This window comes from Arachis duranensis, chromosome 8 (assembly GCF_000817695.3).
Source record: "Arachis duranensis cultivar V14167 chromosome 8, aradu.V14167.gnm2.J7QH, whole genome shotgun sequence".
Classification (NCBI taxonomy): Eukaryota; Viridiplantae; Streptophyta; class Magnoliopsida; order Fabales; family Fabaceae; genus Arachis; species Arachis duranensis.
The window spans coordinates 4399383-4464746 of record NC_029779.3 but is presented as its reverse complement, the minus strand read 5'-3'; the positions used below and the strand labels follow the sequence as shown (position 1 = coordinate 4464746).

Here is a 65364-nt window from a genome sequence, read left to right as displayed (position 1 = left end):
AATTTAATTTTTATATAATATAATTTTTATATAATAGAACAGATTTCAAATAGAGCATATAATTCTCTTTAAAGTTTTGAATTGTGTTTTGTTAATGGATGAAATTGTCATAGACATAATCTTTTGTGAATAATTCGGTACTTTATTTTCGTAGCTTATGTTATCTTAATTCTCTGTCATAGACATAATCTTTTGTGAATAATTCGGTACTTTATTTTCGTTGCTTATGTTATCTTAATTCTCAACTCTGCGTACAGATTTGATATCTATTTTGCATATATTGAGAAAATTAACGTTTTATATTTGGCGATTTCTTTTTCTTATTTGCGTTTCGTTTCATTTTATTGAGCGCAGAAGAGAGGTTTGTGTTTCTTTTCTTGCTGCTTGTTGCCAACTTGCATTGCTTGAATGAAACCCCAAGAAGTGATCGAGAAGCCAATGTACATATACGTGATAATAGATACTCAATGGAAGGATATTAATGTAAAATCCCCATATTACTCATGATTGTTGTGGAAATGTTCCTGCCAATTGAAGGGCTTTTTTTTCCCTTGCCACTTGTGCTTTTGTCTTTGAAGTTGATGTAGTCTTTGTTGGGACTCGAACTTTTGTTTGAAAAGCTGAGTAAAGGAAAATCAAAGGGGGAAAAGGTTTGCCAAAAAAGCTCAATTCTTATTAAAATATACGAATATTCATGAATAACAGTTAAATTATTCTATGTTGTTGACTGACGTTAACTACTAAAAAAGAAATGAAAGACAGGAAGAGTTACCGGGAAAAGAATTCTTATTGGCCTTAATGATTGCTCCCCAAGAAATGAGAAGGATGGAATGTGTTAGGCAGGTGTTTAGCTCGTGGTTCAGAGAATAAGACTTTCAATTGGTTATAACCCAATAGAATAAATTATTAAAATTTTATTCAAAAAATTTTGATACTGAAAAAATAGAGGCCTGCTACACATACAAGCCTTTTTTGGCTTACAAGCTATACAAGTTGGCCCCAAGTCCAAGATAAAAACACACGCACCACTCCTTTAGAATCGAGCGTTCAACGCACACGCCTTAATCATCCTTTGTGTTTTTTCACAACACATTCATTATGCTGCACTCTTCCTCTTCTTCCTCAATCAAAATGCAAACCGTCAAGATTCAAACGACATTCAAAACAAATGAAGAAATGTTCTAACTCTTCGCAAAGAGTAGAAGAAATCAAGAAGAAAAGATATAAATCTCCATAAAAAAATTACCATAAAAACGAAGAAACATTATTCAAGGTACTGTTTTACTGTTCTTCTAGGTTTTTATTTCTAGATTGTCTCTGTCATGTGCCTCATCCTTAACCAGTAAAACATTAAAAGATTTCAAGAAGAAATATACTGTCTCCCATCTGATATTGTGTATATTTCTTAAATCCTTTGGGTGTATTTCTGTAATTCTTTGAGTGTATTTCTGAAGTTCCATTATTTTCAAAACAATTTCAAAGTTTGATTTCAGATACCGTAAAAATCGAAAAAAAACCGAAGGAGATCGAAGGCAAAGAGAGAACTCACGAAGGAGATCGAACAAATTTAGCAAGAAACTCGAAAAAAGAAATGAAATCTTTTGAAAAATAGAAGTTAATATATTCACGTGTTAATTGATTTGGATTAATTTAAAAGTCGGTTAAAGAGGCACGTAACATAAACAACGTATTTAGAAGATTTTATTCTCTCCAGACTTGTAAAGCTTGTAAGCGCAAAACACTTGTATATAGAGATTAATCCGAAAAGAATAATATTAAACAATGCAAAAGATAAATTAATTTTTTAAAAAATTGTTAAATTTGATAAAAATGATTAAACATTAACTAAATCCGTTTTCATTAATAGAAAATGTTGAACTGACTAATGAAAAAGTTTAGATGGCACGTTGATTAGTACATAACAATTATGTGGTATTTTAAATATTTTGTAAAATTTTGATATGAATATCCCTTTTTTTTTCATGGTCTTCCTAATCTTTTTTATTTTTTTTATTCTTCTATCATCTCCACCACCTCTCACCTCCCACCTCCATGTCCTTGCCATCTCACCATCACCATTATTAATCGATAAACACAAGATAAATATATGGTAAAAATTCAGGTGCACTTGACTTCATGTGAAGTTGATAGTTGAGAGATGTTAAATGAAAATTTAATCAAATTAGTTAAATCATCTAACAGCTCTCAATTATCAACTTCACGTGAAGTTGATTGCACCTGACCACCTAAATATATTTAAGAGGGAAGGTTGAATTGAATGTTAATGACATTTAAAACTTTGAAAAGATAGCTAAAAAGTCAAATTGTGAAAATATAACATGCGAACAAACGTGACCTATTTCTATTTTTCGTGGATTTATACTTCAAGCATTTAAACCACCTACTTAATATTTTTCGTACCACTTATATATAAAATAAATAAAAGCTTAAATGCGAGTGGTTTCGTACTAGAACCTTTTTTATGGCTGAACAAGTTTCCAAGCATTTAGAACGAGCAAATTTTTTACACCACTTTTAAAAAATAAATAATAAGAAATGTAAAAAATTTAAGGGTCAGAAAGATGTGCAAGGACGATATATTCGGGTTTGGTGTAATTTTTTTACTTACGTCGAGTCATGATATATTCTAGTTTGGTATAATTTTTTTACCTACGTCTAGTCCTCCCCACCAAGGTGCATAAATTTTTACTATATCACCAAGTTTATAGGGTGCTTGGTAAACTGCTACAAGATAGAGCACTTGATGAATATCTTACTTTATATAATCATCATTTTGATTATGCCACTCCACTTAGAGACTCATTCTCTAGGAACTCGAAGAAATACCAACTTCGAGTGTTTTCTCTTGAGTGCTTAACGATCTTAGGTATCCTCATCAACTACAGTGTTTAGCAAGTCTCACCACTTAGAAAAAATAACATCTAAGTCTCTCAACACACAAGAAGAACTACAAACTCTTCTTTTACAATATGTGATAGTGAATTTTAGAAATAATAAGCTCTCAAAAAGAGTATATGGTTACAAATGAATCATTATGAATAATCTCAAAATATCTATCAAATGTTTGGAAAAAAAACACTTTAAATAAAAACTTATAAATTTTGATTACAATGAAAGCTTATAGCATGAAAGAAAATTGTGTACTGAAAGAAAGAACAATACCTCTATTTATAGGCCTTCATGCACCCATGAACGTTAAGAACAAGTGGAGAAAGTAAATGATTCAAAAATATACATTATTTGTAAGATCTTGTGTCCACAATTGTAATATTTCGTATTTTTAAAAATCTAAATATGAATAAATTATAATATATTTTTTCAGTTTGAATTTTTTATTCATAGAAATTATTTTATTAAAAGTACCATGATACTTTCAGCTTAAGTTAATGATTATTTTTATAATATTTTGTTGTAATTGAATACTTTACATAATTGAAATTAAAATTTCAGTGATTAAAAACTAATGAAGAGTTACACCATTTAATTGAGTAATTGATATTTTAGGTTTAAATTGTATTTTATAAAATATGAATAATATATTTACATTAAAATATAAATAAAAAATAATTATTTGAACTTATTAGTATGTTGATAAATAAAATTTTATAATATTATATCTTAATCTTAAATTATTCTTTTATCCCAAAAATTTTGTAAAAATTATTATATTACTCGTATATATTTTATTCTAATCCTAATCCTAAGTTTCTTATTTTTACACACACTATTTTCTTTCCTCACCACACACGTACCCTCACACTTATCACTCCCTCAACGTACACACTCACTCATTATCTCTCAACTACTCACTCACGCACAAAATGTTGTTGTCACCCAACGCAGAGGGAGAGAGTTGAATCTATTGCTGCCGCACATGGAGAGAGGGGGGAGAGAGAATCAAAAGAAGAAGGAGGCGTTGCTTCTTTTCCACCGCCAAAGTCTCCAATGTGGTTGCTACTATAGTCACCGTCGCCGCTACGGAAGGCTCCATCGTTGCTACTGCATGTGAGAGAAAGAACGAGAGAGCTTCAACGAGAGGGAAGGAGTTGCAAAGAAGAGAGAAATGTGATGAAGGAGGAATCGTTCTAGTACCATTGCTGCGACTGTTACTGTGCTCCCGGCCGCTGGAAAATGGCGTTGTTGTCACCGGAAGCCAATGCCGAAGTTGCTACTGTTCCATTTCCTTATTCCTCCCTAATTTTTGTAAGTTGTTCTTGCTCTAAAAATTTCATTGCTATTATTTTGTTGTCCCTTGTTGAAGGTTTTGAGGTGTCAACGTCTTAGAGAGTCATCTGTGTTACTGTTATTGTTGCTGCTACTAGTTCTGATACTACTACCTTGTTCTGGTCTAGCCTTTTTCCTAGTTCTTCCCCATTTACACGTTCTATTCTATCACCATTTTATTTGCCATGTTCTTGGTCTAATATAATTTTAGTCTCTGTATTGCCCTTGAATTTCCAAAATTGTTCGTTTTATCCAATTTGAATTCATCGTTTTTGTTTGTTGCCATGGTCGCCTCGTGTAGCTACTGCTCTGCCAAAGTTGTTGTGAATGTTGCTGATGTTGAATAATGAAGAATGATGAAGCTGCTGCGTTGTTGGCGTAGTCCATCCAGCCACCACCTCCATGGTTTCATCTCCAATTTCTTCTAATTTCAACAAATCGAGGTAGGAAATGCGTTTTAAAATTAAAGATTTTAATTTAAGAATGCCTATAAAGTTTATTGAATAATTGCAAATAAGATTAGTTGTTGTGAGTAATTGATTGATAAGATTGATTCGCTATGAATGTGCTTGGATTTGTTGATTTTATAGTATTGGTTGAATATGTGTAAATTGTGACTTGTTTGATGAGTGCTTATTGGAATTGGGACTAATGTTGTTGGAAATTCTAATTTATTTAGCGTTATTGAATTAATTATTAAAAAGGGTGTTTGAGTTGATGTTTATTGTTATTAATTAAATTTTTTATTTGTAATATGCATTTAAGAATAATGAAAGATGATAAAAAGTTAAGTATGCCTAGGTGTTAAGGTCTAATGAATGTGTTAGAGTTGGAATGATTAATAGGATATTGAGAATTGAGGATTGAAATATGAAGTGGATGAAATTTAAGTTGAAATAAGTAAATAAAGTAGGTTTGAATTTGGTTGAGTGTGAATATGTGAATTGAGTTAGTTTGAGGTCCTTTTGATGTGTTAAAATTGATTTGGCTTGTGAAAAATTGAAAGATTTGGTAAATATGTGTTTTTGGCAAAAGTTAATTTTTGGCCAACTTCGGTGGGCCATAACTCGATCTTCGAAGTTGAAAACTTTTCAAAATTGGATTTTTTTGAAAACTCATATATTGATCTTTCGAATGGTTCAAGAATGGTTGAGAAATGAATTTTGTGGAAAAAGATATGAAGGTTTGAATTTGGGGCGGAAAAACTAATTTTTCCACCATATTAGCTTTTTCAAGTTCTGATATGGGTTGCGTACACGAGCACTGTTGTGCGTACGCAAAAGTTGGCCTCGGTCCAACATCCTTGTGTACGTGAACATGGGCTCCGTACGCGAATTTGCCAAAATGACACTCCTGCGTATGCGGACATGGTGTTGCATATGCGAATTTGTCAAAAAGATGCTCATGCGTACATGAAGCAAGTCATGCATATGCGAGCAAATCTCACTGCCCAACCCTTCCGCGTATGCGAAGGTTGTCTGCGTACGCGAGTTTGGAAAATTTGCTCTCACGCGAGCACCCTGTTTTTCTTAAAAGTGAAATTTTTAAGTTCTCAACCATTCCTCGAGCCCTCTAAACCTTTATAATCCCTGATAAGAGTATAGAGCTGGTGTAATTAAGGATGAAAGAGTTAAGGACCCAATCTAAAGAGTTGACTTAGTGAAATTAAGAAAAATGAATAAGACGTGAAGTGATGCGTGATGAGGATGAATGTGATGATGAGTAATGATTGATTATGAGGATGAATGATGGTGATGAATGAGATTAATTAAGATTGAATATGAATTGAGATGAGATTGAAGAGGAGATTGTTAATGAGGTTGATCATGAGATTGATCTTGAACATGATTCTGATTTTGTTACACCTGCCTAGCTAGATGCAGTGGCACTAATCCACTTGCTCTAGGTTTAGTTTGAGTTTCCTAGGATAGATACAGTGGTTTGTCCCTACTTGATCCCGGTCGAGAATGATATGAGATTTGAGAAATTATCTGAGTTTCAGATTTTCCTAGGTAGATGTGGTGGGTCGGCTCCACTTGCTCCAGGTTGAGATCTGAGATTCTTTTGACCTTTTGATGCAAGTTGTGACCGGGCACTTAAACTCTCCAGATTCTCCCGATGAGGTGAGAATTGATTGATGAATGATTATGATTATATGAATAGACTCTTGGGGATGCGTGCTTAGGGACTGTCCAGGGTTCGCTACCAGACATGTCGGGTTGGATTGATAACTGACATATGAGACTTATCGACCATAGGGCAGGTGATGAGTCCATATTTGATGATGATTTTGGCTTGAATTGGATGGATTTCATCACATAAACTCACACTTAAGCACCAAAATAGCATACTATTGTTAATTCTCTCTAGATTGGACCTAAATGTGAAAACATGCATTTTTGCACTTAAATTGATAATTTTAATCCCACTTTTATTCCATTCGATGTCGTGATATATTTTGTTAAGTGATTTTAGATCTTAGAAGCAAGAATGGCTAGGCAAAAGTGGAAGGAAGCATACAAAATGGGAGATTTCATGATGAAAACAAAGGAGAAGCACACATTGAAGTGTGCATGGAAAAATCAGCAAGTGTGCATACGTAAAAGTTCCAGCACATGACTTCATTAAAAAATCACGTGACTCATGAATTTGGGGCTCTCTTGGCCCAACTTTTGGAGTTGCTAAAGCCAATTTGAAGGCTATATCAAGGGAAAATGAACATACACTTGGAGAGAGCTCACTTTTACATTAGAACAGCACATTAGGAGTAGTAATAGAGTAGTATAGGAAATGCTCTCTTAGGGTTTTTAATTAGGTTTAATTGTAGAATTTTATAGTTCCAATTTTGGTCTTGGATCTTGCTCATCTCTTTTATAAGTACTCTTTAATTTCTCTTTAATTATATCACATTTACTCTTATATTCTTATGGTTCTAGTTATTTTGTTAGTATATGCAATTTTGATTCTTTGAATCTTTTGTTGATGAATTTGGTATTTTATGCCTTGGAGGTTGTGCACTTCCCTCATTAACATCAAATTCAATCTTCTTGGAGGGGTTATCTTCAATTCTATGCTCCCATGGAGGTTTCGCATCTCCTAAATCTTCAACCACTTATTCCTTTTCTTTAACAAGCATAGGTTCCTCCAATTGTTCTAACACAAAGCATTCCTCCTTTTTCACTGGAGTTTCCAATCTTTCCTTCATGCTAGACTCTTCATTTGATTCCCCACATGTGGCCATGGAAGTCCCTTGAGTGTTCAAACATCGGGAGGCTAATCGGTTCACCACCTCTATCAAGGCAACTGTGGATTCTAATACCTCCCTCTTTATCTCTTCTTGCCTTTGAAGGGATAAAGTGAGAGAATCATCCATTAGGGCTTGGTGTGGATAGGAGGGTTCATCATTTTGGAGGAAAGGTTCATGATAGGAAGGTGGTTCTTCTTGGTAAGGGTATGGAGGTGGTTCTTGGGAGTAATTGTGATGGAATTGTGGTAGTTCTTCTATGTATGGTTCATATGACTCATTAGGTGGTTGGTATGGTGGATACGGATGAGGGTCATATGGAGGTGCTTGATAAAAAGAGGCTTGTGAGTATGGTTGAGGATTATGTTAAGGATGAGGCTCATAGGCATGTGGTGGTGGTTGTTGACATGTGCAACAAGGACTACTACATCCATTAGATTGATTTGCATAAGGAGTGGAATTATACCTATACGAAACCGGAGGAGGTTGTTGCCAAGAAGGTTGTCCATATGCTTGAGGCTCCTCCCAACTTTGATTGTTCCATCCTTGATGCATATCTTCATTGTATTCTCTATTTCCTACAACATAGTTGGTACCAAACTCAGCCAAAAGGATGAGAGTTCATGATAGCAAAAACAAAAACAAGGAGATAAAACCTAACTACTAAATCAAACAAGAAAACTAGCAAAAGAGCAAACTATTCACAATATTTACATATATACAATAACCAATAACAAGCGCACATTTGCAATTCCCTGGCAACGGCTCCATTTTGACGAATGGATTTTTGTGTGGTATAGATTTTCACTAATGAAATCTCGTTGCAATTATAGTTTCTAAACCAACAATAATCCTTTCATACAAAAATTTGTTTGTCATAAGTACAAACCCCTAATAATCCTAATAACCGAAGTATTTAAACCTCGAGTCGTTCTCCCTAGGAATTGCAACAAAGTATTCTTGTTATTGGTTATGAAGTATGTTTGGGATTTTTGAGATAATAGACGAGAAATATAAATGACAAAGGGAATAAACTAACAACTAACAAAGCTCTTGGCAAGGTATGAGAACTAGAAGTCCTATCCTAGCTATCCTTATCAATTGCGATGAGAATTGTTCATTGCTCCCACCTAGTTGACCTCTAACCATGGAAGAAAGTCAAGTGGATGAATTAACTTGAGTTTGCAAGTCCTAGCCAACTCCCAAGAGAAAGACTAGCTTTAGTGGCATTCAAGTCAATTAGCAATCTCTAATTATCAATCAACAAGAGAGTTTGATAACTCAAGTGTCACTAATTATGCTACCTAAGCCAAGAGGAACAAAATCTAATTCATAACTAAAAGAGGCATTTCATCAAGCACATAGAAGGCAATAAAGGTAAACAACATGAATTTCAAGAATTAAAGGAATCTACAACTACAAAAGTAAGAGATTAACAATAGAAAGGCAAAACAATTATGAAACAACAAAGAACTTACCAATTGCATCGAGAAGAAATATAAATCTACAAGAGAATTCATAAAGCAAAAGGAAAATTGAAGCAAGAGAAGAAGTAGATCTAGATCTAAGAGATTAACCTACACCTAATCCTAATTCAAGAGAGAAGAGAGAGCTTCTCTCTCTAGAAACTAACTCTAACTACTTCTCTAACTAAACTATGTCATAATGTGTGAAGTGATTCTAATGTGTTGACTCCCCTTGAATTCTGCCTTAAATAGCCTCAGAAATAAGTTGGATTTGGGCCTGGGAAGCCCAGAATTTGCCCCCAGCGTTTTTCCTTTAAGTGAGTCACGTGCGAGCATCGACGCGTACGCGGCATGTACGCGTATGCGGCATGTAAGCGTACGTGTCTCTGGAGTTTCGCGATCCACGCGTATGCATCTAGTGCGCGCGCGCGTCCATGGGCGCATCCCAAATCCTTGATTTTCCATGATTTCTCCTCTTGCATGCTTTTCCTCTTCATCCCTTTGATCCATTCTTAACCTTCCCAATCTGAATTCACTAAGGTAGTGTTTGGTGGAGAGATAGAGACGGAAATACTGATACTGAGAGACAGAGACTAAGAGACAGGGATTGAAATAAATGTCAGTATTCTGTTTGGTGTAAAATGGGAGACAAGAATTGAAACAAGAATGAAACTCTAATTTAATTTGCACAAAAGATAAAATTATAATTAATTAATTGAAATCAAAGTATTTTAGGTATAAAATGTTATTAAAGTTTCAGTCTCCATCTCTAAAAATTTCAGTCCCCTGTGTCCTTACTTTTTGGAGGTACTGAAATACTGAAATTTTAGAGATAGAGACAGAAATTTTAGTACCAGTCTCTGAACTAACAAACACGATACTGAGTCTCAGTCTCTCAGTCTCTGTCTCAGTACCTCAAAACAAATGCTACCTAACAAACATATCAAGGCATCTAGTGAAATCAAAAGTAAATTAAATTTAGCTAATTAAGGCTTGAAAAGTATGTTTTCACACTTAAGAACAAATTAGGAGACAATCATAAAACCATGCTATTTCATTGAATAAATGTGGGTAAGAGGTCATAAAATCCTCCAAATTAACCACACGATAAACCCTAAAAATGGAGTTTATTAGTGGCATGGTCCACCTCCAAGGTCCACCGACGACATGACGGTAATTGCTCCTCTCCCTCTATGTTGCGCTCTCTCTGCATCTCCTCTACGAGGACAACGACGATGGCGACAGCGGCATCCAACCCCATCGGCGCCGTCACCTCTCTCTCTCTCTCTTCCTCTCTTTCTCCCTCTTCGTGCTTCCCTTCTTCCTCTTTTCTCCTCCGCCGTTGCTGTGTGTGTTTTGTGTATGTTGAGTTTGTTGAAGGAGGAGGGTAGCGGCTAGGGTTTTGGGAAGAAGGGGGAGTGTGTTTGAGTGTAATTAGGGTTAGGATTAGAGTTTCAATTTGGAGATTTTAGGATTAATTTGGGTTTGTATTAATTTTAATCAAATTAGAATATAGAGTATTAATTTGAAATCTAATTAAGCCCTAAAATTTACTTTAAAAATATCATTTGTTATATCAAATTACTAATTGGTTTTCAATCAGAACTCTAATTAAAAATATAAGATAATATATTTAATTTTCTTTATTCATAAATCTTAAAGTATTAAATTACAAAAATATTAATTATTTAAACCAAATCATATAAAATTCTTATTATTTTATGACTATTAAGTTTTATAATTTAGATATAGAATATTATTCAATAATTATAAAATTAGATAAAATTTTAATTTAAATAATCAAAATTTCATTATTTTTAAATTTCTAAAATTTTAAATTGTAATAGAAAAACACTCAATAATTATAAAGTTGGTTAAAAATTCTAATTTAATTATCAAAACTTAATTTAATTACCTTTAATAAAATAATTTTTGAAATTAAAATCTTTAACGAATAACTTAAATTAAAATTGATTCTTAATCAAATTTTCAAAAGTTTTGGGTGTACATTAGGCCTAATGTTATTTATTCCCATTAATTTTTCGACAATAATAGAATTCCTTATAGAATGTCAAGAGACAGTTACTTCTCTTGCCTAATAATGACCTGATACTCTTATTGATTGAGATATATGCATCCTTAATCTGATATTAGGATCTTCCCTAATAACCTCTCTTACTTTTATATTTTCTAATTTTATTCTTTTATTATATCTTCTAAGATCCATTCTTTAGGAATTTTTTGTAATAACTCTTCATGTTGGAACTTTTTGAAATTTTGAACTATAGACCTTCGAGATAGCATGAATAATAATTATTTCATCTTTCGATGATTCTTTTTAGCTTTAAAGTTGTCATTTACTTTCATAATTTTATAATATATTCTATAAATTACTTTAAAAGAATCATATTTTTCTTTAATAATATTTTTTGGAGTCTTAATATATAATTTAAGAATTTCGAAGGTATATTTATTTTTCAAAAATACCAAACCATCATGAGAATCACTTTCTAATAGAGTAATTAAAGAATCTTTAAATTTTTTAAATTTTGTATCTCATAGGAGTATAGGACCATTAATTGGAGACATTGATTCCTAATCTAAAATTGGATTTAGCTGCTACGTAGATTAGCTTCGTATGGATAAAATTATAATCCTTTTTTTGGTATTCTCTTAACTTTGTTTTTTCTAATATATTTATAATATTATTATTACTTATTTCTTAGATAGTTGTATTTCAACATGTGTATCTTGTTATTTTTTTGTTCTCAAAAGACCTGTCTTTTACAAACCTCATTTTTACTTATGATTGATACAGACCAATTATGACACTTTTTTGCTAACTTTAACTCACTTATAAAGTCTTTAACAACCGAGACATTGTCCTTTATCAAAGATTCATGTTACGAGTCTATCTTAATTTACCAATGATTTTATTGCCGTTGTATAAGACTTACTACCAGGATCACTATCTGATCTGATCAACGTATAAATGACTCTCACCGCTATAATATTTTTGAAAATTAAAGGATTTCTGATATAGGCCAAAAAACTTTAGAAAATATTATCATAAATTTTAGTAACAGTTCAGTAGTAAAAGTATCTTAATAATGTAATTCTAAACTTTCACTTGGCTTTGATACCAACTATTTTCATAATTTTTCAAGCGTGCACACATACACAAAAAATAATTATAAGTACTAATAGAGAATCGAGCTAATGATGTTAAGAAATACTAATACTTGCAGATAATACAAAGCTTCCAAAAAAGAAAGACTAATAAGAGAATTGGTGATACTTAAAGATAATACAAAATATAAGAGATTATAAGAGTGAAGTCGTGTGTATATAATTAAAGGATATAAAAGAACAAAATTTTTTCGAATAAAAATTTAAAAATTAAGATATAATTATAGTGATTATTTTTTTGTATGTTTATAAAATTTATATTAGAGTATATTTTTTGTTTAATTATAATTTTTTATATATTATTATATAAGGATTCAGTTATTTCTATTGAATTATGATGAAACCACCAGTAAACTAAATTAAAATAATTGGATCACCGATTTCACTTTTAGAATTTTGTAGAAAACACACCCACTAACAACTCAATACTCCCCTCCCCCTCCGACCGAAAGAAAGTCTGCAGGACGTAGAAATATTTGGATTCCCTCCAACAATTGCTGTACCAAAATTTACTCTCCAACATTAGTTTTCCTAGTGTCATTGATCTTTTGATCAACTTGGGTTTCATTCCTGACCCCAAAAAAACCTTGGGTTTTGATATTATATTTTTATGGATTATATAACAATCATTTATCACAAAATGGTCATTATATTTACATGTACCCTAAACATTGTCTTCTGCTGATGAATCAGAAGCGGAGTCATCCACGGTGGAATTTGATGTAGTCTCCAATTGACTCCCAGTCTCACTGTCTGAATTTCCGCCTGCTCTTTCTTCATGAGGGTGCTTTAAGAACCAATACATTATACTAGCTGTTAATGTAAGGATCATCTTTTGATTCACCTGAACATGTTTACAAAATTAACGGGGCAACGGTTATGCATTACATAAACTTTAAATTTAATTCTAAACCACATTATCAAATACTACTCCTTTATCATTTCCATAAAGAGGTTTGTTTCAACAATTTATTTTATCGATCATCGGATCACGTAAAAGATTCTTTTATAGAAATTAAGTAATAAGTTCTTATATTTGAATACGTAGTATCTTCTGTCAAAAGGAAAAAAAATACGTAGTAACAAAAATATTTCTTGCGTATTTTCAAATGTGAATTTCCCAATGTTTTTTCTTTTTTGAAATAGTGAATTTCCCAATGTCATATATATGAGAACAACGGTTTATAATGAATGTGGCAAAAAAATATCAAAATATTCAAAGACTAAATTAATTATCGAATAAAATCTCAAGGACCAAATTTATAATAATCAAAGATCATATTGTTACATGACCTTTTTAAATTAGATAAGTCTAGTTTTATAACTAGTAATTAATGAAGGTAGAGAAGCAAATGAATACATTTAACAAGTTTCTCCATATCAGAGCTCTTTTTTTTAAAGGATCAATTTTGTTCGTCTTTTTTTTTTCTTTTATAAAAGGATAAATTCTTTTGTTTTCGGCAGCAAGAATTAATTCTAATAAGTCATAAAAACTCTAATATCATGTATAAAATTATTCATCTCGACAACTTAATATGTCATGTAACAACACAAATAATTATATATCTAAGTATTTAAAAATGTCTCCATTCTTTTTAGAAAATTTAAAAACTATAAATTTATTTCTTTGAGAAAATCATATTTCTTCCTCTATACCATTCATTTACCTTTTTTATTCTTAAAGGATCAAGTTTATGCTTGTTTCAAGAGAACATGATCATACATGATGTTTTTAAAGTAAAAAAGTCTCAATTTAGTCTCTTAATTTCTATCCCATAATTGATAAAGTAAATTTGCTCAATTTTGTATCTAAGTTTTATAACTATAAACTCAACCTTTTTGTCATTAGTGATAACTTATAATAACATTGCATTAAATTGCACTAAAGGTCATTTAATGGACTAAATTTAACATTTTTATTTAATTTCATTACGCCTACATCCTTTATAATAAATCACGTTTTGACACTAGTATTTTCTTAAAACTGAATACGCATTTTTTATTAATTAAAAAATAATTTTAAAACATAATTAATTAGTAATACTTATATTTTTATATGAATGTTAACTGCCAAAATTATTTAGTGTAAGAATAGTATTTTTCATCTTTATTTATATAAAATTTAAGAGACCAAATTAATATTTTTTATGGGGCTAAATTGATTTCAGCACGTTTATTATCATCTGAACTAGATTTTAAACTATCACGGTGAAAATTAACTACACACATAAACATTCTGTCAGGATATATAGATTAATGACGAGATGAACATCTTATATTGACGATTATAAAACTCAAGAAAACCAATTGCGTAAATTTAGGATTAAAACCAAACTGATTATCAAGTTAAAATTCATGACCAAATTGAGTCTTATTTATTTTTGTTGTTTTTATGTGACCTTGGTAATTTATTCCAGATTTGCCGCTTTGAAGATAAATGAAGAGGCTGGTGGAATTGTAGTAATAAAAATATAGATTCCGAACTACCTCAGTGATATCTTCAGGAAGCAGGAATATAGAACATCCAAGCTTTCTTGCAATACTGATGATGTAGGTGGCATTCATCTTTTTCTCCTGATCTGTGTAAGATAAACACGGGTAAACCAAGTATGAGACTATTATGTTCCCCTAAATTTTTGTTCAAAATAAACGCACACAAGTTTGCTAATGAAAGAGCAGATATGAATAATGGATTAATGATACATAAACCCATGCATGATGTTGGTGTCAACATTTTAACCATTCATTTTGTATGGAGATTGATGTGTGTACACTTGACGCCAAAAAAAAAATGGTTTGAAGAAACATAGTAGCTAAAATCTCAATCTAACTCTTAAAATCATCCAATATTATGATTTTAACTAAGTCAATTTTAACTAAAGTCAAACAATTTCATGTTTTACATACTTAATTTACTTTTTCTCGATGGAAGTATCAAATCTGCTACAAATCATGTAATTAACATGCTTTTGGAAACATGCAAACTGAAAAATTGAGAGTTAAAAGGAAACGAAAACATACCGGTGACTCCTTTTGTCACGAGACCCCAATTTACAGCTCTGGTCTGTACAGCACTAAGAAGCTCAAGGAAAAAAATTCCATCCGATAAACTTTTATCCTGAAATGAGAGTTAATTACAACACTCAGAATAACTACCTAAAAAGAAAGAAATATATTAGTTAAAGATAATTATTTGCAACACACATTAATTAAAGTGATTGGGTTGTTTTTGGTGTATAAATTATTTTTCTAATTTCAAATCCTAAACCTAAATCGTGCTGCCAATCCATCAGATTGCAAAAAATTATTAAAACTCATCAATAAAAAACAGTGACTGCCAATCAATGCACTAGTATCAGTATGGATCTAATGCTTTATTGCTTTTCAAGGCCTAAGTTCTGAACGGAATTTTTAAATAACTAATTCCAATCCTTGTATCAAGAAGAGAAATTATTCATGTGAAAAACGGGCTTCCATTGATAGCTTATTCACGTCCGGTTCGATATTCAAAACGTTGATCTTAGGCCTCAAAAAGTCAACAAGGACTATTTTGAAGTTTACTCCATGTACCTTAAAACTACTCATTTGCCTTTGACTTCCCGAGATGCTCACTTTGATGTTTGCCCATTGTAGAATATCAGCATCAGTAATTTCCTTCCCATAAGAGTGAAATCTCAAGTTCTTCAGAAGTTGTAGAATATTGTATCGCATCAATTGCCACAAATAAGCTGCAGAGAAGATTAATAATATTTTATTAGACTTTAAACATTTAGTGTTTGGATAAAAAAAACAGACCTAGAAATTGATATAAAATATTTGTTTTTTATTCTATTTAATAGTAGTGTGGGATATTGACAGAAGATACAAAAAATTTCTGTAAGATAATTCTGCTCCATTTTCCTCATTCTTTCCAATTAAAAACTATAGTAATACAGTCTCTACCGTTTCTCATTCCATGCAAGATACAATCAACTGAGAAATCAGCAACGTACCTAGTATTAATTTTTTATATCCCTGCACAATGTCATTACCAGCAATGTTTACCAGCGAAAACTTAAGTTGTTTCCCTATTTTCACAACTTGGTTGCAGTTCTCGACTTTCTTAAATGGCATCTTAATAGGAGGCTTGTTGGCAATCTTCCAATTAACGATCCCAGGTGACACCTTATCAAGAGTCTCTAAGAGTACCCACCTGTAAATAAGCAGCACCCTCCGGCTTAAGAGATTAAAATCTCAGACAAAGATGAAGCAAATTTTGGGAGAAATCAACAATTGGGCTAAGGATGAGTTGTAGAACCAATTTTAGTGCTAACTCACCCGTTTCTGACATCCTCAAAGACATTGTTGATGTATGTTGAAATGCCAAGGCTATTCATCCAGAGGCGAAAGGCTCTCTCCTCTCTTGAGTCCTGTGTATCATCTGGCAGTGCTTCAAGCAGCGAATTCTGTCTTGTTTGGGTGGAAAGTCCATTCCTATAAGAAGATAGATAATTCAGTTACCGTGAATATATAGTTAAGGTGAAGACTCTAGAAAAACAATATACTTAGGCAATCAAGTTCATATTCAATATTGGTGCACAAAGACACTAAACGACATGATGAGCAAGGGCGCTTTGTATTCCTATTTGTGAAGTAATCAAATTTGATAGTTCAGCTAAACTTCGGGTGACAAGTTTAGAGGTTAATTGTGCCAAGAAATTAAGCTTGAAGAACAAACACCATAACTTTGGCTTTTACAATCCGGAAGTTTCCAGGAGCAAATGCAAAGTGTAAGTTAGTAAGCCATGTTTGGAAAGTGTCTTAACACAAAAAATGGCAATCAAACCAAAACAAATAAAAGTTGTGTCTATCTTTGTCACCATTGTCCCCATTTTACAGGTGAATAGAAAATTGAGTAAATTTTAATTTGTTGGAGACATTTTGCCCATTTTGATATGGATCTAATACATGTCTGTGTCTCTGTCACAAGCCAAACAGAAGAATACGAGAGTCATCGACAATATAAGATTTGAAGCATTTTGAACTTCTGATATATCGCTTAAGAGAAAGAATAGTATCACCTGTGCTGGAAAATATGTGCAACAAAGGCAAGGTTAAGATTTGGGGAACCTTCCACTATATCTCTTGCAGTCAAGTATCGTTTGCAACCCATCTTATCTGCATGTTCAAGCACTAACTTTGCTCTTTCGAAAGGATTTTTAACTGCCAATGTGGAAGGATTTGTGTATTCAGGTGCAAGAACATTTAGAAGATGAGCATAAGCCTCAGCATCCTGCAAGGGAATATCAATATATGTTCAAATGCCTATTACACAACTTCTGTATTTCCACTTTATTGTTTGAACCCTAATAAAGAAACCAAAAATCAAGAATTGATAATTGTTAGATCCTTATTTATTAAATAATTTATAACGTAAATGTTTCATTCTGTACTATTTAATATCGTCTGGAGAACAAAATAAATGTTTAATGGTGTTTTATTAACATGTAAGAACAGCATATGTTAACCAATAAAAGTTAAGAGAAGTCATAGATGTTATTATAGAGATTTGATTTGATTTGATAAATGTTTTATCACTTTAACTAATCTAAGACCACTGGTTAAGTACCAAAGTATTTATCACCTTAACTAATCCCAAATTGGTATACGAATAAGATTTTATTCTACTTCAGTGACGCTAAAACTTATGGTGGAAAGAAAATAGTTTTTAAGCATCCCAACCAAAGGAAAGCATGACTAGATTGTGATTTCAAAAATTACTAGTTACCTTAACATCAGAGGAGAAATTTGTGACAATCTTCTTGTACCCTGCTTTCTTCAAATGGAAATTCATCCACCTTAACAAGATCTTTTCTGGTGGAAGATTCATCAGCTCTTCCATTTCCTGTTGATTTATGGTGGTTACGATGCCATAAAATTAAAGTTAACACTTTTATACTATTTAACAACGCTTTTTAATTTAAAAAACTAAAAGAAAATGTATTACCAAGATGTAAAAAAAAAAAGTGTGACTTTAATTTTAACAATACGTGCATAGTCATCGCCATAGGCACCATAGACGCTACCATGAGTATTACCTTACTATCATCGACCAGCTCCACAAGCTGAGGAGTTTTCTTTAGGTTCAGGTCTGCCAATAATTGTATCTGTTTAGCAGTTAGCACACCGACACCAATAAGAATCTCAAAAATCAGAGGTTATGAGTAACATTCTAGTGATCATTTTACCTTAATAATCTGCGAAATCAATCCAAGCACCAGATGACGCTGAAACGAAACAAAAATTAAGTTGAATAGAAAGAATATCCCAACAGTTAAACAGAAGATGGAATTATTTCTCTTAGGAAATTTCTAGTCCTCTTATTTGAACATTTGAGCTCATAATTTGGCTGAAACGATGCTGCTTTGGAGCTTGAGCTATGATTAAACACAATCAAGCAAGTGTATACTAAATCCAGTTAAATACATCTGTGACAGAGAAAAATAAAGGCTTTGATTTTGAACATAATCTATTAAGTTATTCCAAAAAATTACATGTCAATGATAATGCTACGTTCATATATATGTGAAAACTAGAAAGGTATACAATTCAAACATACCCTTCCTTCGATTAAGTCTTGAGTGCCAATGTTGACTACAGTACATCCTATTGCTTTAGCAGAGTTGAGGCAAAGCGTGTGGTTTTCATTTCTTTCCCATGGATTAAGTAATCTTTTGGTATTGATTGTGCGTTCATCAATCGTCCCCGGAACTGCCACATTAATAAGCTTACTGCAATAAATGTTAATTTGCATTAGCAACCAAAGCCATTGCCAGAGAAAGTAAAATGTAAGATACGGAAGAAAGTAAGCTTATACTACCAAAGAAGAACACCATCTTTCGCAATTTCAAAGAGGTCATTGGTGGAAGGATCTATAGGAAGGTATTTTTTGAGGAACTCATCTCCTCCAAGAAGATAGTTATTTATATGTGCAACATATGATGCCTTCTCAGATTCACTTATTGTGTGAAGTAATGTGGTGGTAGCAGCCTTCAGGAATGCTGAGGAGTTCTTCGCAGTACTTCCAGTTCTTGAACTTGCAAAAGTTTGTAGTTTTAAGTAAACCTGCCATCATTATAACACTATCATCTGTTATCACTCAAACAAAACTTTGTCGCAGCCATGCTAATGTGTACTAAGCCTCATTTGAGGTTAATTTTGGTGTACCATATAAAGTTTTTACACGGTAATCCTATATGTGTTTATATATATTTATGTATAAACATATATGTAGTGTAATTTATTTTCAATGCGTATTTATATTCTAACATGTAAATATGGTTACAGTTCTCTCATTTTCTTTTGTTGGTGCATTTTCGGTTTTCAATTTATAACTCCAGTTTTAGAATCTTTGTGCATTGAAAGTCAAACTAACTCTAAGACTCTTCTAAGTGAGTTTTTAATAAAGGGAGTGGATCCTCTCCAGTAGAAAAAAAATTAGATGATATTCATTGGAAGATCTCACCTTTCATTGCATTCTCTCTCTCATTTATTTCTGGTCTCACTTATAAAATTAAAAGTGGAAGATTATACTTTATTCCCTCCAGTAACAAAAAAAATGGAAAGGATCCATTTCCTAATAAATGATCTTATTTAAGTAATTGTTTTAAACTATCTTTTGAAAAAATAAAAATAATTTAATGTTTGAATATTACATGTAAAAATATATTTTTTTTAATTTATCAAATAGATCTAGATACAATAATATAAACATATTTTTTCTTTATTTATTAGATTAAAATATCTTTTTTTAAATATAAAAAACTTTTTTTAAAAAAAATGAGAATAATAGTTTTTAAAAAAATCTTTTTGATTTTTCATGTGAATTCAGTTTCTTTAATTTCTTACATTTTCTGAGTCTCCCAATTCCGAGACATACAAAAATGAACGGATATGAAAGATTGGGAGAGATCAGGAAAATGATAGAACTAAAAGGCGATCTGTTGTGTGGATATAGTTCTTCTAATAAAAAATAAATAAATAAAGGATTTTATACTTGAAAGGATTACACTGAATCCAGTTCAATAATAACAAGATACCTTGAGAAACAACTCAAAGTCGACATCATCGTCAGTGTTGGGATACAAATTGTTGAGGTAAGATGCTCTCTCTTCCTCACTTAGATTTTCTCCCACAACTTTCATCCTTGACATCTTGGACGCTAAGTCGCCAATAGTGAGCCTCCCATTCTCCCTCCGCATGCTTACAAACTGCCCCCACATCCACAAACAATCATTGGAAAATAATCAATGATGCGATGAAGAAAGCGATACTCAAAACATTTACAACAAAGCATGAAAACTTACTTGGGATTTTAAGCTGCGAAGCTCCACCTGCGTGAACTGGTTTTGGAGCCATGGATCTGAAACAAGAATGCCCCAATGACTAGACATGTTATTTATTTATTTATTTGAATTAGTTTCTTTTGGTTCTCCTGTTTTATGATCCTTCCTAATGCAAAAGAATTATAGGGGCGATGAGAGATCAGAACTCGGAAGAAAAAGCAGCCTATGTATCTGATCTATTTTTTCTCTTACTAGCTTTCGCTTTCCCTTTACCATTTCTCTTAATATCCATTAAGCTTATTAAAAAGTAGGAACGGGTAGGAGAGTGTGTTAGAAAAGAAGGCAGAAGAAGAACAAACACTTTGGGACAGGGAAGAGCTGTCACATTTCAAAGTTGTTTAGGAGAGAGAGAGAGAGAAAATTCAAATTATTGCAACAAGGTCCTTGTACACTAAGTCCTAACTTCTAAGTTCCTTGTAACACTGGCAAGGGGCCCCTTTGTTGCCGTTAGAGAAATAAGACATTAATTTCAAAGTTTAATCCCGTGTCTTTTTTTAATTCATTTAAGCTCTCGTAATCTCAAGAACCAAAAAAATAAAAAAATAAAAAACTCTCGTAATCTCAAAACTCAAGTGTTATTATCGGTAGTTGTTAATTTATTGTATTACGGGACTTGATTAACGGGTATTAAAAAAACATATAAAAAGGAGGAGTTTTAAAGTTCTAAATTATATTTAACATAAACTTTTATATTGTCTGTACAATTCTTTTATTTTGTAATCTTCTCAAGTGTTATATAAGCCCCAAATTCTTAAAATAATATTACAACTCGGCTGTCTTCATTAATCAACCAGTAGAACTATACATTGCAAAAAAAGCCAAAAACAGTAAATTTTTGCCCGTTAATCCTCTAAGTAATTTTTGAGATTCGCGTTGTATATTAAAATTATTTTTGAGATTCTAATTATATCATTTATTTCTCTGAAATAGTTAAAAATACAATACGTTAGTTCTTAACCTATTTTTCGTAATAACGATGTGACTTGACAACGTAGACTATTAATGACACGTGTCAATTTATAATTTGGTCATGTATAATAATATGATGATGCGTCGATTAGTGACACGTAACATGCTAACATAGACGGATGTGCCATGTGTAACAATGCTATTTGGCATGTGTCTACTTGCACCACATGTCGCAACATTATTCGTCACATGCCATCCGTTATGTCACTATTGTAGATGCATCAAATTGATCCCTGAACTTGCACTGCGTAAATCATTTTAGTCCCTCAAATTGAATATCATGCACTAAATTAGTTCCTTCACCAGTTTTTTTATTTTTTTTTATAAATACAAAATTATCAATATCTTTAAATGCATTAATTTTAATTCTATTTTTTCACATGTTTAAATACAAGTACTCATGATAAAATATTTTTAAGATTTTAGTTTTAATCATATAAATTTTTTTTCATAAAAATTTAATACTAATAACTATGCGATATGGGTTAACTTTCCATATGCAATAAGGGTAGAAAGTAGAAACCACACACTCATGTGTTTTCCAACTCAATTCTCACAAAAACTAACTTAAATTTTTGCTGGCTTAAATATCAGAGTCTTTTGTATGTATTTCCAATCGCAGTCTTCGAGTTAACATGAAAGAACTTTAAACACCCTCACTACCATCTTTAACCTCTTTCGTCTAGTCTATTTACACACAACCAATTTAGGTAGGCCTCGAAACAATGAATGTGTTATTTAATAGAAGAAATATATGAATGATTAAAAAAAACAAATTTTTTAAGTTAAAAAAATGTATATTTCATAAGAGAGAGTGTGTGTGGGACTAGTTTTGTAAGAACCGTAACTAATCAACCAATTAATTAAGTGATTATATTACCCAAATTAGACTCCTAAAAGTTAGAGTGAGAATTTGAGTTTTTAAATATCATTTTTGGACTCAGTGGGTCTTTCTGAGTCAGAAAATATGTTTTCTGCGAAAAACCGTGAAAAATCGCAAACCGATAGTTGAACCGGTTCAAGTCTGTCCGGTGCTACGCAAGAAAAGTTGAAACAGTCAAAAACCTTAGAAAAATACTAGAAATAAAAAATCGGACATTAATTTTCAAGATTTGGCCCGAAGTTAGGCCAAATGGACAAAAAACGCTAACGGGTTAGACCGAGCCCAAGTTGGACCCAAGCCAACATATATAAGGGTTTATTAATGAACCCAATCACTCATAACACACTCAAACATACCCACACATTGCTGAAGAGAAGAAGAAGAAGAGAAACCCCAAGAGCACTATTCATCCTCTTCTTCTCTAGCTCATATCTTGAGCTATAGAGCTCTGATTTGTGTGCCGTCGGTGGTTACGCATTCCTTGTGAAGAGCTCTACAAAATCCATCCAAGAAACTCTAGAGGTAAGCTCTAAATCTTCTTAGTTCTTCTTCTCAAAATTTTGGGTACCTAGGACTTTTGAATAAGTGAGTTTTTGTGATTCTTGGTGTTTAGGTTCACTCTAATCCTTGCTTAGCTTTGCATTTTGACATCCAAATCTATTGGAAAAGGTAAGAGACTTTGAACTCTTGTGAACTTTTGATTTATGTTGAGCCCTAGGTTGAATTTGTGGTGATTTGTATGTATATAGCTTGATTATTGTGAGTTTGGAGCTTGTTGGTGCCTGTTGGAGTTACATTGGTGGTTGGATTTTGGTTGAAAGCTCATTTGGCTCATAAAGAGAATTGGCCAAGGTATGATTTCGATTTTCTCTATGTAGTATATAATATTCATGGACACTTAGGCTAGTGACCCATAGGATGATTGGATTTTGAATGGTTGATGAGTTGTTGGATGTTATTGTATGATGATGTATGATGAAATGATGATTTTGAGTTTGATATTGATGGTTGATATGGATATGATGGGGATGAATGATTGTGAAGTTGAGAAGTTATTTGGGTTGATATATATATGATATTGATGTCGATGAATTGGTAATATAGTTGGAAAATTGTTATTGAGGTTTAATATATGTGATATATTGATGTTGATGTTGTGGATGAGGAAAGATGAAGGAAAAATGTGCTAAGTTTGGTGTAATTATGACATAGAGGGTTGATTTTGATGAAAAGTGGAGTTTGGATTGGGTTGGTTTGGGTTTGGTTGTGTTTTGCAAAGAAATGGTGGAAATTGTGATTTTAGGTAAAAGTTGGCTTTTGGTGAACTTTGTCTGATCATAACTTTTGCCTCGATTTTCAAAATTGGTTGAAATTTGTTTAGAATTAAAGATCTTTGAAAAATCTTTAAATTGATATAAAGTTTATGAAATTTTAAATTTTTTAGAGGAAGTTATGATCATTCAAAGTTTGTGTTAGAAATCTGAAATTCTGCAAAGTTACAGAATTTTGTGCTTTCTGATATGTGCGTGCGCACACGGCGAGAATTCCAACCTGTGCGCACGCACAGACCTGTGCGGACGCATGCGCAGAGGCAAGCAATCTGCTTGTGGCGCTAGCACAGCTTGTGCGCGCACACATCAAGGGAAAATAGCGACATGTGCGTACGCACACACCTATACACAAGCACACGTTGGGGAGGCCAGTCTGTTGGGGGCGCTGACACAGGTTGTGCGAGTGAACAGATTTTGTAAGATTTGATACCTGTGCATATGCACACAATTTAAAACTCTCCGGAGCATGCGCGCATACACCCTTGTTCCGCCGCACACTCCCTGTTTCTCAAATTTTTATTTGTTTTCAACTATTCTACATTTCCAACCAGGTTGTAAGCTTCTTTAATACTATTCTTAGACTCTTGGGCCTAGTTTTAGACTTTTAAAACATTGGGAAAGAATGTAGGGATATTAGATGATATTATTTGAAAAACTTAGAAAACAGAGGCCTAGGTTTCTGGTGTGCTGGGGAATGATGAACTGTTGATGTGTGGAAATTGAGATATGAATGGACAGTGGTTGAGATGAGTCGGGGATTCGGATTGAGAGGATGGATCCATGTATACTGAAAATATTTTCTGAAACCACTGATATATTGTTTTTACTGAGATTATGAGACGTTATGTGCCCGGCAAGGACGGCGGTTGGATCCCGCCTGTCGAGGTAGCGGCGGCAGCGTAAGGGTGGTGGTTCGTCCCGCTTGCGTTGAGATGTGAGGTCTGTGGCAAGAGTATCCCGCTCGCATCCCTTCGGATACATAGAGCGTGTAGGCGCCGGTACTTAGACAGTGATCCGAGCACTATGTCTCGGGGGTTCCCATATGAGAATTCTAAAGGGCGACGTCTCCATGGAGATATGTCGGGTTGGCAGTTGAACCGACAATGTGATATCACAACCAGTAGGACATGCATTCATCATATGCATTTTCTATTTGTTTGTATACTTTGTCTACTTGTAATGGCTTGCCTATTTGTATAACATGCCTAATCACTATTTGAATTAATTGCCTTATATGTCAATATATGTTTTACTTGCATTGTATATTATCTGTGTTTTTGGTGCACAAAATTGTGATCTCTAATAATGGCATTCAACTTGGTATGCGCATCTACTAACTCAACACTTTCTTCACAACTTCACACAACTAACCAGCAAGTGCACTGGGTCATCCAAGTAATAAACCTTACGTGAGTAAGGGTCGATCCCACGGAGATTGTTGGTATGAAGCATGCTATGGTCATCTTGTAAATCTCAGTTAGGCGGATAATAAATGGTTATGGAATTTTCGAATAATAATAATAAATAAACAGAAAATAAAGATAGAAATACTTATGTAAATCATTGGTGAGAATTTCAGACAAGTGTATGGAGATGCTTTGTCCCTGTTGGATCTTTGCTTTCCTACTGCCTTCCTTCAATCCTTCTTACTTCTTTCCATGGCAAGCTGTATGTAGGGCAACACCATTGTCAATGGCTACATCCCATCCTCTCAGTGAAAATGGTCCAAATGCTCTTGTCACAGCACGGCTAATTATCTGTCGATTCTCGATCATGTCGGAATAGAATCCATTGATTCTTTTGCGTTTGTCATCACGCCCAGCAATCGCGAGTTTGAAGCTCGTCACAGCCATTCAATCCCTGAATCCTACTCAGAATACCAAAGACAAGGTTTGGACTTTCCAGATTCTCATGAATGCCGCCAACAATTCTAGCTTATACCGCGAAGATTCTGATTAAGGAATCCAAGAGATATGCGTTCGGTCTAAGATAGAACGGAAGTGGTTGTCAGTCACGCGTTCATAGGTAAGAATGATGATGAGTGTCACGGATCATCACATCCCTCAGGTTGAAGTGCAACGAATATCTTAGAACAGGAATAAACTGAATTGAATAGAAAATAGTAGTAATTGCATTAAAACTCGAGGTACAGCAGAGCTCCACACTCTTAATCTATGGTATGTAGAAACTCCACCGTTGAAAATACATAAGTGATGGTCCAGGCATGGCCGAATGGCCAGCCCCCAAATGTGATCAAAGATGTAAAATCCAGATGTCTAATACAATAGTAAAATGTCATATTTATACTAGACTAGCTACTAGGGTTTATAGAAATAAATAATTGATACAGAAATCCACTTCCGGAGCCCACTTGGTGTGTGCTTGGGCTGAGCTTGAGCTTTACACGTGCAGAGGCTTCTTTTGGAGTTAAACACCAAGTTGTAACGTGTTTTTGGCGTTTAACTCTGGTTTGTGACGTGTTTCTGGCGTTTGACTCTAGAATGCAGCATGGAATTGGCGTTGAGCGCCAGTTTGCGTTGTCTAATCTTGAATGAAGTATTGACTATATATTGGTGAAAAGCTCTGGATGTCTACTTTCCAACGCCGTTGAGAGCGCGCTATTTGGAGTTCTGTAGCTCCAGAAAATCAATTCGAGTGCAGGGAGGTCAGAATCCAACAGCATCAACAGTCCTTTGTCAGCCTTTTATCAGAGTTTTGCTCAGGTCCCTCAATTTTAGCCAGAAAATACCTGAAATCACAGAAAAACACATAAACTCATAGTAAAGTCCAGAAATATAAATTTAGCATAAAAACTAAAGAAAACATCCCTAAAAGTAGCTAGATCCTACTAAAAACTACCTAAAAACAATGCCAAATAGCGTATAAATTATCCGCTCATCACAACACCAAACTTAAATTGTTGCTTGTCCCTGTAATACAGGACTATCGAATTCAGAGTTCCAAAATTCGTGATTTTCCAAGAAAAAAATGTATCTGCAGATGCACTAGAAATGGCAAACAAACCAACTTAGCACAGAGAAGAGAAGGGAAAAAAAGGAAGAGAGAAAGTGACAGATCCTCAACATTCACCGTGTTCAGCAGAAAAAAATGACGAGAGAAAGCGCTACTAGCTTGAAGGAGATAGATATATATATATATAAATATAATGAGAAAGACACAGAAGACAAAGAAGAAGAAGGGGGAAAGGGTAGAGAAGGAGCTGGTTGTTCTGGTTTCTTTTCTGATATTGTTCTGATTTCTCTTTTGATAGAATGAAAATAGTGAGAATGAAGGTGAGAAAGAGAGGCTGGAGTAGAGGAGAGAGACAGAAAAATAGAAGAAGAGTAAAAGATTAATTTTGTCTTTCTTAAAATAAAAAGGGAAACATAATTTATGAATTTAAAAAAATTGAAAGAATATTCAATTTAAGAATGGAATATTCCGTTAAATTAAACGGTTTTGTTAAGTAGGGATCTAATTAAAAAAAAATTAATATAAAAATCTAATTAAAAAAATTATTAAAATTTAATTAAAAATTTTGTAAAACTATAAAAACCAATAAAATAATTAAACCTAAAAATTAATACTAAAATTCCATATTTATATTTTTCTATTTTATATTTATATCTTCTTTATTTATTTCACAGCATCTTAAAATTAAAGCGTTGTTTACGCAACAACAGCTAATTAGTCTCTCTTGCTGCAACAGAAGAAAGAACTCAAAGAAGGCCCAACCGCTAATTAAAATCCGATGGCCACCAACTCTCCCGCCACAGCTCCGCCTCCACCCAAACCGGGTGACCCTCCTTCTTCCTCCACCGAAACCACACCGCCCCCTCCCAAGCAACCACCACAGCCCTCACCTTCTCCGGCGAAGCCCGAAGCCCCATTGTCCGACTCAAAACCCTCCACAGAAGCCACCGTCGTGCTGGTCCCCAGCCACTCCAGATGGTTCTCCTTACATTCCATTCACCAATGCGAGGTCCGCCATCTCCCCGAGTTCTTCGACTCCCCCTCTTCCTCCTCCAAGAACCCTAGGGTTTACAAGTACTACAGGAACTCCATAGTCAAGTACTTCCGTTACAACCCTTCCCGAAAAATCACCTTCACCGACGTCAGAAAAACCCTCGTCGGTGACGTCGGTTCCATCCGCAGAGTCTTCGATTTCCTCGAAGCATGGGGATTGATCAATTACCTTCCGTCTTCGTCCATGAACAAGCCCTTGAAGTGGGACGACAAAGAGTCCAAATCCGAATCTGGATCCAACACTGCCGAACCCCCACAACCTGTTCGAGAAAACACCAAGAGAATCTGCAGCGGATGCAAAGCCGTTTGCACCATTGCTTGCTTTGCTTGTGATAAGGTAACTTCTTTGCCTCTTTCCTTTGCAATGAAGATGGATTAATGGGAATATAAAGATTGAAACTTTTGAATTTCCTTTGCTTTTTGGTTGGTGTAGTATGATTTGACTCTGTGTGCGAGATGCTATGTTCGTGGGAATTATAGAGTGGGTGTGAGTTCTTCGGATTTTAGGCGAGTTGAGATAAGCGAAGAGACTAAGACGGATTGGAGTGAGAAGGAGACTCTGAATCTTCTGGAAGCCGTTACACATTATGGTGATGACTGGAAGAGAGTTTCCCAGCATGTTGGTGGCAGGACAGAGAAGGACTGCGTTGCTCATTTCATCAAGCTTCCTTTTGGGGACCAGTTCCTGCGTTATCGAGATGGTGGTGCGACTGACGACACTGCAAATCAGCTGAGGCAGAATGCTGCTGTAGCCGAATTCGATTCAGAAGCTGGTGGTGCAGCCGAGCATAGTAAAAGAATGCGACTCACCCCTCTTGCCGATGCAAGCAACCCTATTATGGCTCAGGTGATTTCTTGGTTGGAGTCGTGCTGCTTTTTCTTTTGTTGATTTCAATTTATATAGAGGAGTATTTGTTAAACTCTTGACGGGGATTGTGACTGCTGGACTGCTTAAGAATGATCTGCCAGTATTGAATTGCCTATGTGCTTCACAAAATAATTTCTGTAGAAGCTCTATTTAACTGTTTAACGTATCTTATTCAAATTTGCAGGCTGCTTTTCTGTCAGCTCTGGCTGGATCAGAGGTTGCATATTCTGCTGCACAAGCTGCAGTGGCAACTCTCTCGGAGGCTTACAAAACAACTAAAAATCATCGATCATTCCCAAGAAACACATCACTACAAGGTGAGAATGATGAATATCTTTGGCTTAAGATTACGAGCTTTTGAATCAATTAAGGTAATGGTCGTAATGGAGGTTATCTTGAAATGGATGGATCAATCTTCATCATGTACTTATTGGACTAGTTTCTGAAACGTGTTTTTCTAAATTATGTGAATCTATACATTGTGCTACAATTTTTTCCGTTTGTTTTTCTTCCTCCCCTCTTCTTCTCGAGCTGATATAGTATGTTCATGTGATTCTCAACAGAAAGTGAAGAATTTAAGTTATTAACTCATTTTTCTCAGTATAATGATGGCTTTGTTTCTGATGCAGAAGCTGGTATTGCATCTAATGGTGGTACCTCTTCAGATTCATCACAAGCATCTCGATTTCATGCAAATATACTGCTCGAAAAAGAAGAGTTAGATGTGGAAAAGGCAATTTCTGAGATTATTGAAGTTCAGGTCTGTAATTTGTTAGTGTTTTGCCATAATGCTCTATGCAGCTAAGCCTTTGCTGACTAATGGATATTCTGTTGTACAGATGAAAAATATCCAAGACAAGCTTCTTCGTTTTGAGAATTCAGACTTGATGATAGAGAAAGAATGCCAGCAGTTGGAGCAAATGAAGAACTTGCTTTTCCTTGATCAGCTTTCTCTTTTATTTCAAAAGCAATCTGCTTCAAAATCTGGAGAACGCACAGAAGGCAATGGTGTAAAGACAAATTGATGATTATCAAGTTCTTAGGTTTAGCAAGTCTAAATATCAATTCTGCGTCACAGTAGTCAGCATTGTATATGTACGATATTATGATGTAACGGAATCTTGTTGCTAACTATTATTTGTGAACGTTCCTCTAATTTTTAGAGGGACAGAAAAAATTATAGTGGAAGTTTGTATCACACGTGTGGGGTGTGATCTTTTTATTTTTTATCTTAATTTTCTTACGTGGGGTGATATTACATATTTCAACAAGATAAGTCCATAAGTTGTAAGACTGGACCAAAAACGAAGCTATAACTGTGAACCATACAAAACAAAGAATTTGAATCTACAAATAACTTGTTAATGGATTGAATTGAGAGATTTTTTCTAATACTCCTGACTGCTTAATTTAATATATAACTTAAAACCTTGTATATTGGAATTCAGAATCGGAAATCGCTTATTAGATGCGACTTAAAAAACTTTGGTATGATAATAAAAGTGAAGATAAATCGATAACTGGTGCATCAAGATTAGCTACATTAACTGTCGAATTTCTGCTTGAGAGTAAGCATGCTGCTTGATTAACAATATTGGAGGAAATGTTGTGGTAAGTATCATACCAGTGTGGTATATAGGATGCCATTTCTAGCTTAGAAATAATGTCAATGTTACTATATCACGGGGAAAAAAAAGGAATAATATTAACATCGAGGGATCTTATAAGAGTATATCTAGGTAGACACATCCGTCCACATGGAACATAAGATAGATATATCTCCCTCATGAACTCTTTGTTCATATGAACCTAAATGATGCAACAGCCTGCAGAAAGCAAGTGGAAGTTTAGGTGAAATTGAGTTAATTTGAAAGCACCAAGCTAGATGCTCAAAGTGAACTATGTATGTTTTAACCGAAAGAATAGAACAACGGAAGTTGACCTTTTTCACTTTGGAAGCATACTTGTCAGTTTCCTCTTCTACAAACTGCATGCAGAAGTATGATAGAGTCAGAAATCAGCACATGATGAAAGTAACAATGTATCTCACTATGTGGCCATCAAAATTCAAACCTGTCCTGTCACCGTGTAGAGTCTGTTATACCAACCATTTGATGCCATTCCAATAGCAGAATATAAGGTTCTGCGACTCTCACCCGGATTTTGCAGTGAATACTCTATGTAATAAAACCCTGAAGCCATTGGAGTTGAGTTAGGCTTCATTGCTGAAGCTTCAATATTCACAACTAGGTAAAGTTATTCTCTCACATTAGCACATATCATATCATAGAACAACGTGAAATGGAGCTAGAAGAAATGTAAATTGATGCTTCATAACACAATCTTGACAAAAACTCATATATATCATAATGAAATAGCTGGAATTAAGAGTAGAAGTAAGCACCCTTGGATGATTTACAATCTATGAGTTTGGCAGCCACACCCGGTGGTCTTTGCCAGCTTCTGTCCAATCCACCAATCTGTTCAATTCATATTCACAGTGAGAAATTTAGCATTACATGGAACAAAGAAGAAATAAAGAATTAAAGAAAATAAACAAAAAAAAATCTGAAGTGAAGTGAAAAAAAAAATCAGACCAGAGTCTCGGCAAATTCTTCCACTTTACCAAACGATTCCATCTTAGTAAAATCCGGACCCACCCCTGTGATGGCAACGCTCACTGAAACATATTGGTACCAACAATTACTCTTAAGAAGCAGTTCAATGATATGATGATGTGGCAGAATGAATACCATTGGAATTGGAAGCCTCTTGCGGGTAGAAAGCGGTAATCGATTTAAACCCATCGGGCTCTCCTGTTCCTACTTGCCAATCTAATAAACACACATAGAATGATTTATTATAAGCACCTGAAAATGAAGAAGTGCTAAACTTGGAATTGAATTGAATTCACCTGGGGGTATAGCTATCTTGAACTTGTTGACATCATCAGTGTAAATACGAACATCCTCCTCAGTAGACACATCTAAGACAAGTTCATATCATTTGCCAAAAACAGTAGCACAAATTAAGAAACAGAACTCATCGTACCATTGAGTGCTGATGCATTTGGAACAAGTGCTGCGGGTGCTAATAATGCAGCTGCGGCTGCCGTGTGAACAAGTAGCTGTCTTCTATGAACACCATGTGATGATCCTTCCTCTCCGGTAGAAGAACTAAGAGAATAGAATAAAGAAATAATATAATGAAGTTAGCACGTTGCTTATGGTGAAACATAGACGTGAGAAATGGATTCTTACAGTGAAGATGGGTTGTGGTGTTGTTGGTGAAGTGTTGTTATGGGTGCGGCGAAGGGTGTGGTGGAGTGGCATGGCGTAGGTCGCATTTGAAGACAAGAGAACCACGAAACGGAAGCCATTCCTTTCAGATCACCTTCTCTCTTTCTCTCCTCCTACTTTTCTTATTTTTATATTTTATTATTTTTATATTTTTTACTGATCTTTGTAACATAAAATGATAAAATCATGGATTTTTAATAAATAAATAAATTATTTAATTTACTAATATATTCTCTCTTCAAATTATTTATAGTTTTTCTCTCATATTACCTATCTCTTTTACTGTGACAAGATAAAATACACATATCTGTCTCTTAATTTTCATACATACTTACATTTAAAATATTTTTTGTATTTATTTTTTTTTTTGTGATAACAATGAAATATGTTATTTTTTTATAACATATATGTAACCAGATATGTATATTTTTATTACTTATCTCATTGATAATGATAATAAAATACATGTAATATTCTTTTATAACGTATTTCAAGGTAGTGATAATAAAAAATTATATTATCATATGTGTGTTTAAATTAACGTTTATAAATGAATATTGATATGAATGTTAGTATAAATATATTTTTGTAAAATTAGTTTTGATAAAAAATGGATTAATATCAACGTGATTTGTATTTGAATTTTTTTTTATTTTTATGACTGTGATTATTGTAGAAAGAATTTTTTGGATGACAATGATCAAAATTACATTTGGGGATAAAATTAATATAAAGGTCCTATTTTTTACACTTTTTATCATTTTTTTATTTTTATATTTAAATTTAAATTTAATATCTCAAGATATACAAATAATTTATAAATTATAAAGTTAAATTCTAAAATACTTGAATACTTTTTCTATACTATTAAACTATAAATACTCCTGATATTTATAACAAAAAGGAAAAAAAAAAAGTTATTCATGATTTTTACTCGTTGGATGTTGCAAGTTTGAGTAAGTTGTAATAGGGAAAGGTCAAATTTAGAAAGTTAAAAGGGTTTTGCTTTGACGATGAAAAAAAGTTGGTTCTACATGTGATGAAAGCGATGTCACATTCTGTGATTTGGCCATGTGTGTGGAATACAGGAGTGGGATAGAGTAGAAATCTGCCATGACAGAGGCATCATTGTTGATGTTGTGTATTTGTAGCGGTTAGTTATGATTAAATCGAAGTCGCTGATCGTTATTACTGAAGCGGCCATTTTTTTTGGCATATTTGGCTAGCTACATGGTAGTTTTGGTATTTTTTTTTTTTTGACACAGTAAGCAATTGATAACGTCTGAAATTAACATTTTTGTCTAAATTATAACCCAAAATCATATGAAAAAGAAGCAAATCCAAAATCAATATGGAGTAAGTTGAAATATGAGACTATTATTAGTTGAAATAATTATTTTCGAGAGATCAAACTGATTCGAAACGTTGGTGAAAGATCAGAAAAAAAGTAGAGGTCGAAAAAAAGTACGTGTAAGCATTAATCAGAAGTTATTTGACATGGACTCGATTTAGATACTCTGATAAATCGAACAAGTACTTGAATGAAGAATCGAACTAATTTTCGAAAGAAAAATCGAGCAGTTACGCAAGTAGGACAATCAAATTCGTGTAATTAATGGTCGGTTATAGAAGTGGGTTATAAATATTAGTAAGTTTTAGGAAATAAGGTTGGAACTTCTTTTCAGAAATACACTCAAGCACACTCATATCCCAGCGAATTCCTGAGTCTGCATTCGAGTTCAATTTCTGTAGGGTTCCTTCCACTGTCTTTACCTTTTATTTACAATTCTTGCTAAAACTTTATCTTTCAAGTGAATTTATCTTTCAAGCATTGTTTAATTTTCATGTTCAATTTACATTTCAGTACCTTTAATTTCCATGCCTAAAGTTCTTTGATCCAATCGAAGGCATCTTTATTACTTTCTTTAAATTTCAATGCAAACCTTTTTTCAATTTCAGTCAATTTTACTTTTCGAATCTTTTATTTTACACTTCTTTTACCCTTTTGCACTTTTTGAACTTATTTTCTGTCTTAATACTCGTCTAATTCGAGAACCTTTGATGCACTTATAGAAATCTGGTACCTGCAAAAAAGGAGTTGGTTTCGCTCCTAATCCATTAAAATCGAACCACCATCGATTTGCATTAAAGGAAGATTAAAATCAACAAGGGTTCATAAACATAAAAGAGGGCAAATAAGAAATTGACAACTAAAACTAGAAGAGTAAAGATGTAACAACAAGAAATTAAAAGGAAAAACTAAATCAAACCAAGAATTAAAAGTTGGATCTAAGAAAATTTAACCTAAACTACCCTAAATTCTAGAGAGAAGGGAGAGCTTCTCTCTCTAGAATTCTAACCTACAGCATGATGAAAACTATACTATCACTTCTCCCCCCATTCCCGTGCAATTATTGGGATCAAAAGCATCAGAAATGAGTTAGATTTGGGCCTCCTTGAGCTCAAAAATCGCCCCCAGCGTTTTGCCTTTAGTGAAGTCACGTGCAACTTGTCACGCGTACGTATGGGTCACGCGTACGCGTCGCTGCCAATTTTCCTTGTCATGCGTGCGCGTGGGGTGATGCATGTGCGTCGCTGGCAAATCTCCATCTCACGTGTACGCGTGGGTGACGTGTGCACGTGGCCTTCAATTCAGCAAATCCTCATTTCTTCATGAATTCTCCATTTTTTGAATGCTTTTTCTTTATTCCTTCAACCCAATCTTTGCCTTCTAATCCTGAAATCACTTGACAAACATATCACGGTATCAAATGGAATTAAAGTGAATTAAAATTAGCGATTTAAAGGTCTAAAAAGCATATTTTTACTCTTAAGCACAAATTAGGAGCAATTCACAAAACCATGCTATTTCATTGAATAAATATGAGAAAAGTTGATAAAATCCCCTAAATTCAACACAAGATGAACCACAAAATTGGGGTTTTTCAAACCTCCCGACACTTAAACCAATCATGTCCTCATGCTAAACCATGATAGACAAGAAAAGGGGTATGAACATTTATTCAATGCAAATAAACTAAATACACCTATTTATATGAATGCAACTAAATGCAAAATGATTCTACCTACTTTGTTAATAGTAAATCAATTCTCCAAGAGCGCATATAAACAAGTAGGGCTAAGGTCATATGATGATTCATGAATCCTACCAATTCAAATATAAAAATTGAAGTTCAAATAGACTTGCAAGAAGAAAGCTCATGAAAGCAGGGAACATGAAATTGAGCATCGAACCCTCACCGGAAGTGTATCCGCTCTAGTCGCTCAAGTGTATAGGGTTGATTCACTCAATTCTCCTCTAGTCATGCTTTCCAAGATTTGTTTTTCAACTAACAATCAACAATTATTCAATGCATGCATACATTTATCATGAGGACTTATCTTCAGGTTGTAATGGGGCTAGGGTAAAGGTAAGGATGCATATGGCCAAGTGAGCTTGAAATTTAAATTCTTGATTAACCTAAGCTCTTACCAAACACATATAACAACCTATACAGTTCTAATACACTACCTAGCTACCCATGATTCCCACTATTTCACATACTCATGCATTCTCTTTAATTCACATTCCATATGCATTGTTATTGTTACTTTACCTTGGGACATTTTTGTCCCCTTTTTATTGCAATTTTTTTCCTTCTATATAAATATTTTTTCTTTTTCTATTTTTTTCTTTTTATTTTTATTTTGATATATATTTTTCTTTATTTTGTATTTTTTTCAATAAAGTATACACAAGAGTATCAATGCATATGGTTTAAACATAATTAATACATGAGTATGTACCCAATTCCCAATATTTTCAATAAAAATACAAAGTATACTTTTACCTCAACCAATGTCCTAAGTTTTTCACACCCAAATAATACACATCCTCACTAGCCTAAGCCAATCAAAGATCCAATTAAAGGGCATTTATTATTTTTCACTTAGGGGTAATGATGTGCTACATTAAAGAACAAAAAGGGTTAAATAGGCTCAAGATTGACTAACAATGGTTGATGAAAGGTAGGCTATTTGGGTAAGTGAGCTAAATGAAATGATGGCCTCAATCATATAAATGCATGTATACATAGAATAATGGACATAAAGAATCAAACAAATCAAGAATTACAATCATAGAGAGAGAATAATACACACAAGAATGGAAATAGTGGTTATAAGATGTAACCACGCAATTGGGCTCAAAACTCAAATGCTTGTGTTCTTAGCTTAAAAACCATGTTCCAAAATAAATTCTTCAAACAAGGTCAACAATTTTTTTTTTGAAATTGGTAGGGTGCCCTAAAAGCAGTTTTCTTGGAAAAGAAATCATCACTCTAACCAAGTAATCCTAACATAAAAAGAAGTAGTAAAATATGTACAAATTCTAACTATCATGCACCCTATCATGCAATGCAACAACTAACTAACAAAGAATATTAAGAATTGGTGTTGAAAAGGGAAGTGGTTACCCACGAAGGTCGGTCGGATGATCTCCCCGCACTTGAAGATTGTGCAGAGGGACTTGTTTATTGCCCCATTTAGAAGCTTTTCCATTCCTTATTGGTGGCCAGCCTAAAAGGAGAGAAAAAGAAAGACAATTGAGCCCAAAACAAAAGATATCAAAGCAAATAAAACATAGGCAGGGGCTAATGCCAAATAAGAGTATGGTTCTCAACTACATGGTAGCTACAACATGTGAGTGAGAAAGCACTGTAAGCTAAGGCATATCAACTAATACTTAATATAAGAGTAAAGTCAAAGTATGAAGAGCACTCAGAAGCATCAAGTTCAACAAGAATTGACATAAACAAGATTAGTCATAAGTATGTGGGCATTTGGTCCTATCATAATGTTGTTTTTCAAAATTGAAAACATATCTTCTTGAATAAAGGATTTAGCAAAATGAAGATCCAAGAACATAAAGCAGAGGAATTACAGAGAAAAAGCTGGGCGTTCAAAATGCCCAGTGAAGAAGGAAAACTACCATTTAAACGCCAACCAGGATACCTGGCTGGGCGTTTAAACGCCCAAACCATGTAGCAAGTGGGCGTTAAACGCCCAAAACATGCAGCTCATGGGCTTTTAACGCCAGGATGACACAAGGAGAGGAATTTTGTTTTCAAATCAAATCTTTTTCAAATCTTCATATTTTTTCAAAATCAAATCTTTTTCAAATCAAATATTTTCAATCATATCTTTTTCAAAATCATATCTTTTCAAACATATCTTTTTCAAAAATCAAATCTTTTCCTCATATTTTCAAAAATCTTGATTCAAAAATTTCAATTTTGTTACTTTCTTGTTAAGAGAGATTCAATATTTGAAATTTAAAATCATATCTTTTAGTTTCTTGTTAATCAAGTCATTAACTTTTTAAAAAGTCAAATCTTGTTAATTTTATCTTTTCAACCATATCTTTTTAAATCATATCTTTTTTAAATCACAATTTTTTTAAATTCTAATTTCAAAATCTTTTTATAACTTCTTATCTTTTTCAACTTTATTTCTTATCTTTTTCAAAACCACAACCAATTTTTCAAAAATTTATTTTAAATTTTATTCTTTTTATTTTCGAAAATTCTCCCACTCTCTCTCTTATCTTTTTCTATTTAAACATTAACATTCCCCCTCCATTGTCAATTCGAACTCCATCTCTCTTTGTGTGTTCGAATTCTTCCTTACCTACCTCATCCTTCCATTCTTGTTTTCCTCTGACATCTCAAGGAATCTCTATACTGTGACATAGAGGATTCCATATTTTCTTTATTTTCTTCTCTTTTATATGAGCAGGAACAAAGATAAAGGCACACTTGTTGAAGCTGATCCTGAACCTGAAAGGACACTAAAGAGGAAGCTAAGAGCAGCTAAAGCACAAAACTTTGAAGAGGACCTCACTGAAATTTTCGAAAAGGAAGCAGCAAAAGAAACAATTATGGCCGGACCAAACAACAATGCAAGAAAGATGCTTGGTGATTTTACTACACCAACTTCCAACTTCTATGGAAGAAGCATCTCAATCCCTGCCATAGAAGTAAACAATTTTGAGCTAAAGCCTCAATTAGTTTCTCTACTGCAACAGAATTGCAAGTATCATGGACTTCCATCAGAAGACCCTTATCAGTTTTTAACCGAGTTCTTGCAGATCTGTGATACTGTTAAGACCAATGGAGTTGATCCTTATGTCTACAAGCTTATGCTTTTCCCTTTTGCTGTAAGGGACAGAGCTAGAACATGGTTGGACTCACAACCTAAAGATAGCCTAGACTCTTGGGATAAGCTAGTCACAGCTTTCTTAGCTAAGTTCTTTCCTCCTCAAAAGCTGAGCAAGTTTAGAGTGGATGTTCAGACTTTCAGACAAAAAGATGGTGAGTCCCTCTATGAAGTTTGGGAAAGATACAAGCAACTGACCAAAAAGTGTCCTTCTGACATGCTTTCAGAATGGACCACATTAGATATATTCTATAATGGTTTGTCTGAATTTTCCAAGATGTCACTGGACCACTCTGCAGGTGGATCCATTCACCTAAAGAAAACGCCTGCAGAAGCTCAGGAACTTATTGAAATGGTTGCAAATAACCAGTTCATGTATACCTCTGAAAGGAATCCTATGAGTAATGGGACGCCTCAAAAGAGAGGAGTTCTTGAAATTGACGCTCTGAATGCCATACTAGCTCAGAACAAAATATTAACCCAACAAGTCAATATGATCTCTCAGAGTTTGAATGGATTGCAAAACGCATCCAACAGTACTAAAGAAGCATCTTCTGAAAAAGAAGCTTATGATCCTGAGAACCCTGCAATGGCAGAGGTAAATTACATGGGTGAAGCCTTTGGTAACACCTATAATCCTTCATGAAAAAATTATCCAAATTTTTCATGGAAGGATCAAGAGAAGCAAGGCTTCAATAATAACAATGGTGGAAGAAACAGGTTTAGCAATAGCAAACCTTTCCCATCATCATCTCAGCAACAGACAGAGCATTCTGAGCAGAATCCTTCTAGCTTAGCAAACATAGTCTCTGATCTATCTAAGGCCACTCTTAGTTTTATTACTGAAACAAGATCCTCCATTAGAAATTTGGAGGCGCCAGCTGAGTAAAAGGGTTACTGAAACTCCTCCTAGCACTCTCCCAAGCAATACAGAAGAGAATCCCAAAGGAGAGTGCAAGGCCATTGATATAATCAACATGGCCGAAACCTTAGAGGAGGAGGAGGATGTGAATCCCAATGAGGAAAACCTCTGGGAACATCCAGTGGCCAGTAAGGAATACCCTAATGAGGAACTAAAGGAATCTGAGGATCATACAGAGACCATAGAGATTCCCTTGGACCTCCTTTTACCATTCATGAGCTCTGATAACTATTCATCTTCTGAAGAGGATGAAGACATTGTTGAAAGGCAAGTTGCCCAATATTTAGGAGCAATCATGAAGTTGAATGCCAAGCTATTTGGTAATGAGACTTGGGAAAAAGAGCCTCCCTTGCTCACCAATGAACTGAATACATTGGTTCAGCAAAATTTACCTCAAAAGAAACAGGATCCTGGTAAATTCTTAATACCCTGTACCATAGGCACCATAACCTTTGAAAAAGCTTTGTGTGACCTGGGGTCAGGGATAAACATGATGCCCCTCTCTGTAATGGAGAGGCTGGGAATCTATGAGGTACAGGCTGCCAAATTCTCATTGGAGATAGCAAATAAATCTATGAAAAAGGCTTATGGGCTAGTAGAGGACGTGCTAGTGAAGGTTGAAGGCCTTTACTTCCCTGCTGATTTCATAATCCTAGACAATAGAAGAGATAAGAATGAATCCATCATCCTTGGAAGACCCTTCCTAGCCACAGCAAGAGCTGTAATTGATGTTGACAGAGGAGAGTTGATCCTTCATGTGAATGAAGAATGCCTTGTAGTAAAGACTCAAAGTTCTCCATCTGTAACCATGGAGAGTAAGCATGAAGAGCTTCTCCCAATACAGAGTCAAACGGAACTCCCACATTCAAACTCTAAGTTTGGTGCTGGGAGGCCACAGCCAAACTCTAAGTTTGGTGTTGAGAGATCTCAACCATACTCTAATCATCTGTGAGGCTCCATGAGAGCTCACTGACAAGCTATTGACATTAAAGAAGCGCTTATTGGGAGGCAACCCAATTTTATTTTAATTTTATCTATATTATTTTGTTTTCTTTTAGGTTGATGATCATGTGAAGTCACAAAGACAATTACAAAAATAAAGAAAAAAATCAAAAACAGCATTGAAAATAGCACACCCTGGAGGAAAGGTATTTAAACGCCAGTAAGGGTAGCAAAATGGACATTTAAACGCCCAATCTAGCACCTTTCTGGGCGTTTAAATGCTAGAATAGGGCACCAGACTGGTGTTTAAATGCCAGAACAGGGCAACAAACTGGTGTTTAGACGCCAGAACAGGAAGGAAAACTGGCGTTTAAATGCCAGAACAGGACAGCAAACTGGCGTTTAAACACCAGAATTGCACTATAAGGCATTTTGAACGCCCAATTGGAGCAGGGGTGAGAATTCCTTGACCCCTCAGGATCTATAGACCCCATAGGATCCCCACCAACCTCAACTCACTCTCTCTCCTCTTCACACCTTTCTATAACACTCTTCCCCAAATACCCTTCACCAATCACCTCCATATCTCTTCCCCAAATATCCTTCACCAATCACTTCCTTAACTCTTCCCCAAAAACCCCCTACCCACCTTCAAAATTCAAAACCATTTCCCTCCCAAACCCACCCAAATCTTTCGGCCACTCTCCCCCCTTTTCCCTATAAATACCCCCCTTCACTCCTTCATTTTCACACATCACAACCATCTTCTTCTACCCTTGGCGGAACCCTATACACCCTCCATCTCCTCCATTTTCTTCTTCTTCTACATCTTTCTTTCTTCTTTTGCTCGAGGACGAGCAAATATTTTAAGTTTGGTGTGGTAAAAGCATTGCTTTTTGTTTTTTCATAACCATTTATGGCACCTAAGGCCAGAGAAGCCTCTAGATAAAGGAAAAGAAAGGCAACTGCCTCCACCTCTGAGTCATGGGAGATGGAGAGATTCATCTCAAAGGTCCATCAAGACCACTTCTATGAAGTTGTGGCCAAGAAGAAGGTGATCCCTGAGGTCCCTTTTAAGCTCAAAAAGGGCGAATATTCGGAGATCCGACAAGAGATCCGAAGAAGAGGTTGGGAAGTTCTTGCCAACCCCATTTAACAAGTCAGAATCTTAATGGTTCAAGAGTTCTATGCAAATGCACAGATCACTAGGAACCATGATCAAAGTATGAACCCAAACCCAAAGAATTGGCTTACAATGGTTCGGGAAAAATACTTAGATTTCAGTCCGAAAAATGTGAGGCTAGCGTTCAACTTGCCAATGATGGAAGAAAATGCATGCCCCTACACTAGAAAGGTCAACTTTGATCAAAGGTTGGACCAAGTTCTCATGGACATATGTGTAGAAGGAGCTCAATGGAAAAGAGACTCAAGAGGCAACCCGGTTCAATTGAGAAGACCGGATCTTAAGCCTGTGGCAAGAGGATGGTTGGGGTTCATCCAACGCTCTATCATTCCAACTAGCAACCGATCTGAGGTAATTGTGGATCGGGCCAACATGATCCATAGTATCATGATTGGAGTGGAAGTAGAAGTTCATGAAATCATACCTCTAGAACTCTACAAGGTGGCTGACAAGTCCTCACCTTTGGCAAGATTAGCCTTTCCTCATCTCATATCTCACCTTTGCTATTCAGCTGGGATTGTCATAGAGGGAGACATCCTCATTGAAGAGGACAAGACCATCACTAAAAAGAGGATAGAGAAAACTAGAGAGCCCATCCATGGCACTCAACAAGAGCATGAGGAAGTCCCTCATCAAGAAATCCCTGAGATACCTCAAGGGATGCAATTTCCTCCACACAATTATTGGCAGCAATTTAACACTTCTTTGGAAACCTTGAGTTACAACATGGACCAGTTAAGGGTGGAACACCAAGAGCACTCCATCATTCTCCATGAGATTAGAGAAGATCAAAGAGCTATGAGGGAGGAGCAACAAAGGCAAGGAAGAGACATAGAGGAGCTCAAGAGCACCATTGGTTCTTCAAGAGGAGAAAGACGCCACCCTCACTAAGGTGGACTCATTCCTTAATCTCCTTGTCTATTTATTTTTCTGTTTTTCGGCTTTATGCTGTAGGTTCTATCTATGTTTGTATCTTCACTACATGATCATTAGTGTCTAGTGTCTATGTCTTAAAGCTATGAAATAACTCCATGAATCCTTCACCTCTCTTAAATGAAAAATGTGCTTAATTACAAAAGAACAATAAGTACTTGGATTTCAAATTTTATCTTGAAACTAGTTTAATTATTTTGATGTGGTGGCAATACTTTTTGTTATCTGAATGAATGCTTGAACAGTGCATATTTTTTATCTTGTTGTTTATGAATGTTAAAGTTGTTGGCTCTTGAAAGAATGATGAACAAAGAGAAATGTTATTGATAATCTGAAAAATCATGAAATTGATTCTTGAAGCAAGAAAAAGCAGTGAAAAAAATTGGCAAAAAAAAAGAGAGAAAGAAAGAAAAAGAAAAAGCAAGCAGAAAAAGCTAATAGCCCTTAAAACCAAAAGGCAAGGGTAAAAAGGATCCAAGGCTTTGAGCATTAATGGATAGGAGGGCCCAAGAAAATAAAATCCAGGCCTAAGAGGCTAAATCAAGCTGTCCCTAACCATGTGCTTGTGGCATGTAGGTCCAAGTGAAAAGCTTGAGACTGAGTGGTTAAAGTCGTGATCCAAAGCAAAAGAGTGTGCTTAAGAACTCTGGACACCTCTAATTGGGGACTTTAGCAAAGCTAAGTCACAATCTGAAAAGGTTCACCCAGTTATGGGTCTGTGGCATTCATGTATCCGGTGGTAATACTGGAAAACAAAGTGCTTAGAGTCACGGCCAAGACTCATAAAGTAGCTGTATTCAAGAATCAATACACTGAACTAGGAGAATCAATAACACTATCTAAAATTCTAAGTTCCTATAGCTGCCAATCATTCTGAATTTCAAAGGAAAAAGTGAGATGCCAAAACTGTTCAGAAGCAAAAAGCTACAAGCCCCGCTCATCTAATTAGAACTAAGTTTCATTGATACTGTGGGATTCATTTTATATTCTCTTCTTTTTATCCTATTTTGTTTTCAGTTGCTTGGGGACAAGCAACAATTTAAGTTTGGTGTTCGCTTTTTGGCATTATTTTTATATAGTTTTTAGTATGATTTAGTTAGTTTTTAGTATATTTTTATTAGTTTTTAAGCAAAATTCATATTTCTGGACTTTACTATGAGTTTCTGTGTTTTTTTGTGATTTTAGGTATTTTCTGGCTGAAATTGAGGGACTTGAGCAATAATCTGATTCAGAGGCTGATAAAGGACTGCAGATGCTGTTGGATTCTGACCTCCCTACACTCAAAGTAGATTTTTTGGAACTACAGAACTCCAATTGGCACGTTCTCAATTGCGTTGGAAAGTAGACATCCAGGGATTTCTAGCAATATATAATAGTCCATACTTTGTGCGAGTTTTGATGACGTAAAATGGCGTCAAAACGCCAGCTCTCTGCCATTTTCTGGCGTCAAAACGCCAGAACTGGCATAAAAGTTGGAGTTAAACGCCCATACTGGCATAAAAGCTAGCGTTTAACTCCAAGAGAAGTCTCTACACATGTAAAGCTCAATGCTCAGCCCAAGCACACACCAAGTGGGCCTGAAAGTGAATTTCTACATCAATTACCTATTTCTGTAAACCCTAGTAGCTAGTTTCACTATAAATAGGACCTTTTACCATTGTATTCGACATTCTAGATATCATATTTTCATACTTGGGAAGGCTGGCCATTCATTCATGCCTGGACCTCCAGACCACTTATGTATTTTCAACGGTGGAGTTTCTACACACCATAGATTAAGGTGTGGAGCTTTGCTGTTCCTCGAGTATTAATGCAATTACTACTATTTTCTATTCAATTCATGCTTATTCTTATTCTAAGATACTCATTTGCACACAAGAACATGATGAATGTGATGATTATGTGATGCTCATCACCATTCTCACCTATGAACTCGTGACTGACAACCACTTCCGTTCTATAAGCAAAGGCTAGAGTGTGTATCTCTTGTATTCCTAGCTCATGTGTGTTGATTGCCTCTCCTGACAACAGAGCCTTCAATTCATTGAGATCAGAGTCTTCGTGGTATAAGCTAGAATTATTGGCTGCCATTCCTAAGATCTGGAAAGTGTAAACCTTGTCTGTGGTATTCCGAGTAGGATCTGGGAAGGGATGACTGTGACGAGCTTCAAACTCGCGAGTGTTGGGCATAGTGACAGACGTAAAATGATCACTGGATTCTATTCCAACATGATCGAGAACCGACAGATGATTAGCCGTGCGGTGATAGTGCATTTGGACCATTTTCACTGAGAGGACGGAAAGTAGCCATTGACAACGGTGATGCCCAACATACAGCTTGCCATGGAAAGGAGTATGAAGGATTGGATGAAGGCAGTAGGAAAGCAGAAATTCAAGAGGGATGAAGCATCTCCATACACTTATCTGAAATTCCCACCAATGATTTACATAAGTATTTCTATCTTTATTTTCTGTTTATTTATCTTTTAATCATTAAAACTCCATAACTCATTTGACTCCGCTTGACTGAGATTTACAAGGTGACCATAGCTTGCTTCAAGCCAACAATCTCCGTGGGATTGACCCTTACTCACGTAAGGATTATTACTTGGACGACCCAGTGCACTTGCTATTTAGTTGTGCGAAGTTGTGAAAAAGAGTGAGATTACAATTGTGCGTACAAGTTGTTGGCGTCATTGTGTATCACAATTTTGTGCACCAGAACTATACTTGCAACGAAGCGATTTCTTTTATTAAGAAGAAATTATAGACCGACGATAACCATCTTTCACTCAAGTTATGAGCTAAAGAAGAAGAATGTGAATAGTGTTCTCTTCTTCTTCAACTCAACTGCATGCTTTTGTGTTTGAGTGTGTTATGAGCTGAATTAGCTTCATTTAAGTGTATTTTTGTTGGGCTTGAGCCCAACTTGGGCCACGTCCACCCGTTTAGCGTTTTTGGTCCGTTTGGCCCAACTTTAAATATTTTTCTAAGTTTTCTATAGTTTTTATTACTCTTACATAGTACCGGATAGACTTAAGCCATTACTGCTAGCTAATTTGTCGGTACGCATTTTTACGCAATTTTTTTGCAAAAATTATATTTTCCCACTCGAAAAGATTCACTAAATTCAAATCTCACCTTTAAATTTTCTAATTAACACTTCTAAATTTTTGAACCTATTCTGGGCTATTAAATTATTATTTTATTTTATTTTAAAGGGATATTAACTTCCGGTTCTTACATCTCCTGCATTTTTCGTGAATGAGCGACACTCCAAGGTATTTGCCAAGGTTGTTTGTTAGAGGATACCAAGGTTCTTCTTGAGCTCTTCTCTAATCGTATGATTAACATTCTTAGAGAAAAATATACAAGACTTGGTAATACTAACTTTTTTGCATGAAGCTTCACAAAATACCTTCAATATTTCCTTAATGGCTTGAACCTAGTCTCTATCCGCTTGTTCAAAGAGGACGAGATTGTATGGAAAAAATAAATGACACAATTGAGTCTCACTTCTAGCTAGTTTAATAGGTTTTCATTTTTTGTGTTTCATAAGAGAATTAATTAAATAAGACATCTTTTCTATGCATAAACTGAAAAGGTAAGTGGATAAAGGACATCCCTATCTAATTCCTCTTGCTAGCTCGAAAGGTTCAAACAAAGATCCTTTCCACAACAAATTCAATGAAGGGGAAGATATACAATTATGAATAACATTCACAATGCTTTCTGGTATGCTAATATCATTCAACATCCCCAATACAAATCTCTAGTTTAGGCGGTCATAGGCCTTTTCCAAATCAATCTTTATAGTCATAAGACTCTTGTCGTTGCTTTTAGTTCTCATGGTATAGATAACCTTTTGAGCCACCTAAATGTTATCTGTACTCACTCTACCTGGTACAAAGCTAGCTTGAGTGTTAGAGAAAATATAATTCATAATAGGCTTAAACCTTTCGACAATAATCTTTGTAACAATTTTATAACAAACATTACACAAATTAATAGGTCTGAATTCTGTGAAATTTTTTGGGGTGGGGATCTTTTAGATAATAGAAATTAAAGTCTGATTTAGCCTTGCTATATCTTTCGACCTCCAAAAATTTTTTGAACCTAATAGACTAAAGAATTAGCCACCCAGTCCCATGAATGTTGAACAAATTTTGCTAGAAGGTCATCACTTCTTGGTGCTTGCTACCTCCCCATGCTAAAGACAGCATGTTTCACTTCTTCATAAGTAATATCTCTACTTAAATGTGTCACATTAGCCTCGGCTAACCTGATAAATTTGCTTATAATAGAGAAAATGGGTAAAACAGGCGAATAATTGTTAGGTGCATAAAAAGATTTTAAAAAAGTACCCTTAATCCCTTGAGCTCTTCCACATTATCAATCCACTCATCATTGGTATTTTTTACGCATGTTACATGATTTTTCCTTCTCCTTCCATTAGCTTTTTGGTGAAAATACTTTGAGTTTTTATCCCCTTGATGACAAGTCATCTTATGCTAGTTTTACTAACATTTTTACTTGCTTTTATTAGGTTTTATGCACTTTCTTGCACAGTAAGTAAGTGATTGGAGTAGAATTTCATATTTATCTTGACTCAATTAAACATTGTTGATTTTATACAAAATCATGAGATTTATACACAATTTAGTTGATTATTATGAACCTTATGATTTTGAGACTTTGATGGCATGTTTGATTGATGGCAGGTAAAAAGATGAAAATAGAGAAACAAAGGAATGCAAGGTACAGATGAACGTAGCGTTCATTTGGTGAACGCTACGTTCACACAAGACGCGCAGGCATACAAGGCGCTTACACGTAGGATGGCAACTCTGAAGATCCACGCATACGCGTGCATGGTGCGCACACGTGGATGGAGAATCAATGTTCTCAAGCCAAGAACACAACGTTCACTCTGAATGAACGTGTGCGATACTTTCATAGTTGGGATTTGAATTTGGTCATCAACACGCACGCGTGCATGATGCGCACGCGTCAATGTGACAATATTGGTGATTGGCGCGAACGCGTACATGACGCTGGAACGCAGAAGTGACATTTTACTATCCACGCGCACGCGCACAGGGCATGCACGCGTGAAGAGCGTTCATGGCGCGAACGTAGCATTCAATCAATGAACGCTACCAAAGGATGCGTACGCACGCATGGTACGCACAAGCATGGTTGAAGCTAAAGATCGTATCGACACGCCCGCATGTAGTACGCGCACGTATCGATGGTGCAACAATGCAAGGGATGCGCACACACATAGGACACGCACGCGTCGGTGGATGAACGTAGCGTTCACTCTGAAAACGCTACGTTCTCCTGAAGCAAGCTCCTAACCGCACCAACTGAGGATCCATTCTAATCTATTTCATCAAAGGCCAAAAGCCCACTCCAAGTACTTGAAGGACCAAATTAGAAAGTGTATAAATAGAAGAAAATTTAATTTCGTTGGGGACTTTTTTATCTCTTCAACATATCTTCTTCTTTAACTTTTCTTTTAGTTTTCTTTAAAATTTAAGATCTGAGTTTTATTTTCTGGCTGTTCTTCATTTTCTGCAACTTTTTTTCTTCTATATTTTGGTACTAGAGCAATGATGAACTAAACCCCAATTTCATTAGGGGGAGGAGCTCTATTGTAATTCCAATGAATCAATGAAATTCTTCTTCTTCTCAATTCAATTGTGTAGCTATTGGGTATCTTCTACTTTGATTGTGAATTATTCACTCCGGAAGGGGGTTTAACTCAATTGATTATGGGTGTGAGCCTCGGAAGGGGAATCACCTTCATTAGAACTGAAGCTCTATCCTTCACTCCTCTCTTGATCAACACTATTTGGGATGAATTGAGATCTTGAGAGTTAGTGTGGCTTATGGATGAGAGAAATGTGCTCTAACTCATCTCATGACAATTAGATCAAGGAATTGGCAAGTTTGATTGTGATTAGAGAGATTGGATTGCCAAAGAATTGGGATCCAATCAATTTCAATCCGCTATAGATCTATGCATATGATTGAGAAAGGAGTTGAGACCCAGTTGATTCATGAAGGATTATAGTATCTCCAATCCCTGATGAATCATTTCCTTTGAATTTCCTTCATTTTGATTTCTCTGCATTTGCTGCAATTTATTTTGTCTCATTCTGTTTTGATTCCCAAAACCCAAATCCCTTTATTATTCAGGCAATTTAAGTTTTCTTGCTACTTAATATTTCTGCACTTTTACTTCTTGCACTTTAAGATTCAGTCCTTTACTTTTCTTGCAATTTACAATTCAGTTCCTTTTAATTTCTTGCACTTTAAGTTTCAGCAATTTACCTTTCGTGCCATTTAAGTTTCAGCCAATTTACATTCTGTAAGTTACTATTCCTAGCACTTTAACATTCTGCCAATCAATTTCCACTCAATTCATGAATATTAGCTTAACTAAATTCATTACCTAACTAAAGTTTCTTAATCTAATCAATCCTCATAGGATCGACCTCACTTTTGTGAGTTTACTACTTGATGCGACCGGTATACTTGCCGGTGAGTTTGTGTGGAATCGTTTCCCCCCTCTCCATCAAGTTTTTGGCACCATTATTGGGGATTAATTTAGATTAACAATGATTAGGTAAGGTGATAATCTAGATTAAGCATTTTCTTTTGTTTTTGCTAAGAACACTAACTGTTTGAATTTTTTTCTATTAACCATAACCCCACTCTAGTAATAGAGTGCCCTGCTTTTGTGTTTTTGGTTTGTCTATGTTTGTATGCCAGATGGGAGAAGAGGCAAATCCACCTCTTTTGATTCTGAACCAGAGAGAACATTCTTGAGATTGAGAAGATAAGTAAGAGGAAAGGGAGTTGTTGGAGAAGAATCAGAAGAAAAAGACCAAGAAATGGAGGGTAATATCCCTAACCCACCTGAGGATGTGGCTAACAATAATGGCCAGCCTTAGAGAAGAGTTTTAGCTTCCTATACCATCCCCAACCCAAGGCATTGTGGTAGCAGCATCCTAACCCCCAATGTCCATGCTAATAACTTCGAACTCAAGCCTCAATTGATTACCCTGGTCCAGAATAATTGTCAGTATGGAGGAAGTGCTGCTGAAGATCCAAACCAACATCTCTCTGTGTTCTTAAGGATTTGTGACACTGTTAAAACCAATGGAGTCCACCCTAACATCTACAAGCTTTTGTTATTCCCATTCTCACTGAGAGACAAAGCTACACACTGGTTAGAGACATTCCCAAAAGAGAGCATCACCAATTGGGATGATCTAGTCAGTAAATTCCTAGCCAAATTCTACCCCCCTCAAAGAGTTATCAAATTGAAAACTGATGTGTAAACCTTCAGACAGCAAGAAGGATAGTCATTATATGAAGCTTAGGAGAGGTATAAAGCTCTAATTAGAAGACGTCTAGAAGGAATGTTCAGTGAGTGGGTTGAGCTCCAGAATTTCTATGAAGGCTTGTCTTTAAGTTCAAGGAAGGCTTTGGACTATTCTTCAAGAGGATCCTTACAAATGATGAAAACTGGTCAAGAGGCATATGATCTTATAGACATGGTGGCCAACAATGAGTATTTCTATTCTTCTGAAAGACAAGCTGCTCCAAAGAGAGGTGTATTTAAGCTTGAAGGTGTTGATACAATCTTGGCTAAAAACAAAATCATACATCAGCAACTTCAGCAACAAATTGAAATGATGTCAAAGAGAATGGATCGCTTGCAGCTTACAGCAGTGACCACAACTACTCAACCACCAGTTATGTGGGGACAGTAGGAGGAAAGCTATGAAGAACAACAGCCTGAACAAGTGCAATACATGCACAATCAAGGAGTTGGATAGAATGACTTCCATGGAGACACCTACAACTCATCCTAGAGGAACCACCCCAATTTGAGATGGGAGAGAACCAAAACCAGCAATCTTGGTAGAGAAACTCAAACCAAAATAACTTCAGAAACACAAACCATCAAACCCATCAAAACACTAACCAAAATCCATACAGAAAATCACAAAATAACCACCCTACATCCAATCTCTATACACCTAATAACCCCTCAGCTAACCAACATAACTTTCATCCACCCTCAATATCCCATAATTAACCACAACCACCCCAAGAATCCCAAAGAATCTCCAATCTGGAGATGATGATGGAGAAAATGATCAAGCACCAAGAATTAGCTAATAAGAACCATGAAGCTTCACTGAGAAACCTAGAAAGACAAATTGGACAATTGTCCAAACAAACAGTTGCTGATAGACCACCCAATGCACTACCAAGCGATACTATTCCCAATCCTAAGGAAGAATGCAAAGCAATCCAATTAAGGAATGGAAAACTTTGGAGAATGATAAGGTTGATAGTAAGAAGGAAGTGGCAACTGGAGAAGAGGATCAAGAGAAGTCCAAAAAGAAAGAGGAAGAGCCATATGCTTCAAAGAAGGAAAAGCAAGTAATGGAAAAACATCCACATGAACAGAGGAAGGAGGTAAATCCTTACATCCCTCCTCTGCCATACCCTCAAAGGTTGCAAAGGGAGCTCAAGGACCAACAATTTCCTAAGTTTCTAGAGGTTTTTAAGAAGTTGGAAATAAATATCCCACTTGTTGAAGCATTGGAGCAGATGCCTCTATATGAAAAATTCCTCAAGGAGCTCATTAACAAGAAGAGAAGCTGGAATAAAAAGGAGACAGTGGTCTTGACACAAGAATGCAGTATAGTGATTCAGAAGGGCCTTCCACCAAAGCTCAAAAATCCTGGGAGCTTCATCATATCATGCAAGATTGGCAATATGACCTTTGAAAAAGCTCTCTGTGACTTAGGTGCCAGCATCAATTTGATGCCTCTCTCACTAATGAAAAAGCTTCCGATAGAGGAAGTCAAGCCCACCAGAATGTCACTTCAAATGGCTAATAGATCACTCAAGATACCTAATGGAGTTGTGGAAAACTTATTGGTGAAGATTGGAGAATTCATTTTCCCTGCTGACTTTGTCATTCTAGACATGGAAGAAGATGGACATAACTCAATTATCTTGGGGAGACCTTTCTTAGCCACAGCAAGAGCTATTATTGATGTAGAGAAAGGTGAAATGATCCTCAAAGTGCATGATGAACAAATGATCATCAGTGTTTTCAAAGCCATGCAATATCCCCCTGAGAAAAAAAATCATATGAGAGTGGAAATAATAGAAGATTGGGTGGAAGAAGTGTTTGAGACCAACGGTCAAGAAGAACAAGGAGAAGAAATAGAAGTAGCTCAAGATATCTTAGAGGAACAAGTGCCTGAAATTTCCTCTAAAGGTAAGACAGAGGAGAAACCAAGACAAGAATTGAAGCATCTTCCTTCACATCTTAAATATGCATTCCTTGGTGGAGAGGAGAGCTTTCCAGTGATCATCAATTCTACCTTAAGTGAAGAAGAAGAAGAAAAACTCCTTGTTGTATTGAAAGCTTACAAGGATGCACTAGGATGGACCATTGATGACTTGAAAGGCATAAGCCCAAGCATATGCATGCACAAGATACTTTTGGAGGAAAATTCTAGGCCAATAGTACAACCTCGGAGAAGGCTAAACCCCACGATGAAAGAAGTTGTTCAGAAAGAAGTAATGAAGTTATGGAATGCTGGAATCATCTATCCAATTTCTGACAGCTCATGGGTTAGCCCAATGCAAGTAGTGCCAAAGAAAGGTGGGATGACTGTTATTGTTAATGAGAAGAATGAGCTCATTCCCATAAGAACAGTGACAGGGTGGAGGGTGTGCATCGATTACAGAAGGTTGAATGATGCCACAAGGAAGGATCACTTCCCTCTCCCCTTCATAGACCAAATGCTTGAGAGGTTGGCTGGCCATGCCTATTACTACTTCTTGGATGGATATTCCGGCTACAATCAAATAGTTGTTGACCCCATAGATCAAGAGAAGACTTTCTTCACTTAACCTTTTGGAGTCTTTTGGTGCACGGAATTGTGATACGCAATGGCGCCAACAACTTGGTATGCACAATTGTAATCTCAACTCTTTTCCACAACTTCGCACAACTAACCAGCAAGTGCATTGGGTTGTCCAAGTAATACCTTACGTGAGTAAGGGTCGATTCCACGGAGATTGTCAGCTTGAAGCAAGCTATGGTTACCTTGTAACTCTTAGTCAGGAGATTAATGATGAAAATGGTTTTTGTTTGCAATATAATAAAAGAACATGAAATAAAAAGTACTTGTGGTTCAATAATGGAGAATAGGTTGGAGTTTTGGAGATGCTATGTCTCTGAATCTCTGCTTTCCTACTATCTTCTCCTTCACGCACGCAAGACTCCTTCTATGGCAAGCTGTATATAGGGTGTCACCGTTGTCAATGGCTACTTCCCATCCTCTCAGTGAAAATGGTCCATGTGCGCTGTCACCGTATGGCTAATCATCTGTCGGTTCTCGATTATGTTGGAATAGAATCCAGTGATCCTTTTGCGTCTGTCACTACGCCCAACACTCGCGAGTTTGAAGCTCGTCACAGTCATCCCTTCCCAGATCCTACTCGAAATACCACAGACAAGGTTTAGACTTTCCGGATCTCAGGAATGGCCGCCAATAATTCTATCTTATACCACGAAGACTCTGGATGCACAAGTTCAAACACTTTGTTGTCAGGAGAGGTACTCAAATTCGTGAACCAGGAACCCAAGAGATACACATTCAATCTAAGATAGAACGGAGGTGGTTGTCAGGCACGCGTTCATAAGTTGAGAATGGTGATGAGTGTCACATATCATCACATTCATCATGTTTAAGTGCGAATGAATATGTTAGAATGGAAACAAGCATGATTGAATAGAAAATAATGGTAATTGCATTAATCCATCGAGACACAGCAGAGCTTCTCACCCGAAACAATGGAGTTTAGAGACTCATGCCATAGAGATACAATGTAAAACGTAAAAATGTCATGAGGTACAAAATAAATCTCTAAAAGTAGTTTTTATACTCAACTAGTAACCTAGGTTTACAGAAAATGAGTAAACTAAGATAGGTAGTGCAGAAATCCACTTCTGGGGCCCACTTGGTGTGTGCTTGGGCTGAGCATTGGAGCTTTCACGTGCATGGGCTATTCCTGAAGTTAAACGCCAGCTTTGGTGCCAGTTTGGGCGTTTAACTCCAACTTTTATGCCAGTTTTGGCGTTTTGACGCTAGAAAAGGGCATAGAGCTGGCGTTTTGACGCCAATTTACGTCATCAAAACTCACTCAAAGTATGGACTATCATATATTGCTGGAAAGCCCTGGATGTCTACTTTCTAACGCAATTGGGAGCGCGCCATTTGAAGTTCTGTAGATCCAGAAAATCCACTTTGAATGCAGGGAGGTCAGAATCCAACAGCATCTGCAGTCCTTTTTCAGCTTCTGAATCAGATTTTTGCTCATGTCCCTCAATTTCAGCCAGAAAATATCTGAAATCACAGAAAAATACACAAACTCATAGTAAAGTCCAGAAATATAATTTTTGCACAAAAACTAATAAAAATATACTAAAAAGTGGCTAAATCCTACTAAAAACTATATGAAAATACCCCCAAAAAGCGTATAAAATATCCGCTCATCATCTTTGCATATAGAAGAATGTCATTCGGGTTTTCTAATGCCCCAGCTACCTTTCAGAGATGCATGCTATCAATCTTCTCTGACATGGTAGAAAAATTTATTGAAGTCTTTATGGATGACTTCTCTGTTTTTGGTGATTCTTTTAGTGCTTGCTTGCACCATTTTACCCTAGTCTTGAAAAGGTGTCAAGAAACTAATTTGGTTTCAAACTGGGAAAAATGCCATTTCATGGTACCCGAAGGAATTGTTCTTGGTCACAAAATTTCAAGAAAGGGTATAGAGGTTGACAAGGCAAAAGTGGAAATCATAGAGAAACTTCCTTTACCAACTAATGTGAAAGCTGTTAGAAGTTTCTTAGGGCATGCTGGATTCTATAGAAGATTCATCAAGGATTTTTCCAAAATAGCTAAACCACTAAGCAATTTGCTGGTGGTCGATAACCCTTTTAATTTTGATGAAAGCTGTAAGCATGCCTTTGAAACTTTGAAAACTAAACTCACAACAGCACCAATCATCACACCCCCAGATTGGAAATTACCTTTTGAACTCATGTGTGATGTAAGTGACCTTGCAATTGGTGCTGTGTTGGGACAAAGGAAGGGCAACTTGCACCATGTCATCTATTATGCAAGCAAAGTATTAATGAAGCACAGAAAAATTATACCACAATAGAGAAGGAATTATTAGCTGTAGTCTATGCTTTTGATAAGCTCAGACCATACTTGATTGGATCTAAAATTGTGGTTTATACTGATCATGCTGCCCTTAAGTATTTAATGTCAAAACAGGATGCCAAACCAAGACTTATTAGATGGATATTACTTCTATAAGAGTTTGACATTGAGATAAAGGATAAAAAAGGGAGTGAAAATCAAGTTGCTGATCATTTATCAATGCTGCCACAAAGAACAAGTTAAGAGGCTACTCAACCAGTGAATGAAAGCTTCCCAGATGAACACCTCTTGCAAATTCAACAAGCCCTTGGTTTGCTGACATTGCAAATTACAAGGTGGGAAGAAAGATTCCTCAAGAGTTCACCAAGCCACAAGTGAAGAAGCTGTGTAATGAAGCCAAGAAGTTCTTATGGGACGAGCCATTCTTGTTCAAGAGGTGTCCAGATGGGATGATTAGAAGGTGTATCCCTGAAAATAAAATGAGAAACATATCGTGGCACTGTCATGGTTCAGCTTATGGTGGACATTTTGGGCCAGAAAGAACAGCAGCTAAAGTGCTTCAAAGTGGATTTTATTGGCCAACTATATTCAAAGATGCTAGAGAATTTGTGCACCAATGTAATGAATGTCAAAGAGCTGGAGGACTAACAAAGAGGAGTGAAATGCCTCAAAACTTCATTTTAGAAGTGGAATTGTTTGACCTTTGGGGTATAGATTTCATGGGGCCCTTTCCCTCATCCTATTCCTTCAAATACATTTTGGTAGCAGTGGAATATGTATCCAAGTGGGTAGAGGCCATCGCAACAACCACCTGTGATGCACCAATTGTTCTTCAGTTCCTTAAAAAATACATCTTCACTAGATATGGAGTGCCTAAAGGCCTTATTAGTGATGGTGGCAGCCATTTTTGTAACAAACAAATGGAGAAACTGCTCCACAAATATGGAGTAATGAACAAAGTGGCCATACTATATCACCCTCAGACTAATGGCCAGGCTGCATTAGCTAATAGGGAGCTGAAAAGAATCTTGGAGAAGATAGTTGGAGTCATAAGGAAAGATTGGGCAAGGAAATTGGATGATGCCCTGTGGGCGTATAGAACCGCATTCAAAACCCTGATTGGAAAGTCACCCTTTCAGCTAATCTATGAAAAATCATGTCACCTTCTTGTGGAGCTAGAACATAAAGCCTACTGGGCCACTAAGCTCCTCAATCTTGACTCTCAAGTAGCAGGAGAGAAAAGGCTATTATAACTCAATGAGCTAGATGAATTCAGATTGGAGGCTTATGAGAATGCAAAGATATACAAGGAAAGAGCTAAAAAAGTGGCTTGACAAGAAGATCACAAGAAAAGAGTTTGAGCCAGGGCAACATGTGCTATTATACAACTTCAGGCTCAAGATTTTTTCTGGAAAACTCAAATCCAAATGGACTGGACCCTATCTGGTGACCAAAGTTTCTCCATATGGAAACCTTAAACTTCTGAATGAAGCCACAAAGGACACATTCACAGCAAATGGTCACAGAACCAAGCATTACCTGGGAGGATCTTGGAACAAAGAAGAAAACACTCATGAGCTGGGATGAACAAGGATGAAGGACATCAAGCTAATGACGATAAAGAAGTGCTTGTTGGGAGGTAACCCAACCTGAGGTAGTTTTCTTTTCATAGTTATTTCAATAAAAAAGTAAAGTAGATTTCTCTGTATTGCAAGGAGCTAAGTTTGGTGTTGCACACCAAAATAATTTAAGAGTGAATATGTGGTTCTAAGTTTGGTGTTCCACCAAAAGTTCATTAAGAACATATTACATTTTTCTGAAAAATTGATCACTAACTCCAAACAATCAGATAAACTACTTAACACGTGTTTAGTCTCTAGTTCATATTCTATTTTCTTTAAAAGCATGAGGTTTCATGTATATGATGCCTCATTGAAAGTAGCAAGGAACTAAGTTTGGTGTCCTCATACCAAATTAAGTTCAAGAACCTACAATAATTCATGCTTGCTAACCATTTTCTTAAGTGCTTGGGGTGCAAGCAACTTTCAAAGATCTTTGCAGGAATTTAGTCAATCTCTTGAAGGAATTAAGCATCATCAACCAAAGAAGACAAGGAGGAACACAGAGACCAAGATGATGATAAAGAGTAAAGCAAGTGAACACCAAAAGGTTGTATTGTTACGAGATTGACTTATATTCAAAACTGCTATGATTGAAAGTGATATTATACTCCTATCTGTCTGCTTAGTATAGTTTCTCTGTAGTTCAATAACTGAGATGCTTGATATTTCACAACACTATACTCTTGAAAAATTGCTTGCACTCAAAATTTTCAAAAAATGCATCAAAGAATATTTCTTTGAAAAGAAGGATTGAGGGATCAAAAATCTATTTTGAGGCAAGCAAAAGGTTAAGAGAAGTGGTGGTTCTAGTTGTATGATTGTGTATTGAGGTTGCATCTTTATGAAAACTTGCATGGGAGCTCATAGGCAGGAAATAGAATTCAAAGGAATGTTGTGGAGATTCTCAAACATCTATTGATCCAAGAAGCAGCAACAAAAGAAAATAAAAGAAACAGAAAAACAAAAGAACATGGCAAAAGGCTCTGAGCATCAATTACTAGGAAGAAAAAGAAAGAAATAAGAACTCAAAGAGTTACTATCCTAGTTAAATGCTTGTGGTAGAATTGTGTCAAAGACATAGGCTTGGGCAAGTAAATCCTAAGGGGTGCTTCAGCACCTAGTACCTTAAAACCAACTGGTTTAGGAGTATTGATTGAAAGCTTATTTAAAGAGCCGCTTTGAGATATGACACTTAGAGTTAAAGCCAAAACACAGAAACCATTAGCTGCTTCAAGGTGATTACCTATAGAGAGATCTCCATGATATCATTTGAATGAAAATCCTAAGATCTAAGACTTCCAAGATGTATGGACTAGTAAGCACTGAAACCCTTGCATGAGCATGTAATTTAGAGTTCAGCCCACTATCACTTAATCACTTCACTCACAAGGCATTACAAAGTTATTCTTCAATCCATTCCAATTAAAAGAAACCTTTGTGCATAATTCTTTTCTTGCTTGGGGACAAGTAAGGTTTAAGTTTGGTGTTGTGATGACAAGTCATCTTATGCTAGTTTTACTAGCATTTTTACTTGCTTTTATTAGGTTTTATGCACTTTCTTGCACAATAAGTAAGTAATTGGAGTAGAATTTCATGTTTATCTTGATTCAATTAAACATTGTTGATTTTATACAAAATCATGAGATTTATGCACAATTTAGTTGATTATTATGAACCTTATGATTTTGAGACTTTGATGGCATGTTTGATTGATGGCAGGTAAAAAGATGAAAAAAGGGAAACAAAGGAATGCAAGGTACAGATGAACGTAGCGTTCATTTGGTGAACGCTATGTTCACACATGACGCGCACGCGTACAAGGCACTTACGCGTAGGATGGCAACTCTGAAGATCCATGCGTACGCATGCATGGCGCACACGCGTGGATGGAGAATCAAAGTTCTCAAGCCAAGAACGCAACGTTCACTCTAAATGAACGCCTGCGATACTTTCGGAGTTGGGATTTGAATTTGGTCATCGAACCGCATGCATGCATGACGCGCACGCGTCGATGTGACAATATTGGTGATTCGCGCGAATGCGTACATGACGCTGGAATGCAGAAGTGACATTCTACTATCCACGCGCACGTGCACAGGGCGCGCACGCATGAAGAGTGTTCATGGCGCAAACGTAGCATTCAATCAATGAACGTTACCAAAGGATGCATGCGCACGCATGGTACGCGCAAGCATGGTTGAAGCTGAAGATCGTATCGACGCGCACGCATGCAGTACCCGCACGCGTTGATGGTGCAACAATGCAAGGGACGCGCATGCACATAGGACGTGCACGCGTCGGTGGATGAACATAGCATTCACTCTGAAAATGCTACGTTCTCCTGAAGCAAGCTCCTAACCGCACCAACTGAGGATCCATTCTGATCTGTTTCATCAAAGGCCAAAAGCCCACTCCAAGTACTTGAAGGACCAAATTAAAAAGTGTATAAATAGATGGAAATTTAATTTCATTAGGGACTTTTTGATCTCTTCAACTTATCTTCTTCTTCACCTTTTCTTTTAGTTTTCTTTAGAATTTTAGATCTGAGTTTTATTTTCTGGCTGTTCTTCATTTTCTGCAACTTTTTCTCTTCTGTGTTTTGGTACTAGAGCAATGATGAACTAAACCCCAATTTCATTAAGGGGAGGAGCTCTGTTGTAATTCCAATAAATCAATGAAATTCTTCTTCTTCTCAATTCAATTGTGTAGCTATTGGGTATCTTCTACTTTGATTCTGAATTATTCACTCCGGAGGGGGGTTTAACTCAATTGAATGTGGGTGTGAGCCTCGGAAGGGGAATAACCTTCATTAGAATTGAAGCTCTATCCTTCACTCCTCTCTTGATCAACACGATTTGGGAGGAATTGAGATCTTGAGAGTTAGTGTGGCTTATGGATGAGAGAAATGTACTCTAACTCTTCTCATGACAATTAGATCAAGGAATCGGCAAGATTGATTGTGATTAGAGAGATTGGATTGCCAAGGAATTGGGATCCTATCAATTTCAATCCGCCATAGATCTATTGATGAGCGGATAATTTGTACGCTTTTTGGCATTGTTTTTACATAGTTTTTAATATGTTTTAGCTACTTTTTTAATATGTTTTAGCTACTTTTTAGTATATTTTTATTAGTTTTATGCAAAATTCACATTTCTAGACTTTACTATGGTTTGTGTATTTTTCTGTGATTTCAGGTATTTTCTGGCTGAAATTGAGGGACCTGAGCAAAAATTTGATTCAGAGGCTGAGAAAGGGCTGAAGATGCTGTTGGATTCTGGAGCTACACAAGCCCAATTGGCACGCTCTCAATTGTGTTGGAAAGTAGACATCTTAGGCTTTCCAGAAATGTATAATAGTCCATACTTTTTTCGAGATTTGATGGCCCAAACTGGCGTCCAAATGCCGGTCAGAGACCCTTTTCTGGCATAAACGCCAGAATTGGCACCAAAGCTGGAGTTAAACGCCCAAACTGGCACCAGAACTGGCGTTTAAACTCCAAGAAGAGCCTATGCACATGAAAGCTTCTGCACTTTTAGTTCTTGCACTTTAAGATTCAGTTCTTTATTTTTCTTGCAATTTACAATTCTATTCCTTTTAATTTCTTGCACTTTAAGTTTCAGCAATTTACCTTTCGTGCCATTTAAGTTTTAGCCAATTTGCATTCTGCAAGTTACTATTCCTAGCACTTTAACATTACTACTTGATGCGACCCGGTATACTTGCCGGTAAGTTTGTGCGGAATCATTTTTCTCCCATCACCCCTAAAGTTAATCACATTACATTTAGACATCTGTTGTCAGTAGCTTTCTTCCTCAATTACCACCACTTCATACTCTCTCCATAGGTTTTTCTAAAGCTTTTTCAAAAATGGGTTTATATTGAAGGAGAAGTCCAGCTTTATGCCTTCGAGTCTGAACAATATTCTTTGCTTTTTTCTGAAAATATGATTGAGCACCTCCTTGTTTCACACTTTAGCTTTCTCGGTAAAATTATGGATATTGTGCATAAGGTCCCTTCTTGCACCAACTTTTCCTCAGTAGGTTGTTATAATCCTCATAAAGAATCCAAGACGCAAGGAGTCTAAATGGCCTTTCTCTTCTATCTTTGTGCAGGGTGTTGAAATTAAGATGAATAGAGAGGTGGTCAGACTTCATTTTGGGCAAATGCTTCACCCCAACATTTGAAAAAGCATCGCTAAATTCTAAATTGCATAAGAACTAGTCCGGGCTACGCTTTGTATGGCTAGCCTCCGATAGATTTCCTTCACTATCTTGAATATTTTTCTTCATAAGAACTTGGAATCTCGAAGCATTAGTACTTTTCTTTTTTCCTTCTCTACTGGATCAGTTTTAATGTTATTCCTTCTCTAATTTCTTTTAACAATCTTTCATGGTCCATGTGGGCTTTTTTTCGATTTATCCTTGATTTGCTCCTAATTTGTATCATGATTTTGTATTACTTTCCTTTCTTGTTGTGAAGCAATTAAGTTGGTTGATGTAGTTTCTTGATTTTCTGCTTCTTGATTTCTTTTCCTTTTCAGGATCTATTGATCGTTCGAAAAAAATCGTGTAAAAAAACTGTGACTATAGACCCCTTTAGCTCACCCCTCAAAACCGTAACCATAGACCTTTTTAGGCCACCCTTTTTTAAAAAATCGTGACCATAGGTACTCTATGGTCACCCTTTCCAAAAAAACTGTGACCATAACTTTTTTTTTGTCACCCTAAAAAACCGTGACCAAAGAGGGTCTATGGTCACGGTTTTTTACCATGACCAAAAAAACCGTGGCCATAGACCCAAAATGTTGTAGTGTCCCCTGGCTGGTCTTGCTGCTGCCTTCTGCCACCATGCCATCTTTGACAGTGATTTCAACCACCTTCTTGTTACATACATCAATTCTATAACCATATCTACCACAATTGAAGTAGATCTGGTGAAGACCTTCATAAACAATGTCAAAATTCTTTTCTAAGGCTGAAAAGGAGAGAATAATTTTGTTTCTCAAATCTATCTCCATGCATATTGTAGCAAATCTGCCTCTAGAGTGAATAGATGTTAACGCGTTAAACTTGCTGGTAAGTTTGGGATGCGGATCAAGACAGCAACCTTTTACACGTCAGGGGTGTTCAAGACTTGATTCAGTCCGAAACTCGTCTCGAACACGAGGCGTATTTTGCCGGATTTAGGTTTGTCATTTTTACCTTGTGTAATTTTCGGGTCAAGTTCGGGTTACATTTCGAGTCACCCAATCCAATCCGAAGTCATTTTTTATAATAAAAAATATATTTTAGATTGAAATTAGTAATATCATATTATATTTTTATATTTTAATTAATATTTTTTATATTATACTATATTATTTTTGCTTTAAAATCATTTATTTTGATATAAATATGATATAACACATGTTAAATTTAATTTTTAAAAATAAAGTTTTATTACTTTTGTATATAAAATTTACAAATTTGTATATACTAATTTTGCATCAAGTCAATCCGATTTAACCTGATCTATTTTGGATTGGATTAAAATAGACCCGACAACCTTTTAAGATCAAGTCCGGATCTAATTAAATTCGGTCTGACCCGACCTATGAACATCCTACTACACGATTATCTTCTATAAAAGAAATAAAAGTCTTGATTTCTGAACCAATAAATAATAATCTACTATCATCCATGGCTCTTCAAAAAGTGCATGAGCATAATTATTTTAGTTTGTGAATCTAACCCGAAAAAAGTTCATAGCTAGGTCCATGACTCTTATGGAGTCCTTTTTTATCCATCGTTTTTGAACCCATTTATCAATAACTTGAAGATTGATAGTTTTTTCAAGGGGCATCACAATCAAAGACAATTTTTATGGCCTATACTAATCATATTTTTCTAAGGATCCCACAGTGGTTGGCTTAAGAATGGAAGGAGCTTGACTTTCCATGATCAAATTCATAATCAATTCCTTAGGCATATAATCATCTGACACCATCTCCACGATCTCATTTGGATTAAGTTTAACGAACCCATTTTTCATCGCCATGTCTCGATAAGATCTTTTTGATATGTTGTCTATGATGTACAGACATGGATACGAGACATGATACGACAAAAGACACGTCGATACATAAATTTTAAAATTTTATAAGACACAGAGACACGCATATATATAATATAATATATTTTTTAAATAAATTGTAATGATATTTTGATATTTTATTGATATTAGAATATAAATTAATTTTTTTAATTATTTTTAATATCTTATTTTAATTATATCAAGTATTTTAAATATTTTTATTTTAATAAATAATAATATATACTATATCTAAATTTATTTTAAAAATATATGTTAAGAATAAGATTGAACACAATGACACGTGATGATATTTAGGTGTATCTAAGTGTGTCTAATGAAAAATTTTTTATTTTTTATTAAGACATGGTTTAAACATAGCAGACATGCGTGTCGGACGAGTGTCGGTGAGTGCCATGTCCAAAATGTATCTGACGTGCAGACACAGTAATTCAGCAAAGTGTTCGTAACATGTTGATATCTCGACCATTAGGGATTGTTTGGGCGCCATTCTCAAAAAGATCTTTTTTAAATAATATTTCTTTAAAAGATCTACAAAAATAAAAGCGATTTTATGTTTAGATATTTCATATAAATTTTTTTATATTTATCAATTATATTTAGGTAAAACAAGATAAAAGTATTTTTTTGTTCATTTATTAGGTGAAGAATATTTTTTTAAAAAAAATCTCTTAAAAAAATATAAATGGTAACTTTTTAAAAAAATATTTTTTTTGAAAGTTCAAACAAATTCTAAATTGTGTATGAAATTTTTATATTACTAATAAATGGGTTGGGCGTAACAATAAGTAGAAGGGGCCCCCGGAGTGAAAAAAGGATCCTACTTACTTAGGAATAAAATCGAAGAAAATTGAAGGAAATAAGTTACTTACGTGAAAGGGACGACCTTGGTTTCTTATTTTTTTTTTTTTCGTTCCCAATTCCTTCGTTATTCTCCTCCTATAAATCTCACACACTGCAAATTCCTTTTTCATAGAGTTATTTGGTAAGTTAAAAGAAATTTATTATTTATTATTTATTGTTATTGTTATTATTATTTTCTCCCTTTTTGTCGTTCTTCATTTTATTTCTCCTCCTTTCCATCTGTTCTTTTATTTTAATTTAACTCGATTCTGCCTGCCAATTAAGAAAACAAACAAAAAAACACCATTTTCGCAATATGAAAATTCCAAATTGATGCTCTAAAATTATATACTTTTTAATCAGCGGACTCACTTAATTTAATTAAAACCATCTTATTTTCCAAAAGAATTTTCTGTTTTCACAATTCTCGGAAGTAAAATATGTAACTTGACTATCATCAGTGTGCGGCCGATTTGGGGAGTTTTACTGCAACACTGCCCGATAATGTGAAATTAGGGCTACGGTTTTTCCCTCCCTTTCCTTCGGCGTTCTGATTTTGGGGGCAAAATCAAATTTTGTAAGAGCCGGTCCAAAATTTTTAATCCGGTGCGCGAATGCGAAATTTCAAAACCACCAAGAAAAAAAAAAAAAAGAAAAAAGAAGAAAAGAAGGGTTTTCAATTTGATAGGAGGGATTCGTTTGTTACTTTCGAAATTTGAATTTGAATAATTGAATGAGGTTTAGTTATGATGTGTCCGGAAGCAGAAAAAGGAAAGTTGATGATTGTGTGTGGCGGGGGGCAGAGGGGGTAAGGGAAGTGTTGTCAATTTGTCATAGTTATTATTATTGTACCCTAAATTGAATGTTCCTATTCAGATTAGGGTTTATATCTCTGTACGGCCAAAACCAGAAGCAGATGAGAACGTTAACATAAATCCTGTATTGTTGTGGAATCCACAGACACTGAGAAACAGCAAGCGAGAGAGAGAGAGAGAGTGTGTGTGAAAAACTGAAAAGTGAAAAGCATGTCGGGATCGGAGATGGGAAGAAGAGAAGGCTTCACCGTTGGGCTTCACAGCCATAACAGCATGCGTTTGGACTTTTCTGATGGCCCTGCTCTCTACAGCAACAGCAACAACAACCCTCTTGCGCCACCTTCTGCTTCTCCAACTTACCACCCTTCCACCGCAGTCACCGCTGCACCTATCAACATCAATGGCAGCGCGGTTGGCGGCATGGAATCGTTGGCGGCGCTGCCACAGGGCGGCCACATCGGGAGTAGCTCTGAGCCGAAGAAGAAGAGAGGGAGGCCAAGGAAATACGTACCGGATGGTGGCGGCGTAGGGTTAGGGTTGAATCCAGATTCTTCTGCTCCTGGTATGACCGTTAACCATAGCCAGAACCAGAATCCGAATCTGAATTCGAGCTTGAACCAGAATCAGTCCGGTGGCGGAGCTATGTCGCCGGCAATTGCTTCCGCCACACCTAATTCTAATTCCGGGAAGAAAAGGGGAAGGCCTCGTGGCTCTCTCAACAAGCATCCTCACTTAAAGGGTCTTGGTAATTGCTCTTCTTTTATAGTCTTTGCTTTCAAGCTTTGAAGTTTTTTAGTCTTTTTTTTTTTTATTGCTAAGGTGTAGTTCTGATTTGTTGTTCTCGGTCTTTTCTTTCTTTTCTTTTTTTTTTAAAGCTTTTCGTGGTGTGTAACAATTTTTAACATTATTTTTTTTTGGCTTCGCTGTGGTTTGTATATAATATTGCTCTATTTTCTGACGGTATACGTTTTGATGGTGTTTGATCGTTTTAAAATATTGGTTAAGCACTTAAGCTACAACGTTGCTGTGGGTCACTCTGTAACTTTCTAATTGTAAATTGGAGAAGGTGAAGGTGGATAGATGCTTCTTGTATTGTAATAATCTATTTATCTGCAGGAACTCTTTGGGACCAATTCCATCCTGCTCTCGAGTTTGGATTCCCTAATTTTTTCTAAAATGACACTTTTGCCCGTGTATCATATGTTCTCTCTTTTTTTGGTGTGATTTTTTCTGCCGATTTGTAAGCAATGTCCTATTTGCCTTGTATTCCTGTAACATGAGCAAACTTTAGCTATGTTCATCTGCAAATTAGCCTCATGTAAATGTGCATGGTTTTACAATATTTTCATTATGGAATTTAGCTATTGAGTTTCAGGGTAGTTTCTCACAGAAATTCTCACTTGCAGGATTGGCAAAACTTACTTTCACTCCGCATGTTCTTACTGTGAAATCTGGAGAGGTAATACTATCTTGGTTCTGATTCTAGTAATCTCCAAACATTACTGCTTCATTCCCCTTGAGATAACATGGTTTTTTATATTTTTTTTTCCCAGGATCTGGGAGTAAAGGTTACGTCCATCTCCATGGATGGTCCAAGAAATATTTGTATC

General features: G+C 35.5%; 5 protein-coding genes across 8 annotated transcripts in view; 3 read left to right on the top strand and 2 right to left on the bottom strand.

Moving 5' to 3' along the window:
• LOC107460273 (uncharacterized) overlaps positions 1-549 on the top strand; it is an 8904-nt gene extending 8355 nt beyond the window's left edge. For both annotated transcript variants that reach the window (XM_052252545.1, XM_016078626.3), the window contains exon 4: positions 355-549. In XM_052252545.1, coding sequence (XP_052108505.1) covers positions 355-408 — 54 coding nt within the window. In that variant the 3' untranslated portion in view covers positions 409-549. The remainder of the gene's footprint in view (positions 1-354) is intronic.
• A 12062-nt stretch (positions 550-12611) lies between these two features.
• LOC107460256 (fimbrin-2) lies at positions 12612-21036 on the bottom strand. The gene is made up of 14 exons (XM_016078608.3): positions 20490-21036; positions 20223-20393; positions 19004-19248; positions 18743-18914; positions 18372-18410; positions 18222-18290; positions 17912-18028; positions 17205-17416; positions 16462-16617; positions 16137-16336; positions 15715-15872; positions 15166-15262; positions 14632-14723; positions 12612-12988 (listed from the first exon to the last, which is right to left on the bottom strand). Exons 1-14 carry the CDS (start codon positions 20574-20576, stop codon positions 12809-12811), a joined length of 1995 nt encoding a protein of 664 aa, XP_015934094.1. The 5' UTR covers positions 20577-21036; the 3' UTR covers positions 12612-12808.
• A 6342-nt stretch (positions 21037-27378) lies between these two features.
• On the top strand, positions 27379-29827 carry LOC107460261 (SWI/SNF complex subunit SWI3B). The gene is made up of 5 exons (XM_016078613.3): positions 27379-28074; positions 28171-28584; positions 28790-28922; positions 29235-29365; positions 29445-29827. Exons 1-5 carry the CDS (start codon positions 27463-27465, stop codon positions 29628-29630), a joined length of 1476 nt encoding a protein of 491 aa, XP_015934099.1. The 5' UTR covers positions 27379-27462; the 3' UTR covers positions 29631-29827.
• Positions 29828-30139: 312 nt separating this feature from the next.
• LOC107460266 (psbP domain-containing protein 3, chloroplastic) lies at positions 30140-32034 on the bottom strand. 2 transcript variants are annotated; one of them, XM_016078617.3, is made up of 9 exons: positions 31866-32034; positions 31657-31781; positions 31520-31591; positions 31359-31439; positions 31203-31285; positions 31010-31085; positions 30679-30797; positions 30548-30592; positions 30140-30431 (listed from the first exon to the last, which is right to left on the bottom strand). In XM_016078617.3, exons 1-9 carry the CDS (start codon positions 31982-31984, stop codon positions 30405-30407), a joined length of 747 nt encoding a protein of 248 aa, XP_015934103.1. In that variant the 5' UTR covers positions 31985-32034; the 3' UTR covers positions 30140-30404. The 2 variants fall into 2 exon arrangements, with proteins under 2 accessions (XP_015934103.1, XP_015934104.1); XM_016078618.3 differs by lacking the exon at positions 31520-31591.
• A 30925-nt stretch (positions 32035-62959) lies between these two features.
• The window catches only part of LOC107460244 (AT-hook motif nuclear-localized protein 10), a 3577-nt gene continuing 1172 nt past the window's right edge, over positions 62960-65364 (top strand). Inside the window, exons 1-4 of one of the 2 annotated variants that reach the window (XM_016078593.3) lie at positions 62960-63081; positions 63816-64499; positions 65161-65213; positions 65308-65364. The exon at positions 65308-65364 is cut by the window's right edge and continues 75 nt beyond it. In XM_016078593.3, the coding sequence (XP_015934079.1) occupies positions 63965-64499; positions 65161-65213; positions 65308-65364 (645 nt within the window). In that variant the 5' untranslated portion in view covers positions 62960-63081; positions 63816-63964. The remainder of the gene's footprint in view (positions 63082-63815; positions 64500-65160; positions 65214-65307) is intronic. The other variant, XM_052253113.1, reaches the window with a different exon arrangement.

Bases quoted from the DNA above. Each gene is read 5' to 3' on its own strand.
- LOC107460256 (XM_016078608.3), bottom strand. From the start codon at position 20,576: ATGTCTAGTCATTGGGGCATTCTTGTTTCAGATCCATGGCTCCAAAAC. The intron at 17,417-17,911 runs GTAACTAGTAAT...ATTCCCTTGCAG, and splicing joins ATTTCTCCTCTGATGTTAAG to GATGCTGAGGCTTATGCTCA. The intron at 15,263-15,714 runs GTACATGGAGTA...CTCTCATTTCAG, and splicing joins GGCAAATGAGTAGTTTTAAG to GATAAAAGTTTATCGGATGG.
- LOC107460261 (XM_016078613.3), top strand. From the start codon at position 27,463: ATGGCCACCAACTCTCCCGCCACAGCTCCGCCTCCACCCAAACCGGGT. The intron at 28,075-28,170 runs GTAACTTCTTTG...TGGTTGGTGTAG, and splicing joins CTTGCTTTGCTTGTGATAAG to TATGATTTGACTCTGTGTGC. The intron at 28,585-28,789 runs GTGATTTCTTGG...TCAAATTTGCAG, and splicing joins GCAACCCTATTATGGCTCAG to GCTGCTTTTCTGTCAGCTCT.
- LOC107460266 (XM_016078617.3), bottom strand. From the start codon at position 31,984: ATGGCTTCCGTTTCGTGGTTCTCTTGTCTTCAAATGCGACCTACGCCA. The intron at 31,782-31,865 runs GTAAGAATCCAT...CTATTCTCTTAG, and splicing joins CACCACAACCCATCTTCACT to TTCTTCTACCGGAGAGGAAG. The intron at 30,798-31,009 runs GTGCTTACTTCT...CAATGGCTTCAG, and splicing joins AGATTGTAAATCATCCAAGG to GGTTTTATTACATAGAGTAT.